We start from the raw sequence: 72,089 nt of genomic DNA on the forward strand, positions 1-72,089 counted from the left end.
GATAGCTAAGATAGATTTTTATGTCATGTACTTTGCGCAACTTTCATTTTCATATAATGATGAAAATATTTCCTTATTAAGTGATTTCACAACTACCATCACTATTGGACTTCCCACCCAATTGGTCGAGAAGAAGGATTAATCCTCTTTTGTTGCATGATCTTTTCCACTTTTGGCATGAAGTAAGAAATCCCTGAATGCTAGGTCTGTTCGTGCTCTCATATTTCTTGTTAGCTGAATCTTTTTTATTTGAGGCCATAAGTATGAATTTACCAAGCTAGTGTTTATAGTCTCCACTCTCGTCGATTTTGGAGAAAAATTTACCAAGCTAGTGTTTATAGTCTCTACTCTCGTCGATTTTGGACTTATTGGTGGTATTTGATGGAAATCATCTCAAGAAGTTACTACTTTTCCATCAAATAGTTATCTCTAAAATGCATGTCAACTATTTCGATTGTTTGTCACTTTGTCATAGGCGCGTCATCTCATATAATATCAAATTTGCATTTCTTATCAATTTTGCACCCACCACTCTACTTTAAACATATCTGTGATTGTTGTTTCTATTGTTTGAAGAGGTATGTCAAATCCAGAGTGAGTCGTACGATCTTTTGGTAAAATTCTTGTCGCTACACCACTTGTTGATGTTGCTATACCACTTTTTGATGTTGCTAACACTACCATGCCTTTTGATATGAGATTAGCAAGTAATGCAGGATATATGGATATTTTCCGAGCTCCTCTAGGGCTATCTAGAGAGAACGATCCGCTCTACCAGAGTCGTTTCTTTGCAATATAGTCTTGAAAGCTTACTCTTATTCAGGAGCTTTGATTGTGCATTAAAACTTCCTGAGGTATTTGTATGGCCTTTTCTTCAATAATTTCTCTATATTATGATATAACATTATTATCTCGATAACTAATCAAGTTTAGGCAAATTGGATTTTTCAGCACTTCTATCAATGCTTTTTAGGAAATAATTAATACTCTTCAGCGTGCATTGCAGTTAGGTATCTGGTGAACTGCCATGTATCCTTCTAAAGTCATCTAACATATTGTGGTATATATCTCATAATTTCTATCGCCCGCTGGATTACAATGAACCAATAATTTGCTAATAAATTTCGGAGAGTTAATGGCATTTGGAAAAGAACTGTCTATCATAAGCATTCAGATATACAATTATTTGATTCTTATAATCCTCTTTCTTTGCAGCTTTCTTGAATGTGTCACACATTCTTCCATTAACAGTAAGTCTTCAAATGAAAATGATTCCGACATGATACAACAATAATCTTAAATAATATATTTCACCTTTTCTGGGATTTGGTGCATTATTCAAGAAAAGAGGATAAATAGATGAAATTATCAAAATATATTAAAGAAATGAAGCTTTGAGCGTGAAAATTGAATTCCTTAGTGGTAACAATTTGACCAATTACATATCTTTTCTAATTTTTCTTTTTGTCCATATCCAAACATAATCCTCTAGGAATTCTTCACCATTTGTTGAGCATGTAATGAAATACTGAGTGAGCATGGTATTGTTTACATCGTTCGATGCGATAAGATTTTGCTAATTTTGCCTTTTTCAATAGTACACTAAAGAAAGGTATTTCATCAGAATTTGTATATTGTATATATACGTATTGCTAAAGTTATAAAACCAACTAATTTTCAAAATTCAGATGACCAGTTTAGATAGAGGAATAACATGAGCAAAGCGTTGGTAACATTATATTTCCTTTATCCCGATTTATGTGGCACTTTTTGCTTTTCGAGATTCAAATCTTGACCAAAGTTTTAAAATGTATTTTCTCATAATATTGGCATGAGAAGAAATGCAACTTATAGTACTTTTCATATAGTTTTTAAATATCTAAATTTTTATATTAAAATATTGAGTTGATCTAGTCCAATGTAGTTACAAAAATTAAACAAATTGACTGTAGAAAAATGAAAAGTGACACGTAAATTGAAACAGAGGAAAAAACATTTTTGTTTTCATATCTTAATAAGAGTTAGATTTCAATCTTGAATATAAAGACAAAAGTTCTGGCACATGCTTCTAAGTTCTAACTGAACATTTTATAATCAAAGGAATATATGTTAACGTTAATTTAGGTTTTTGGGTTTATGTAAAAGAAAAATAGGATTAGAGCTAGCTTATTGCCGTGATTCATTTTTTATAGAACTAGGTTAGTGTACGCGCAAAACGCGTACCTTGTTTGACAGCAAGCACTATAGAAAAAATGGACCTAGCTGTGAACTTCGTCGCTAAATTGATTTTTAGCTATGCATTTACATGATTAGAGGAATTGATCTAGACAAATCATCTTACTGTTCTGAAAGTCACAAATTGTGACTTCTACAATGAACTGCGACATGTCAACATACATAAGTTCTCAAATTATTGATGTTGAGCTATTACAATCTACACAAATTTTAAGATGATCTCTTGTTCGTCTAACCCTGATAACAATCAAATAAAATTAATCTCTACTGATGTATAATTCATATATAATGTTAAAAGTTATTAATCTTCATTCAACCGCATATGAGATACATACATTCTTTAATCTCCAAAATTTTCATCAAAGATGATAGATAACCATATTTCAGAGTGAACAAAAGTTTGTTCGGTTCCAAATTAATACTATGACTCATAATTCGCGTTGGTGTCCACTGTCCAACAACTTTTCAAAATTCTTGTTGAAATAAAATGGTTGTTTTATTCCTTATATAGTTAAACGAAATTACTTATGCATTATTTGTTGTATGTTTTTTTTTTTAATTAGCTAAAGGTCATAAATTAAAAGGCAGAATCCTAGAATGTTTATATGTTTGGTTTTCCGGTTCACATGTCACGATTGTATTGAAAGTTTACTTGGTGACTCCATATTAATAATTTAAAGTAGTCCTTAACTTTAGGGGCATAATTCAAATAAGGAAAGTTTTAATAATTAAATTTTAATGGATTTTTAAGTTTAGTGTATAGAATATTCATGTATTATAAGATCGAATAATTAAAGTTCTAGTTTATTTCAAACTCCTAAGTATTAAGAGTAAATAAATATTTTGTCTAATGTGGAATCGATTTTATAAGGATATAAAAAGACGAATAACATTTCGCTAAGGTGCTTCTTCGGTAAGAGAAGTAGAGAAGCATATATCGCGAAGAGTTAATGAATGTATATGCCCATAAAGGAGCTCTTTCTATAAATTAGCAACGGTAGTATTTAGATATTTTCAAAAGTGATGAATTCTCTTTTAGCCCAAAATCTCAAATTTTATATTTTTTTTTATTCCCAAAAGTATTGAACTGGGTGGGTAATAGCTGATAAGAAAAGAAAGGACATAGCCTTAAAGATTTTGAAAGAAGCTATTGGTTAAGAAAGAAACTTGAATATTAATCATAAAACTCTATATTAAAGCTACGTTGGATAAAAAATTAACACTGTGTTGGTGTTAGGATATTTCGTCAATCGTGAATTCTCTTTAACCCAAGGCCTTAATCAGCATTGTCTTTTACTCAAAAAAAAAAATTGAATTGAATGGTCAATAAGAATAGAAAAACACTTAAAACGGAAATTAAAATATTTTTACAAAACCATAGACAAGCATTAAAAACAAAAGTAATAATAAACTAAATACAAAAAAAAAAAAAAAAAAAACAAAGACTATAAAACAACAAAGAATAAAAGAAGCTTAAGCCTTAAAGAACTCACCTGCAGTGGAGCTATCATATATCTCGTTAGCAAAGTGCTAGAGATCAAGTAAACAAAAATATTCCAATCAAGCCTAAGATACCTTCATTATGTAGCGTCTCTACAATGCAGTAACTAAAAAAAGTGCACAAAATACTGATTAATCTGGACATTAGGCAATTCAGAGCTTAATTAATTAGAGCAGTGAGAACAAACTTCGATAACAAAATTGAAATCGCATAACCAAAAACCACCACAAGTCCAACTCACCACGCACTTCTGAAAACCATATTGTAGGGACTGTAATGCCTCCAAATCCTCATCGGATTGATCATATGATCCTTCTACAAATAAAATAACAAAAAATTATCAATTCATTCACATTGACAAGACGGTGCGCAACAAATTGTACTTTTTTTTTTCTCTCTTTGAGTCTGAATAAAAGAACGGGTAAACAAATTATGTACAGACTATTGTATATGCTACATAACTTATGGAAATAGTTACATAAGGTAAAAGTTTAGTTGATTTTAAATTTTCAAATATTAGAACTTCGTCATTAATCTGTTGCTAAATTACTCGTAGCTAAGAATATTCTTTTGACAATTCATAACCAATCCGTCGTTAAACAGAATTAGAGACGTATTTTACGATTAACAAAAAGAATATTGTACATGCTGGCTCGTATTTTTTCTCCACTGAGATGCATATATGGAACTAATCTTTAAGACAAAATTCACGTGATCAAGAAGATTAAATTACCTCAAATAGGACTGATGTTCCGTGCATGCGGTAATAGTTGATAAAAAACCTGAAACAACACAAAAAGAAAAATGTACCACATATATTACAACTAAATCAAGTGAACGTACAAGTCGAAGTATTTACCAAAACCCCGACAAATTAGCCTCATTACAACGCACAAAATGCACCATATAATTATACAAAGAGAAACACCCATAATTAAAACCTGAACAAAGCTCTAGCCCTCATACCCCAAAGCACAACCATCATTAACCATTACGCAGAAAGAAAAGAAAAAGAGAAAAAATGAAAGGATAAAACTACGGCATGCTGGCATAATTTATTTTCAATTGAGATAAATAAATGAAATTAATCTCTGAGAGACAATTCTTATAATAAAGAAATTAAATAACGTATAAGATAATTATATTGTGTGTGTGATGCATCGGAATGAAGCAACAATGTAACATCTTCCTTTATAAAGAAAGCCAAAGACGTTCAAATTATGTTTTCTTGACTTCTTGTCAATCAATTTGAATGAATGTGGGATTTCAAGAATAAGTAGGAAATGAATTTTAATAGTGGAAGGAATTATATACGGCAATCAAATTCAAAGTTCCTACGTAATTTAAATAAGGAAAAAATTAGTAATCATAATTTTAATTGATTTTGAAGTCCTAAATATTAAGAAAATAACTAATGGACTTTTTTACTTTTCCAAAAATAAAATCTTTGCCAAAGCCAAAAAATCCAAAAATGAGTATTATTCATAAAACAGATGAAAAGAAAAATATTATAGAATAATTAATTGGCAAACCAAAGGGTAGTAACAATTATTGTCGTGCTTTTTACTTTTTTGTAAAAAATAATAACTATACTTAGCATTCCATATTTGACTTGGACTCTAAAACTTTTCCTTACGTGAACATAACCTTTTACTTCAATACAAAGTCTTAAATTTAGGATTTCATACATAATGCAAATGGGGAAATATTCAAAAACCGAAATTATAGTTGATTTTTAGTTCTAAATATTAGGATAATAATTAAATTACAACATTACACAAATATTTAATGAGGAAAATAGTAAATGACAATTTTGTCTATTGTGAAGTCTTTTAATGAAGGGCAAAAAGTTCAAACAACATTTCTAAAGGTCTTCTGCTTTTAATATAATATAGATTATCGTGAGTTTTTCTTTTCTACTACAATTTTTAATCCTAATGTCTACCGTGAGTTAAGTTCCTATTACTAATAGGATACAATTTTAAACCTAATGTGTATTATTCCAGTTATGACCTTTCCTTCTATATTGTTGTTCAAATTAATTAAATAGTAAGGGTATAAAAGTCGTTCAATATTTAAAGAATATTTTGGTGAACCAACATTTATATTCATATTTTTATAATAACTAGTTTTTACGAACGTGTGTTGCGCGTTATTCCCTACCAATTACCACAAAAAGTGTTAGCTAGGTAATAGTACTTCTAATTACTACTCTAAATATAAATTAATTTTTATTACCTAATACGGTTGATTTGCTATATTAGAAGCAAATATTTAATAATTTTCTAATTAGGAGAGGCAACTTGTGGTGGCAATAGCAATTGACAAAGCGGCAGAGACCTCTAAACATAACTAATAAAGTTGAAAATGAAATATATAATAATAAAGAGAACTAATACTTTTTGAGAAGGTTGCCGAGTATTGTTATCTTCTTTTTGAAGAAGCAGTACCAAAGCTTACGATGAAGAATGTGAAATATAAACAGCTCTTCCGGGCAATGTATAACTTAAGTTGAGCTCGGACCAAACAAAAAAAGAATAAGTTTCTAATTTCCCAAATCGTCTTAGCTAAACCTATAGAATTGCACTTTTTTATTTTTATTTTTCATTAATGAGTTTTTTTAATAGAAGTGTTTGGCTCCCATATCAAATTAATTTGGGAGTGCAATTCACATAGAAGAAGAAAAGGAGATCAAAGGATTAGTTAGTACAGTTAGTAGGTAGTTCAAAAATAGGATTAGTGATAACGTCCAAATACACTCCTCAAAGAGAAAGTGTACACGGTCGTATGCAATATATTTACCCAACTATGAGTCGGGGTCGATCCCACAGGGAACAATATGCTAGGCGATTAAGAAAGTAAGGAACTTTCACCAACTAAGCTAAAGCCAAACGATAGATAATATTTTGGGTTTTTGAGAAAATTATGACTAATGCGGAAATGTAAACTAACCTAGAAAGCAAGTAAAATGATCAATGGCCACAAGTTTGGATAATAGGAAATTACACTCAAGTAACGATCCAACGTATTTTATGATTTTACAACTAAGAGCGGGTTTATGTCAATAGATAATGATTTCTAAAATCTCATTGAAAGTCTTCCAACCAAATCAATGAATTTCACTCTAAGCTTTTCCAAGCCTTAGAGTGTGATATTAGGCACAATCAATTTAACCTCAAGTAACTATCCTCTTCCGAGCTCAAGTTATTAGATGAGTTTAATGACCCAAATTCTTGTTAATTAATCTTTCCCAACCTAGATTTCCTTTTCCAAGCTCAATCTAAGTAAATGGGTGAGTCCTAGGGTTAGCTAATCCCTTTGGAAACATTCAAGAACGAGATTAATTAAATCAACAAAGACCCACTTCTATAGCAATAAGAATCATTCAATACATAAGCATAACAAGAGTTTCAAACCAAACTTTAATCAAGAATACTTTCATAAACGAGATTCAAGTCTAGAAATGAAATACTACACACTAAAATATTCAATACAAAACAAGGAGTTGAAGAAAGGTTTAAGAATTATCTCATTAAAGTGCTCCAATCTTCTCCTCCAATGGTGTAGGTGAAAACCCTAGCCTCCAAAACTTGCAAAATGACCAAAGATAGAAAATGTTTTGCCCTAGCCTCTCTTTTGTAGCTCCCCCCAATTTTTCCAAGTCCAAAAAATGTCAAAATCTGCCCCCATATTTCTGTTTTTGCAATTCTGCCCGTTTTTGCAAAACTGTCCACTTTTTGACAGTTTTGCAAATCTGTCCCGTTTTTGCAAAACTGTCCAGTTTTGACAGTTTTGCAAAAATGTCCAGTTTGACCTCTTTTTGACTTTCTTTTCACTTGGTATCTTCCGATCACTCATTTCAGCTACTTGGCTTGTTTTGCTCTATTTTGTTCCATTTTGGTCCATTTTGATCCATTTTGCTCTTTTATGCTCTTCGGGCATCTTTTCCTACAAAACAACATAAAAACACAAAAAGTAACAACAAAAGTGCTTAAGGAGTCACAAAAGCTTAAGGAATTAGCGTCGAATATCGCGTAATTTCACGACTCATCAACACCCCCAACTTAAAGTCTTTGCTTGTCCTCAAGCAAACTAAAACAAAAATCTCAATGAGGATCCATTTTAAGCACAAAAGCATGACTTTGGTTGGTACCAACAATTAGGCTACAAGCATGTGAAGCTTCAACCAAATAACTCCCTCATTCAAAATACAATTTCAAGAATGCAATAGAGATTTAAAATAATCAAGCAACAACACTCAAGTCTCAATAAGTGACTCAAAACCACTAGTTTGCTAGATATGCTCACTTGACTCAACTTGGAATTTTTGAACATCACCACTCTATCGTAATCCATATGCCCTCACAAGAAAGAAAGTCCCAAAATCACAATATTCACAGCAACGACACAAGGGACAAATACACAAAAGTCGCTCACACTCAACAAAGAAGTTCTAGTGCTAACAAATATCACACCATAAGCTTGCCTTTATTTTCGTTTATCACTAACTCAAGAACATTCGGTTGGAGATCACATAGGCGCTTTTTAAGCTTGTAATGTAGGCTTAGGGAAGGGTAGGATAAGTATTTGAGATACAACTGACTACGCCCTCCTTGAACACTACACATACTTTATGTCCACTTTCTTCTTCATTTCGAAATATCACTCCTTCCTTTGCATACCAGTTTCCCCAATTATTCACACTTCCTTTATAAAGTTTCAAAATATAATGTGCTAGCACATTCCACCCCCAACTATAAATATTGCAGTGTCCTCACTGCACATAATCAAAACAAAACAGAGAAACAAAAAAAAAAAAAAATTTTTTTTTTTTTTTTTTTTTTTACACACTGGCACGACCTGCGACCCCACATGCGAATCGCATGTCTGAAATGCGAGTCGCAGGTGATGCCACCTGCAATTTTTTTTTTTTTTTTTTTTTTTTTTTTTTTTTTTTTTTTTAAGATACATTTTTTTGCACAAAAAGTTTGCAACCTTTTTGTATTTTCAAATTTTCTTCTTTTCTTTTGATTTTTTCACAACACCAACCTTCACCACTCTCAAGCAACACTAACACCCCCAACTTAGGCTTTTGGCCTCAAATTCACAATTTCATGTTCAAGGAGGGAAAGGTTCAAAAGAGAGACTTTTCATCGAACAGGGTAAAGACTTGTAATGGGGCAATCAAAGAAAAGGTCATAAGCTCAAATGAGGTTACTAGTGATATTATTTATGCAATGGTAGGCTAGAAAGGCTAAAGAGGCTTTTTCAAAAATCACAAAGATATCCCAAGGTCATCTCTCCAACCAACATAATCAAAATTAGCAATGAACGACTAACCGGGCAAGTTCTAGATGATAAAAGTAAACACAAGAATTATTCGACAAACACTCACACACATGGCATATGAACTAGTCAAGATGGATCAATTTCACTTCCCAAGCAAGAACAACTAGCGCAATATCTCATAATCCAAAGTCAACACACTAGTAGGTAAAGAGTCACAAAATGAGCCAAAAAGTTGTCACAAAAATCATTCTTTCCTATGCACCTTGCTTTTTAACTTTCACAACAATTTGGAGAGGTATTCACATTTCAATTTCACATGCAAGAGACTAACTCTATTAGTACCAAACAAGCCAAGAGTTTTCACATTTTTCCTCAAACGAGAACCTACACCTAAACTTACATGACTAATGAAAGAAGTTAAGAATGAAAATAAAATAATAAGAGTGACTAATCCACAACATGTCAAAAGAACAAAATTTTCAGAAATTTTGAACAAATTTCAAAATATAATGCGCTACCACGTGCCACCCCCAACTATAAACATTGCAGTGTCCTCGCTGCACATAATCGAAACAAAACATAAAAATAGAAAAGGAAGAAAAAAAAAATTTTTTTTTTTTTTTTTTTTTTTTTTTACTGGCATGACATGCGACCCCACATGCGATTCGCATGTATGACATGCGATTCGCATGTATGACATGCGAGTCGCATGTGATGTCACCAGAAAAAAAAAGTTTTTTTTTTTTTTTTTTTTTAATTTATTTTAGCAGAAGCAAAAACTGGACAGTTTTGCAGTTTTGCAAAAACTTATCAGTTTTTTTTTTTTTTTTTTTTTTTTTTAATAAAGCAATGAAAGTTTGAACCAAAGCAAGTTAGCTTAAATCCCAAACTAACTCAAATACGCCAAATTGTTCCCCGGCAACGGCGCCATTTTTGATAACGTCCAAATACACTCCTCAAAGAGAAAGTGTACACGGTCGTATGCAATATATTTACCCAACTATGAGTCGGGGTCGATCCCACAGGGAACAATATGCTAGGCGATTAAGAAAGTAAGGAACTTTCACCAACTAAGCTCACTACAAAAAAAACTGGTTTTAGGGACGGATTTTAGCGACACAATTTATGCCGTCGCTATGTAACGACAGATTACCTACAAAATTACAATTTTGTCGCCAAAAAAAGGGAAAACGAAATGATATCTAAACTAACGACGGACTAGCGACAAAATTTAATATCCGTTGCTATATTTAGGTGCTAAAATTAAGCGCCTTTATTTTAGCTACAAAATTTACGACAAATTGTTGGCGGCAAAAATTATTACAACTTAGTGACGGATTTAGTGACGGGTTATGTCTGTCGTTAGATAATATGTATGTATCACCATGTTTTAATACCAATTGCTACGGATATTTCCGTTGTTAACTCAAAAAAGGGTAAAATTTAATGTTAATCTTAGCGACGGAACCAATCCGTTGGTAAAAATGTCGGCAAAAAAAATAAAATTATTTTTATCAAAGAAATAAAACAAAATGGTCTCTAATAAACACACTAAAACTTCAAAACTGGTTTTAGGGACGGATTTTAGCGACACAATTTATGCCGTCGCTATGTAATGACGGATTACCTATGAAATTACAAGTTTGTCGCCAAAAAAAGGGAAAACGAAATGATATCTAAACTAACGACGGACTAGCGACAGAATTTAATATCCGTTGCTATATTTAGGCGCTAAAATTAAGCGCCTTTATTTTATCTACAAAATTTACGACAAATTGTTGGCGGCAAAAATTATTACAGATTAGTGACGGACTTAGCGACGGATTATGTCTGTCGTTAGATAATATGTATGTATCACCATTTTTTAATACCAATTGCTACGGATATTTCCGTTGTTAACTCAAAAAAGGGTAAAATTTAATGCTAATCTTAGCGACGGAACCAATCCGTTGGTAAAATTGTCGGCAAAAAAAATAAAATTTTATTTTTATCAAAGAAATAAAACAAAATGGTCTCTAATAAACACACTAAAACTTCATAACCCACTAGAACTTTCTTCAAACCCACAAAGCCACTGAAACTTCTCTTGCTCTCTCTGGCTCTGCTTAGGTTTGTCTTTGCTTCCCTTTTCTCTTCCCTTTTCTGTTAGATAGGGTTTCTCTTCGTTTTCAAGAACATAAAAACATGTTCTTTTCATCTGGCTAATTAATTTCTTCAATAATCTGTAAGTATTAGTAGCATTTTTGATTCATTGTTTAGTGTTGTATTCATATGGGTTTCTTCCATTTTTATTCTTTGGTAATACATGATGTTGACACCCAATTTCGTCCCTCCTTTTCAATTTATTTCCTTGGGCTTCTAAAATTATTAATGAAATAAATAATTTGTTTTCACTACTATTTTTTATTTTCTACTACTATTAATAGCGTTACTATTTTTTACTACTAACATTACAAGCATTACTTTATCACGATTCTTTAATAACTCGTCATCATTTCATTTCAGGATTTGTACTTGCTAAATTAATTATAAATCAATACTTTAGTAAGTCCTTTACTTTCTACATATTAATTACTAATTGCCTTCACATAATATATATTGTACTAGTTACAAGTTATTAAATTAGAAGCCCGAAAATAATTAAAATGAAGGAGGAAAAGATCCATGATTTGCAACACAATTCGTCAAATTGAGCCCAAATCATGGCCCAAATGAAACATTTCATCAGCAGCTCACTACCCAATTTACCCGACCCGGCCCGTTCGTTTTAATTCACCATCTAAAACCTAAAGGGCAAGCAGCCGCACTTCTCATCTCTTTCATCTTTCCTCTTCCAAACAAGAACCCTTTTTTCCACAGCCATGGCAGACCATTACCACACTATTTTGGTGCAAATTTTGTTTCTTTCTACCTTTGTCTGAGCGTATGTTAATGTCTCTGTCTCGTTTCGTGTTTGGATAGTACGTTAAATCTCGAAGCTCAGTGGAGGTCTCACTATTTCGGGAAGATCTGAAAATCTCGTGTTAAGCATGCTCCTTTGGTTGAAAATCGAATCGGGATTGGCAAGTTTAAACTCAATCTTCTTTATGATTTTTCTCTTTCACCATTTTAGTACAAGAGCTTTATTTGATTTTTGTCTTCTTCCATCTTTTTCTGATCTTGCTACTGGCGAATCTTTACAAATCTCAAACGTTCAGATTTTTTAACTGGCTTTTGACCTAGATAATTCAAGATCCCGCCCAAATTGAAGATTAGGTTTTTTGGCTTACACCTATAAATAGCGTCTTAAGAGCTCAGCCGCAGGAGAGAGTCACTGGGTCTCAATCCAAAAGAAAAACAACGGAAATACAGCCACATATCATTCTAAACTACTATATTTTATCTTTCTGTTTGAACTTTGTCTAATCTAAGTGATTTCGGGTTCGTTCGTGTTCGAGCGTAAAATCCGAGACCTCGACGCCCCGTTCACTGCACCAACAAAAGGTAATATCTGAGACCATTGCATTTAGTTCCTGAAATATATAGTAGCATGCTTATTTAACTTGTTGGAAGCCACGGTTCGTAAAATATTATGTCGATGTTCTGGTTTAGAGTCATTTTAATGTAATCATGGTATTAAAATATAAGTAATAGCCAGCTTTACTTTCCGAATCTAGTTAAGTTGAGAAATGAACATGTTCTTATCCTGAATCTAGTTAACTGTATCATAAGAGACTAGTTTGAAATGATATAATGAAGTTATTTGGATAATAGTAGATTAACATGAGGTTTAGTTCATTGTCTTGTTCTCTATTATGTCTGGTTTGATGGTTGAAGAAAGGAAAAAGACTGAATTGGATTGAAATATACTACAAGAAGTGGTGTAAAAAGAGAGGAAAATATAAAGTGAGGATTTTGGATCAATGGGTATTAAGACTGAAGAGACACAGGACTTATCTTTTGTTGCGGGATAGAAATTCAAGTCTTATCAGTCTAATGAGTTCTGTTGCAGGCATTAGAAGTAGATAAATGCAATTGCAGTGATCCATAAATTTGGTCACATTGTATTGACTGATATAGTGGAACTGTAATGTCTATGTCTTATTTCTCATTATTGTTGATAGCAAGTGCAACTGTGGTCTTTAAGTTAGTTTCTGCGCAACTGCGCAACTGTTTATTTCTCATTATTGTTTAGTTCACTTCTAAAAAGATATGTCCAAAAATGTGTTGCTTGCTCTCTTTGGAAATTGTCAATGAGTTATGCAGTGCCTTTCATGTGTTTATGTTGCACATGTCATCTTGATCTTTTCATGACGAAAAAGGTCGGGTTGAAGGATTGTTATGTCCAGTTCTTCAGCTGAATGGTTCCTCTAATTGTTTTAATGGGCTAATCTCTGAAATTGTGCAGTAAGCATCTTCTTTTGCTGGTCACAAACTCTTTCTTCACCATGCAACATGACAATAATTATGGTTCCTTACTGTGTTTATTCACAAAACAAAGTGGAATTATGTACAGCTATCTTAAAACACCAGTAATAAAAAACAATTCCTATATATGTAACAGTGTTGAACTGGTATTGCTATTATAAAATAGTATGGATATATGTCTTAAGTGTTGCAACTTGCCAGCCAACTTGTTTTTCCATGCATAGGCTTCATACATCACTAAAGTGAACATACTACCTTTTGGATCCAATTACTTATTTTGTTGGTTTTGGAAGTTACTAAACTATGTGGATTTTTTTTCTTGTATAGGCTGTTAAAAAGGGTCGAGATCCAACACCAAGTGAGGTACATTTGCACGTTCATACACACTGTCATGATGGAAAATCTTTTGTTGGTGAGTGAGCTCGAATCGTGCATGTGAGTCCAACATTCTATAATCTTCTATAGGAAGTTTCTTTCAGTAGTATATTATGCTTATACTGTCTGATTTCACTTCAGTTTTTGTTTGTTAACAAATATGTTTTCTGAAAACTTATATTCCTTTAGCAGAGTAAATCAATAATTCTGTAGTGTTTAATGATTCCTCATAATTTCAGAAACTGCTTTATATAATTATATAGATTGCAGAATGAAATAGTTGATGGTAGAATCTCAAGGTTAATCAACTGCCTAAAGTGGCTATAAGTTATTTCGTTGCAGTTAAAATGAGAAGTTCAAAAATAAACTGTTTAGTGTATCACATAAAATGGCACTGGTGGAGTACAAGAATGCATCAAGTATAAAGGTCACGCAATATTGGCTCGGAGGAAGACAGAATCCATCTCAATGTTTTCATTTGTGGTGAGGGGAATTACTGTCAGAATGCAACATAATAAGTGTTGGTCCTTTGATGACATTCTTGAGGCAAAAAATCACCTAAAAATTCATGAAAAGTATATTTATTGTGATGATCTAGTGGTTTTATTTCTGCTTCTTCAGTGCCCAAAGCCATTTTATGCGAAGGTATTTGGACACGGATTAAGAAATTAAAGAAGAATTTAAAATGAATAGTATTAAAGGTTTCACGTGTCTTTTCATTTTCTTTCCTTATGAAAAATGAACTTTAATATCAAGAGAGTACTTTGCAACGGTAAGTAGAACAAATATGCCATCTTCTGCATCAACAATATTTTAATATGTTTTATAGTAACATGTTTTAGTAAAGATATATTTGGGCACAAACCAGCACTTAGTAAGTGCTTGCAGATGCAAATATGCATAACTTTGGGATACGTAGAAATAAACATGGTGTTAAATGAAAGAGTCAAACAGAACCTAAAACAGAAATTGAAATATGCAATGAGCAGTGATGAATGGTGCCTTTTGTATCTTTCTTTATAGTGGCATATATTCTTGGAGAATTAGGCTCTGTTGTTTCTGCAAGATGAAGTGCATGTGAATTTCGAATATGACATTGTATCATATTGAGTCAAGCCCGTTGGACACAGGTACATCGTGGCAAATGGAGGATCCGCGTAACATAGGTTGTGGACGCATGTGAATTTTTTGTTTTTTGATAGGTAATTAAGCTTTTGCTTGTTCTCTGAACTTATCAGAGGTTAAAAAAAATGGGAAGAAACTTTGTTTGCTTCCTTCAGTGAGCAGAGATATTTTGAATTCTATTGAAGCTTTTAGGGCATTATTCTTGCCATCTTTAATGGTTCTTGTACATGTGCTTACTGTTAGTGAAATGAGTTTCACTAATTATCACTCTCTTGTACAGGAAAAATATCAAGAAATACTACAAAATCAGACACAGACTCAATCTGAAGTTGATCAATGTCAAGCCTATTACGAAGCCGCAGGAGGGGTAAAGAAAAGAAGAATATATGGTCTTGGATCTCAAGCACAAATATATTACCGGCTGAATCTTCGTCCCTCTTCTGCTTCTGATGCTACATCCTCAGTACCACCTCCGAATGCTCAACTAGCAGTGACTGGAAATTTGGATGAGTTAGTGACACGATTAATTCCTGCACTGACTGATCGCTTGCTTCCTATAATTATTGAGCGAGTACGTGGATTGAGTCCTTCTGTCTCTTCTCAGACAGACACTCCTAATGACCATCCATCATTTATGGCACCTATAGTTCCAGCTCCAGCTACTGCCAACATTGATCAAGTTCATGCATCGATTTCTGGTGATGATCGTGGCTCTCCAGTCTCTCATTAGTTAGTTTTGTTGTTTGGACTTTATGGTTGTTGCATATGATTTTGGATTTTTGGTTTTGGATATTATCGTTGTGGATGCTTTGAACTTGATTTGCATTCTACTATGTATTTTGGACCTTGTAGAATATTAGTTTTTATGAATTAAGTTATTATATGAGTCTCTAATATATGCTTGGACAGGTGTATTTAAAATATTATATAAAACCAATAAAAAAAACTGCGACGGATTTGTAGCTATAACTAATACAAAATCTAATGTTGCGACAAATTATTTTCGTCACCAAACGGAATACAGAAATGTGTATTAAAAGAATTGGCTTCGGAATTAGCGACGGAAACTATTGGTCGCCAATCCGATGAAACAAAAGAATTGGCTACGGAATTAGCGACGGAAACTATTGGCCGCCAATTAGATGAAACGACGAAATAACTCATAGAATTAGCGACGGAAATTACTAACATTGTGACGGATTTCATGCGTCACTCATATTGGCAACAGATATAATCCGTCGCCAATCCGTCGTTAAACCTGCGAGGGATTCATTTGTTTTGTCGGTAAATGGTTAGCTACGAGGATTTTACCGACAGATTCAATTCAGTCGTTATTCCGTCGCTATATCGATTTAGCAACGGATATATGATGTTTACCGATGGATTACGTCCGTCGCTAAATCCAGTTTTTTTTTGTAGTGGCTAAAGCCAAACGATAGATAATATTTTGGGTTTTTGAGAAAATTATGACTAATGCGGAAATGTAAACTAACCTAGAAAGCAAGTAAAATGATCAATGGCCACAAGTTTGGATAATAGGAAATTACACTCAAGTAACGATCCAACGTATTTTATGATTTTACAACTAAGAGCGGGTTTATGTCAATAGATAATGATTTCTAAAATCTCATTGAAAGTCTTCCAACCAAATCAATGAATTTCACTCTAAGCTTTTCCAAGCCTTAGAGTGTGATATTAGGCACAATCAATTTAACCTCAAGTAACTATCCTCTTCCGAGCTCAAGTTATTAGATGAGTTTAATGACCCAAATTCTTGTTAATTAATCTTTCCCAACCTAGATTTCCTTTTCCAAGCTCAATCTAAGTAAATGGGTGAGTCCTAGGGTTAGCTAATCCCTTTGGAAACATTCAAGAACGAGATTAATTAAATCAACAAAGACCCACTTCTATAGCAATAAGAATCATTCAATACATAAGCATAACAAGAGTTTCAAACCAAACTTTAATCAAGAATACTTTCATAAACGAGATTCAAGTCTAGAAATGAAATACTACACACTAAAATATTCAATACAAAACAAGGAGTTGAAGAAAGGTTTAAGAATTATCTCATTAAAGTGCTCCAATCTTCTCCTCCAATGGTGTAGGTGAAAACCCTAGCCTCCAAAACTTGCAAAATGACCAAAGATAGAAAATGTTTTGCCCTAGCCTCTCTTTTGTAGCTCCCCCCAATTTTTCCAAGTCCAAAAAATGTCAAAATCTGCCCCCATATTTCTGTTTTTGCAATTCTGCCCGTTTTTGCAAAACTGTCCACTTTTTGACAGTTTTGCAAATCTGTCCCGTTTTTGCAAAACTGTCCAGTTTTGACAGTTTTGCAAAAATGTCCAGTTTGACCTCTTTTTGACTTTCTTTTCACTTGGTATCTTCCGATCACTCATTTCAGCTACTTGGCTTGTTTTGCTCTATTTTGTTCCATTTTGGTCCATTTTGATCCATTTTGCTCTTTTATGCTCTTCGGGCATCTTTTCCTACAAAACAACATAAAAACACAAAAAGTAACAACAAAAGTGCTTAAGGAGTCACAAAAGCTTAAGGAATTAGCGTCGAATATCGCGTAATTTCACGACTCATCAATTAGTAAGTTAGTAGTTAGTAATAGACGACATTGTTAGTGGTAATAAAGTTAGGTTGTTTAATAGAAATAGAATTAGTAATTATTATTTGTTAGTAACGTTAGTAATAATAGTAAGGGAAAGTAGTTCAATTGCAATAGAATTGGTAATTAGTAACGTTAGTAGCAATAGTAAGGGTATTACATTCGTTCAATATTTTAAGGTTATTTTGATCAACCAATATTTATATTCGTGTTTTTAAAATAATACTAGTCTCTATGTTCATGCTTTGCACGAATATATCTTGCGTCAAATGCTATGAAACGCGTACTTAATATAATAAATTTTCAACTTATATATATATATTCTAAAAGTAATTATCAAGTATTTCAATTTTATCCAACACGGTATAATTTTCTTACAAAAATAATATAATGTTGAAGGACATAAAACTCGATTGGACCCGAAATGCCCTCCTTCCACCTATTGGACTCATGTTGCCCTTAACGTTAGTATTCAGGTTAAAAATGCCCCTCCTTCCACCTATTGGACCCGAATTGCCCTTACAATTAAAAATATCCCTCATTTTAATGAAATTATTAGATGTCATAAATATGACTTTAGTTAAATAGGCGGTACTGATTTATTGGCCCCCATAAGTAACCCGAATCATCCGAATTTATTATGTAGCTTAATTTAGTAATATTATGTTATTAGTTAATTAGGAATTCAAAGCCCTAGATATTAGATAAAATTCTCAAAATCACAATTTTTTTTAACATTGTTATATTTAATTTACCCGTTGTCTTGAAATAAATATTTTAGTTTAATGACTCTTATTTTATTTTTAAGATCAAACATAAGAGGTAAAGGGTAAATTAAGAACACTTAAGCCTTTTAAAATATGGTCTAATAATTATTACCTACTCATGAGTCACGTGCAAAGAAGTATATATTTTAATAGATGTGATTTTCCAACTTTTAAATAAGTTCCTAATTAATCTTCTTAATGAAATAGTTAGTTCCTACTTTCTAGTAGTAATGGATTGTCCCTAAAGAATATTACTAACGTGCTTTTACGTTTATAGTTTTAGATTTTTTGGTTTAAGAAGTATGTTTAAAAGAAATAGGATTAGAACTCATATAAAAGTCGTTCAATATTAAAGGATATTTTGGTCAACCAATATTTATATTCATGCTTTTTATAATAACTAGTCTCTATAAACGTGCAGTTGCACGTTATTCCTTGTCAATGTCAATAACACAAAACCAATTGCTTCTCGACCTCTAAAAATGAGAGGCACTGCTTGAAAGAGCCTGGCACCTTCTGTATTTGTCGCCTGACTTACAAATAGTTTCCATTTGTAGGTGAGTGTTCTTTATTTGTGCTACGCAATTTCGGATCACACGTCTTTTTATATATATGCACTTTATAATTATTTATTGAATTTCACTTTGGCGTTGGTGAATCCGCACTGAAGTAAAATGTTTTCTATCAAAGACAACTCCCTGTATTTATTATTGCACCAACCACAAACTTTTAGATGTGCTGAAAATAAAAAAGATATACACTGCTACTAACATTAATGAAATTGTTGAGGTAATTAACAAAATAAATTAATTAATTAAAGCGTGAAAAGACAAATCAAGTTAAGAGGGACCTGACCTTGCAAGACAAAGCAAGGTAGAAAAGACTCGCAATTCTCCTGAAGAAATACATAACCAAGTGAATCAATACAATAAAGGTTATGATAATAAAAATAAAACAAACATGCATGTACAATAAAAGAAAGTAGTAACAGAAGTATGAAGAGGAAGAGTAGTAGTCTTCCTTTATCGGTCTTTTACCGAGCATATGGACAGTGCCGTAACCCTTTATATAGTTGGAGGAAGTGGTTAAAGTATTTTATTTAATACAGGATTGGTATAGCTTTGGAATTCAACAATCAGCAGGACTCTTAAACGGTATTAGAATTCAATTCAAATTTATGTTAAAAAGACATTTTAGATATACAAGTATATCCAGTAGAGATTTATCTATTCAAATAAATAGTTTGGTTTTGAAGGTTATAAAAGTCGATTAATATTTTACGGCTATTTTGGTAAACTAACATTTATATTCATGCTTTTAAAATAATATAGACTAGTTTCTATGAACGTGCGTTGCGCGTTATTCCCTGTCAATCATAAGAAGAAAAAATTATGTTAAGTTATTTGTAACCAGATATCATTTGTTTTACGTGGTAAAAAAACATTGTTAGTTCATATATAGTAATACTTCTTTAAAAAGATATATCTTGGTATATGTTTATTTATTCTTTTATCCATGTAGGAAATATTCACCACAAAAATAATTTACATTAAGGATTGACTGGATATTTTTTATTTATCGTCATTACAAAAATAAAAGTATTGAAAATATTACTGAACAAAATTAAAATATAAGTCATTTTTTTGCTCAAAAAGTCAAGTTTTGATGAGAAATACGTTAAATAGCATGTTGATCCATCAAAGTTTCACAAAATTATAGGGACTCAGCTTTTACCTAAGCCTAGATGGAGCCATATAAGCTAATTTTAATTAGCAAGCAAAAGAGAATAGCTAAGTAGGAACGAACCAACTCAAGTGAAACATTTAGCTTAAGTTGGAATGATCTGGTGCATTGGCTTTAACTCATGTTGTTTTCTTATATCTTCTTAACTTTAAACAAATAGGACACCTAACTGGTAATTGGTATTATAAATCCATGCAAAATGGGCTTGCTACAAATCAGCAGCTGACATTTTGTAGCTGAAGCTGCATGATGTCGTAGTGATCTCTATCAAATTGCTGCATTTTCCTACTTAAAGTTATACTGAAAGTTATTACTTAATTATTCCATTTGTTCCAATTTATGTCTTATTAATTACTCTTTGGTAAAAAAATACTTTCGACCTTAATATTTTCATATGCTTTTTAAATATTTTGAATTGTTAACTATATATTGTGATTTACAGTATATACTCTCTTTATGTAGTTTCTAAATGTGAAAATCTTATTTAAAAAAGATTGAAGATTCTATATCAAAATTTACATTAAAAGTTAATTAATTTGACCCTCGTATTCTGAATCGGGACTCATAAATTAAAAAGGAGGAAGTACTATTTTGGAACTTAATTCAACTACCAGCTGTGTTAAAAGATTATTTTTGTCATTTGATCTAATGCATGTTTATAATAAATTGGTGTGTGTGGGTGGGGGACACAAAAGAATTTAACATGCAGAAATCAAATGAAAAAATAATATAATTATATCCCGTTTTCAGATAAGATAGATAGTTGGCTACTAATATTTTATTTATATCTTTAATAACCCAACGTAAAACCAATCTACTACTTAGTATTATTTATTTGTGTATCTTATGTTTAGATTTCTGTTCTGTCGAGGTTTAGGATTATAGTTTTAAAATTGTAGTCAAATAACAATTCTTTACTGGAAATCAAAGTCCACGATATTTAGTAAAATCCTAATATAATTATATTAGTTTTAAGATTTTAGTTTTTTAGTTGAGTTCGAAGTCATAGATATTAGGAAAAATTAATATTACAATTTTATCCAATATGATATTGCTTTCTAGAGAAAATTTTAACTTAAAAGGGTATAAAAGTAGTTTAATATTTGAAGAATATTTTGATCAACCAACATTTATATTCACGCTTTTAAAATAATACTAGTTTCTATGAACGTGCAGTTGCACGTTGATGTCCAATCGATTAGTAATTACACGCACGTATATAATTTTCTTGTAGATTCATGTTTGTATAATAATAATAATAATAATAATAATAATAATAATAATAATAATAATGATAACAACCACGTAACTATTTTCATTATTTAATGTTTTCGCTGTAGGTGCTCCGAAGAATTATCGTAACTTAATTCTTTTCTTATTAGTTTATCACTGCTATTCTATTTTAAACTAATAAGAAAAGGTTATCTTAGTTTACAACCTTTGTAATGAACCATCGCTGACATGACAATTTACGGGTATTTTTTCGCCGGAAAAATGAATATCTAACCTTTTCTGGTAATTATAATTTTCCAGCCGTTTTCTCAACTCGTTTTCCCTTTTTTCTATTTCTTATTCCAAAATATTTTCTTTTTTCTTCTTCCACGTTTTGTTTAAATGTACTTATCCAAATTCATATATATTTTTCTTTTTCTTCTTGCTTAATAAAAACATCATTTTTTTCAAATTAAAGTATCTTTCGTTAGCAATTAAACAGACAAATTCATTCTGGATTCAAGCCACAAAAGAATTTTCACCCAAAATCATAGAACATGTATTGCATATGAAGATGAGGAAAGAGTCCCATACCAGCTTCTTTCTCTATTTATTTTTATAACACGCCACTATCTTTTCTAAATTCTTTTCTTATTAGGAATTAAATTAACAAACCAATTCTCGTATCAAGCCTTGGCTGAAGAATTACCAGTGGCCTCAATTTCAAAGCAAAACCTTGAGATATGTATTTCATATAAAGAAAAGGAAATACCTTTTCAAAAAATGAAAATTCACCAACGCTTTGGCTCATGTGTTCAAACACAGAACTAAAATTTGTCTCAACTCTATTAGACTTTTCACTTCACCATAGAATCCTTAAATAAATATCCAGTGACAAAGAATAAAATTAGATCTTCCGAAATTCACACTTAAGACAATCTTAATCAGTGAAAGATGCAAAACATGAGATTCCCTCCTAAAAATATTTAATTAAGTGTACTCAAGTACTCATCAGCCTATTGCAAGTTCTTTCTCAACCACGAATAAAAAAATATTTGACGTTCAATTTTTTGATATATAACTTGTTTTTAAAAGGAACAAATATTTTTCCTCATTGGTACTAACTTCTAAATTTTACAGATTTTTTCCAAATACAATAACATCTTAAATTATATAGTTGCCTATAATAGGGTTCGACTCCTATAGTTTAGGCATAATTTTATCCAACATTCTAGTTTTTATTTGGGTTGGTCTCAAACTCCTATATCTTAGGCAGTGATTGGAACTCCTCAAGGAATTAAACCATAAAAAAACTGACATAATAGTGGCAAACGAACAGTTGGAACTTTCATTAAGATTAGAAGTTTATACACTTTAGGAGAAGTTTCAAATTTTACAATTTTATCTTTCAAATATTACAATTTTATCCAGTATGGAATTATTTTATTAAAACATAATTTATCTTTAAAGGGTATAAAAGTCGTTCAATATTTTAAGGCTATTTTGGTCAATCAACATTTATATTCATGCTTTTAAATAATATAAATAGATAAATATAGATATATAGATTTAGTAGAGTTTCTGATACATATAGCGCAGAGTTTATTTCAAGGCAAATGAGTAAAAATATTATTCTAATTTCTAAAGCTAATTAAAATCTTGGGCCCGCCTTTTTATTGCCCTTGACCTAACTTGCAGCATGCTTACTTGATTGACAAAGCCAATGTATCTATACTGTGTACCATTTAAGGATATCTGACCGGAAACAACAGCCATTAATTTCCCGTACAATTTGTGGCGGAGGAAGTTTTAACATGGAGATGATTAGGCATCGTGGGGAGTTGGGGGGGGGGGGGGGTTGCGGGGATGTAAGATTTTTACTGAAAGGGTTCGAAAATTAAAATGTGTTTGAGGTTTAAATTTGAAATTTCAAGGTGAATTTTGAACACTTTAAACCACTAAACTAACTCCTACTCTTGTGTTTAGGGTATTCAAATCTATATAAGTTACATAAGAAATGCCAAAATACCTTATATATACCGTATAATTTTTTGCCGAGGGTATTCGATCGGGTGAACACCTTCACTTTGTTATGGAATAAATAAAAACTAGAGAGAAAATTGAAGAGAGAATAAATTAAAACTCTTTGTATTGATTCTTGAATTGTTTCTTGCATAGAAAAATAAAAGCCTACATCTCTATTTATAGAGAAATAAAGATAATAAAATAAAATAAAATATATTATTTTCCTTATAGATATTAAACTAAAAGGAAACTAAATATTCTATAATTAATGTAGTAACTATACTTAGAAGGAAATTAAATATTCTAGAATATTCCTAGCAAAAAGGAAGTAAATATTTCTACCACTAATTAAATCATGAAGCGGAAGGAAAGCAAATTTTAACATTGCCCCTCAAACTCAAGTTGATGTATCCAATTTGAGTTTGAAGACCTAATTCTTTTCCTTCTTTTTGAAAGTCATGTAAAATTATCTTTTAATTTCATCTTCACTGGACAATTGTGATGGTTTTCACTTTTCATCAGTGAAGATTTGTGGAGTGCATTCAAAGATATATTGATGCTTGACATGGTTCAAAATAGGTATGGATAAAATTTGTATGGTTAAAACAAGTATTGGTTAAAAATTGGTATTGATTAAAAATTGGAGCCCGGTACGTTGAGAGTGAACACGGGTTAAAATTCTTGGAGTCCGGTGCGTTGAAATTGAGCACGGGTTAAAAATGAGCCCTTCGTTAAAAATAAAAGCAAGGGTTAAAATTGATTTAAAGTAGCCCCGCGTTAAAAATAAATGCAAGTGTTAAAATTGGGTTAAAAATTGGTTAAAAGTGGTTGAAAGTCGTTCTTCTTCAATAAAAACACAGATCCATTGAGATGAATGAATTTGGCACTGGTACCACTGTTATGGAATAAATAAAACTATAGAGAAAATTGAAGAGAGGATAAACTAAAACTCTTTGTATTGATTCTTGAATTGTTTCTTGCATATAAAAATAAAAGCCTACATCTCTATTTATAAAGAAATAAAGAGAATAAAATAAAAGAAAATATATTATTTTCCTTATAGATACTAAACTAAAAGGAAACTAAATATTCTATAATTAATGTAGTAACTTGACTTAGAAGGAAACTAAATATTCTAGAATATTCATAGCAAAAAGGAAGTAAATATTTCTACCACTAATTAAATCATGAAGCGGAAGGAAAGTAAATTTTAACAATCGAAATAGCATGGCGTCATGCGGAAGCTTACAATTGCAAATCTTGAACACGATAAATCAGATAACAAATAAAAACATATACTAAAAAAGCATAATATTATAATATGGTTTGGTCAAGTGACCTACATATTAAAAATCTAATTTAAAAGAAAGCATTAAAAACTATGAAGAGAATAATCTCCCCATAAACAAGACTCTTTAGTGACTACATTGTGGATGCTATTGTATGTTCTCGAATTGTGGGAAGGAGGTCTTCAATGTATAGATGTATAAAATTTTTCTTCCGAGAAAAAGGCTACTCAAATATAGAAGATTTATATTTTCCTTTTGGAAAAAGTAAAATTAATTATGGTAAACTCTTTCCCTTCCTTCAAGAATGGGTAATATCCAAATATGGTAAGAAAATCAAGGCAAAACCCCAACAAATCTCCCTTTTTGACTTGGATTTTCTTGACAAAACTTGATCCGTCTTCTTCACGTAATCTTCATCACTGCTGCTTGCCATGATTAAAAATAAGTTTAAAAATATTATGGGTTAAAAATTGGTTTAAAAATATTTTACTTTATTTTTAAAGATGCAGCAGCAGGGATGTTGAAATTATGGTTAAAATTCATCTCCACATGTAGATTTCCTAGATAAAATCTTCATTATCGGAAAATCGGTTGCTCTTGATTTGAAATCACCTTGAACATGTCCTAAACATCGCTGAATTATTGGCTGAACCGCCACTTGTTGGGATCAAAATCACAGGCGTCATGCAGAAGCTTATAATTGTAAACCTCAAACGTCGATAAATCAGACGACAAAGAAGATATACAAAAAAGACATAATAGTATAGTATGATTTGGTCAAGTCACCTACATATTGAAAAACTAATATATAAAACATAAAAACATATTGAGAGCATAATCTCCCCCATAAATAAGACTCTTTAGTGACTACATTGTAGATACTATTGTGTGTTCTTGAATTGTGGGAGGGAGGTCTTTAATTTATAGGTGTATAAAACTTTTCCTCCAAGAAAAAGGTTACTCAAATATGGAAGATTTATATTTTCCTTTTGGAAAAAGTAAAATCAATTATGGTAAACTCTTTCCCTTCCTTCAAGAAAGGGTAAAATTCATATATGGTAAGAAAATCAGGGCAAAACCGCCGGGGGGGAGGGGGGGGAGGGGGGGGGGGAGGGGTGTGGGAATCAAGTAGGAGGTTTGTGGGGTGGGGTGTTGGGAGTGACCGTGGGAATGAGGCGGTAAAGTGTGGGGGAGGGGGGGGGGGTCTTGGGGACGGGACGGGGCGGGGGTGGTGGAGTGTTTGAGGAGGAGACAATCAGCATGAAATGCTATTTATGAAACTTGCTTTTTCATACTTCCATCAGCGAACTCTATTTTTTTCTGATTTTTAAGGAACATATATTTCTAGAGAAAATATTTTAGCAGACACTCTGAAGGACTAAATATCTTCTTTTTCCTCTTTGTTTGTAACCAGTAGCTTTGAATTAATTACATACTGGCTTAAAAAGAAAAAATTAATCAATGAGGAAAAATATCCAATTATTCCTTTAAGTTTACTCTCGGGAATCATTTTAATTTTATTAATCACAAAGATAAATTACATTTCCCATATATTCACAATAAAACAAGTAGTGAGATTACTTTTCTCTTGATATAGTACTAAATCTTATTGAATGTTGTGAAGCTACTTATTTCCTGCATGAATAAGAACTATGTACTGCCATTGTATATATCTTTCAGTACACTTAGCAATATACTATTTCACATCCGATTTTTACACTAAGTAGATGAATATATTATATACGTGACTTTCATACATATACGACGTTTATCACATAATTAATCATAATTAAGTGATATGCGCAGGGGTGGCTCGACAATATTTGTGGCCTAAAGCGAAACTTTGATCGGAGGCCTTTATCTTTTTACATTTGTATATATTTTTATTTAACGCATATTATCCTAGTGTTTTCAGGTTTAATGGTTGATAATTTGATGGCAAAATAATTTCTCGTTACTTCAAATGGTCACTACAATACTTAAAAATATGAAGAGAAAAAAGAATTTCAATGTACTTCGTTCTTGATCAAAACTATTCTTGTTTTTGACATAGGGAATAAAAAAATTACGACACTCTCTTTTCTTCTTGTTTTTGCACAGAACGACTTAAAATATGTGATATAGTTTTTACTATGGAAAAGCTGAAAGGTAATGAAAAAGTAAAAATATAAGTCACTAGTCAAAATAATACAAAATAGAAATGCATTTTCACAAGACAACATCTCTAAAAACTATTTTCTTGTAACCAAAAGACTATTTATGGAATCTAAAATAATACTCAACCATTGGAATAATAATTAAAACATAATATTATTTTTAAAATATTGTAATTCTTCATTTAAAAAGCTTAATTTAAAAAAAAAAATTATTCAATCCCAATTAAAAAAAATGAGGCCTTCATGATTGGGGGCCCTAAGACAAAGGCCTTAGTTGCCTTATGCTTAAGCCGGCCCTGGATATGCATTCTCACTTTAATTAATTTTTAAGTGCTAATATTTGTACCCAAATTATAAAGTGAATTTATGTGTGTTGGATTTGATATCATATTAATAAAATTTCTGTTGGGATAATACCTAAATGATTTAATTGCCAAAAAAAAAAAGAATTTATGAACGGTAGAAAATGCAAAAATGAAGAATTCTTCTAGAGAAAGATATAGAAAGAAAGATCAAGAAAAGCCCGCAGATGGCATATATGCATCATCATAATTATGAAAAGAAAAAAAAAACTAATAATGCTTTATTTGTATAAAATAGTTGCATAGGACACTCATTTCCGGGATAAGATCCCCTCAGTAATGCTGAATGGACATTTTGATGCATGCTACCATGTGTGTTAGGAATTTAAAGGCTAGGATTTACAGTATCAAGGCTTATTCAACAATATTTTTTCTATTCTTTAAACACTACTCCGTCTGTCCCATAAAGATTGTCGCTTTATTTTTCTTATTAGTTTATCTCAAAAAGATTAACATCTTTATATATTTATAAATAATTTAACTTTATGAGATGATTTACAGCTATATAAATATCTAAAATTTATTTTGGACCATACATTTCAAAAGTTTTCTTTTATTTTTTAAATTTCGTATCAAGTTAAACTAGGACAATCTTTTTTAAACTTTTTTAAACGGATGGAGTAACATATTTTGAAAAAGAAGAAAAATAGATCGTCTGAACAACAATAAATTCAAAGAAGAAAAATAGATCGTCTGAACAACAATAAATTCCCCCTTTGCTGCTGCTGCCACATTTTATATAAAGTGACTAATTTATATAGTACTCCCTTTGCTGCTGCAGCCGCCCACATTTATATCAACAAAGACCGACATTTATATAAAGTGACTAATTTAAAATATTTGAATTCAAGAATGTCATTTTGTTGTCATCAGATTTAAGTAGAACTAACGACAATTTATTCTATAAACTGCTTTGAATTTTCTTAAATATTTTCCAAATGAATTCCCAAATTAAAAAAAAAAATTGTAATCTGAAAAATTAGAGGAATTGGGGTTTCGGGTATTTCAAATTGGACAAAGTGAAAGTGCAGCTATATACGTGTGTTTTCTCTTTTAGTTTTTTAAAGAGCTTTGATTGTGTCTGTGCGTAAACAAAGATCGGTGAAGAGGTGGAGGTGGAGATAGGTGAAGAAAATGGCGTAAAGTTGTCCGATTTAAATTGGCTTCTTAAAAAGTATAAGGTAAAAGCCAAAAGTCATAAGTTGGAGTACTCAACTTTTGCCTTTTGGCTTATTTTTATACTTTTTAAGCTCAAAAGTAAGTGTTTAAAAGCATTTTCTATTTTTGACAAACACTATAAAATTTAGAAAAGAGCTTAAAAGTCAATAAACATTTAAAATAAGTCAATCCAAAACTCACAAAGTAAATCTATATATAATATAAAGCTAGATATAGATAAAGTGATGTAATACCTCTCTATGACCACTATTCTTATTTCTCTCTTTTTTTTTTTTCTCTTATTGTATCTTTAGAAAATTAGGTGCTCTTAATTTTTCTCCTTCCTCATTATTAGTATACTATATTGTTTCTTTTCAAAGATTGATCACAAACGTACGTATCGCCACATTAAATATTCCATTTATTTTCTTCCTTCTGAAAGGAACGGCTAAACATGTGGTTTCAATTTAATAAGAGTTTGAAATGTTTTCTTTCAATCAATGAGAAGTTGAAACTTTTTTTCCCCTCAATTAATGAGACCATCACGTAATTACAGAATATGAGTTTTCACCATTAAATCTTGAAGACTGCTACATAGACATACTCATCATTCAACATATGCTTCTATTCTTTTTTCTTTTACATTCTCATTAGTCTAGATTTTTCTATTCGATTTCCATTTGCATGATAAGCTTCTGCGTTTCATAGGTGTAAGAAATTGGTGGAAAGCTATGGTTACACTCAAAGAAATGCTTATGTTGTATGTGTGGTCAAGGTGATCAACTCTTTTTCTTCATTTATTAGAAGTACTAGTTAAATTGCCCGCGCTTCGCGCGGTCATAAAAGATAAAATTTTAAGCACGAAAACGAAAAAGAAATCGTCATATTGAGAATTAAATTACTATGGTACAATTTTCCTTTCGCCCGATGAGGTCAATATTTACTATAAATAGAAAGCATGATTTCCTTTTTTGTTTTTGTGTGTGTGTTAACTAAAGAATGATATTTTAACCAAAAAAAAAAAAGATTAAAGAATGGTATAAATTCGCTAGTTCAAAAAAGAATGATACATAATAATTTCTTGGACTATGTAATATGTTGGTTTTTCTTTCCACAAAAGTTATAAAACATCTTCATTTCTTGTCGCATTGTGTAAACCTTTTATAGTCTCTGCACTTTTTATGGCAGGATTGTTCTCTATTTCACCGGTGTCTCACATTAGCGACCTTGGATTGTTGCTTTGGAGGGTCATTATTTGAATGTACAACCATAAACCTGCACAAGAATCATTGTATGCTTGGTAAACTACAATAACACTAAACATATATGACTACCATATAAATTTGCTCTATATCCATCACTGAAATAGCAAGTAAAAAATCAAAAGAAGTTCTATACTAAATGGAAAAGGTAATTGGAAAACGTTTTCGATCAACATAGTCTATTCTGGATAAATCTTACCAAAATGAAAAATGTGCATAAAATCAAACACAATATACATGTGCACATCAAGTGAAAAGTTGATATGATTTTTGTCGATCAAATGCTTGTGATGTGGGCACTCGAAATTGGAAGAAAGTTGTTGAGCAACATGTTTTGTGTGTCTCTTGTGTCATGTTGCTGACAACTCCGTATGAACTTGAACTAGTTGCCTTATACTTAAGCCGGGCCCTGGATATGCGTTCTCACTTTAATTAATTTTTAAGTGCTAATATTTGTACCCAAATTATAAAGCGAATTTATGTGTGTTGGATTTGATATCATATTAATAAAATTTCTGCTAGGATAATACCTAAATGATTTAATTGCCCCAAAAAAAAAATGAATTATGAACGGTAGAAAATGCAAAAATGAAGAATTCTTCTAGAGAAAGATATAGAAAGAAAGATCAAGAAAAGCCCGTAGATGGCATATATCCATCATCATAATTATGAAAAGAAAAAAAAACTAATAATGCTTTATTTGTATAAAATAGTTGCATAATTATGAAGAATTCTTTTGATGCATGCCACCATGTGTGTTAGGAATTTAAAGGCTAGGATTTACAGTGTCAAGGCTTATTCAACAATATTTTTAGGAGGGTCGGTTGGCTAAATATGCCACTCTCACCTGCGTGGTGAGTGCTGTATGGCTATCAAGACATATGGCCGACATAATTTCTGGAATTCTATAGGGTTGGCTCGCCTGGCCGACCCTCCTAAAAAAATACTCCGTCTGTCCCATAAACATTGTCGTTTTATTTTCCTTATTAGTTTATCTTAAAAAGATTGACATTTTTTTATATTTATAAACACTTTAACTTTATGAGATGATTTACAAATTAGATAGTGATAATTTAGGTAGTTTTCTCAACCTTATGATAGTTTAGGTATGAAACTCAAAAAAAAAATTATAGTTAGGATGTTTTTTTTACCCTTATCTCTTTAAAATAACAAATAATTACCTTTTTATGATTATTATTTAGACAGTATGGAAAGTCGAGTTGATGTATGTAAACTCAAAATCTTTTATGTGCTTAAATTGTTACTCCCACCCTTAATGTACGTGACACGGTTTCCTTTTTAGTTAGTCAAAAAAAGATTAATATTTTTTATGTTTACAAAATAATTTTATATTTTTTTTAATTTACATTTACAACAACACAAATAATTAAGGCTTATTTTATATCACATGTTTTAAAAGATTTTTTTTTTCTTAAACTTCGTGTCACTCAAACACCTTCCCATAAATTGAGACGCAAGGAATATTATTTATAAATAATAAGGTACTTTTTCGTTAACAAATCCCAAAGTCCCTAAAAAATAATTTTTGATAATAAAAGCTATTATTTACAATAAATAATATGGAGTATATTATTTACGAACAACATATACACAAGGCAGCCTGAAGGACAGACCATCTGGCATCAGTGGCGGAGCCAGTTATTTGGCGAAGGGTGTGCAAAAATTTCTTCTCACTTGTATTAAGAGTGTGCGAAATTATATATATATATATATATATATATATATATATATATATATATATATATATATATATATATACTGCGTAATTTTTTGGCGAAGGGTTTGCATCGGACCAACCTTCACCTAAGGTGGCTCCGCCCATGTCCGGCGTTAGCAGGGTCTGGAGAAGGATCACACCCCTAAGGGTGTGATGTAGACAGTATACTCTAATGCAAGCATCAGTGGGAGTTAAAAAAATTTAAAATATGGGAGTTAAAATTTTTAAAAATATGAGAAAATAGATAGGCATGCCACATCAGCGGGACTAAGTCCCAGCTTTATATAGATATATAGATTGATCCAAAAGACTGGACATCGTAGTTAAAATGTGATCATTCATGTATGGATAAACTTTTGTTATATTATTAGATACATATATTGCTAAAATGTATAGTTTAATATAAATATTATTAAAATTACGGTTTTTTGTTAGGAAAATATCTTGCATTATCGTTTTGTTCATTTTTCGGAACTTAAGTTTATGGTGACTTTTTAAACAAATCCCTTGAGTAAAGGGAGCCTGATGAATCGCAAAAATATTTATGCTTCCTAGCTAACTACATTTTTGGGGTACAACCATGGTAAAAATAATTTTAAAAAAGTGCTTAATCACCTCTTCGAAAAGGTCCAACTGAAGCTAAAAAAGAACAAGAAAATTGTAAATATGTCGTCACTGAGTCCCATATTGGGAAGCGTAAAAAAAGAATTTCAAGTTTTTGTTACTTTTTAATCGAGTTTCGCTACTTGCTAATGCAATTTACCTCCAAAATACTTTTTTTAATATTTGAGAGCACAATAAGAGTTTGAGAATTGAAAATTGCACGTCAAAGAAAAACTTCTAATTATAATTCAATTTATATACGTAACTTCTAATTATAATTCAATTTATATACGTGATTTCATCAATCAATAGCACTAATTTTGTATGACATATACATGAAAAAACATATCTCTTCTAATGATTGTATTTTTGAAATGATAAAATAAAATTAAAGTACTTTCACGATGTATATTTTTCAGTCTGGAGAGTTGAAGTGACACTTACAACCAAAACACATGTTTATCTTTTCTCTAATTTTGTTTGCTTTTCTCTCTCACTAATGCCATTTAAATATGAGTGATCTTTTTTTTTTATACGAGCAGTAGTCTTCTTTTTAAAAACGATTAATAACAGTACTCCATATTTAATACTTAATATTTAATTCTATCTGTAAAGAATATTTAAACAGGAACTGAATGAGAGAGCGGTCTCACTTATTTTCTTATCTCTATGCAAGAGCCTAAATACAATCATTAAAAGATTATATTTAAAATAACAAATAATTACCTTTTTATGATTATTATTTAAACATTATGGAAAGTCAAGTTGATGTATGTAAACTCAAAAATCTTTTATGTGCTTAAATTGTTACTCCCACCCTTAATGTACGTGACACGGTTTCCTTTTTAGTTAGTCAAAAAAAGATTAATATTTTTTATGTTTACAAAATAATTTGATAATTTTTTTTATTTACATTTATAACAACACGAATAATTAAGGCTTATTTTAAATCACATGTTTTAAAAGATCTTTTTTCTTAAACTTCGTGTCACTCAAACACTTCCCATAAATTGAGACGCAAGGAATATTATTTATAAATAATAAGGTACTTTTTCATTAACAAATCCCAAAGTCCCTAAAAAATAATTTTTGATAATAAAAGCTATTATTTACAATAAATAATATGGAGTATATTATTTACGAACAACATATACACAAGGCAGCCCGAAGGACAAAGCATCCAGCATCAGTGGCGGAGCCAGTTATTTGGTGAAGAGTGTGCAAAATTTTTTTCTCACTTGTATTAAGAGTGTACGAAATTAAATATATATATATAGCATTTAACCTATATATACTGCGTAATTTTTTGGCGAAGGGTTTGCACCGGACCACCCTTCACCTAAGGTGGCTCCGCCCATGTCCGGCGTTAGCAGGGTCTGGAGAAGGCTCACACCCCTAAGGGTGTGATGTAGACAGTCTACTCTAATGCAAGCATCAGTGGCTGCTTCCGCGCGCGGCTCAAACTTGTGACCTATAGGTCACATGAAGATAATTTACCGTTGTTTCAAGATTCTCTTTCAAGAACACCATATACAACTATTAAAAAATAAAAGTTTCTCTATCCATGAAATTCCTAAATACAACAAATAATTTCTTACGGTAGTTACGTTAATGGCCGCGCGAAGCGCGATAAATTCACTAGTAGAAAACATAATAGAGGTAGTATTAGTACAAAGTCAATCTAGGCCTTTAAACTCCTAACACACATGTGGCATGCATCCAAATGTCCATTGAACATCACTGGACACTATATTACTGGAGCGGATTCCATCCCCTCATTTCCTCCACACACAATCATAATTGCTTCTCGTTCAGCCTATCAAACTTGGTGAATCTTCGCTGTCTCTCTTTCCTATCTTTTTTTTTTCTTTTAAAAAACCATTTTTGTGATCACTTCATCTTTACTTTGCATGAAATATTATTGAGAGTTGAGACCTTTAGAGCGTTTATCACGTCGTTCTTTTCATGGTTTAATGAAAAGGGGTGGTGCGATTTTTTTTTTTTCCAAAGAACGGTGAGTTAAGGATAAAAAACACACCTTTTTTTTTTTTTTTTAGAGTTTACTCCCTGCACTATCAGGGTTGAGAGTTTCCTACCTAAATTATCATTAATTAGTTAGCAAAACACACTTCAACTATCACTTGTTCTCTTTTCCTATCTCAACTATTAGGTATGAGGTAGGAAAAGCGAGCAGTTAATAGCATGAAGGGTTTTTTGCTAACTAGTTGGTAATAGTTTAGGTAGGAAATTCCCATACCTAATAATTCAGGTAGAAAACTAAAAAAAAGTGATACTTGAGGACTTGAGATGTGGTTTTATTCATTAAATAGGAGATTATGGAAAAGGAAGGGAAAACGGGACAATGACAGTACTGACAAAGTCAGGAGCTCCGCTAAGCATATATACATATATAGAAAGTAATTGTAATCTACATACAGGGGCAGAGCCATTATAATAGTTATAGGTTCGGCAAAATTCAATAGCTTTGACTCACACCTATATTTATGTCAAAAAATTCGGCTAATATGTGTGAATAATCTATTAAGAAAGCAAGAAGGAAAAGAAAAGTGACAAAACCCATAAACTAAAAATTATGGCTCTTGTCTACATCTACGGTATAATTTTTGACGAAACATGTTCAACCGATCATCCTTCGCCCACTGTAGCTCCAGGACATCCACCCTTGGATAGTTTGAACTCACACCTATATTATGTGTGATGTGAGATTCTCATTGATATCCTAAATTGTAAGCCTTGTAGGTACAAGAAGAAACTAAGAATGTGGAAGTTGAAGATTGCAAAAGGACAAGATGGGCCTTATTTGTACAGCACAAACAATTACGTCGGACGACAAACATGGGAGTTCGACCCCAACGCTGGAACGACAGAAGAACGAGCTGAGATTGAAGAGGCCCGTCAACAATTTCGGAACAATCGTTATAAAGTCAAGCCCAATAGTGATCTTCTTTGGCGAATGCAGGTCAATAACTATCTTCATTTCTCTACGTGACAAAAGAATAGTGGTTGACCATTACTTTCTTAACTCTATCCAAGATTTACGAGCAAATTTAGATTCATGCGATTACGTACTCTTTTGAAGTTTTAATGTTTGGCGATTAATGTTTTTTGTAGGCTTTGTTGTAGTGAACTTATAAGCAGTAGTATGGTGCACTCTCAGACTAGTTCTAATGTAATGTAGTACTGAGAGGGGCCTCTGGTTTTAAGTAAGTTTGCTTTAATATAAGTCCTTTTATTACCAAATAAAAAAAGTATTTGACAGTTGCAAACTGCCCCGTTATTTTGTTATGGTAGGTATATGACAAACCTTATTTTGTTACTAGTATCTTTGTTTATATCTTAGAGCCTGTTTTGATGAGCTTAAAAAAAGCAGCTTACAAGCTGCTTTTTTTAAGTTAAGCCAAACAGACCAACTTATTTTTTTGGGCTTATTTTAAGCACAAAATGGCTTATAAGCTGGCCAGCCAAACATTCAAAAAAGCTGAGCCAAACAGGCTCTTAGTACATATATTTTCTAAATAGTTGTGTAGTCTGAAGCTAACATGGAAGTAGAAAAACATATTACAAGGGACTTGAGTGAATATTGAAAAAAAGCTTACATTTACTTAATGTCATTAAAAAAATTCTTATGGACTTCGCTTGAGAGAATGAAAAAGAAGACGACACAATTTTAATAAAATAATGGGCCAATTTTCCCAGAGAGAGTGAAACTCTATTTTAATTAAGAAATGATAGGGTTAATAAGGATTAATTTGGGTTTGGGTCGGGTTGGGACTTTTTGCCATATGGATTGAGGAAAAAAAAGTCCATGTGGACTAAATTAAATGTCATGTCATATTTTATTGGTCAAATATTTATTGGGTGACTTTGGATGTGACATAAGAAAAGTTGGATGACCTTGTTGTTACAAAATAAAGAAACACGACTTTGAGAGATCATTACCCATAGTTAGGTGACCTTCTCCGTTACTACCTCGTGAAAATATGCAACTTTCTTTTTCTAAATGCAATAGTAAACAAAAATTTAACTAAGAGCAAAATTAATCAGAATCGAATAATACCAAAAAAGATAGACCATTTTCCCAACTTTTACTAAAGGATTACTAGTCATAATTATCTAGGCACCGATATTGAAACATTAGATGAAAAATAAATAAAAATTACGAGATAACTAATACTCTTTCTATTTCAATTTATGTGGTACCTTTCAACATTCGAGAGCTAAATGAGTTTTTCTTTGATCGTGATAATTTCATATACCTTTTGAGGCTTCATTTGTTTGCACTTAATGGAATCATACCTCTGAATGGTCCAGATCATAGGTCATTAAGAGCATTTGTTTATATTATATTTTAAGTACTTATTTATAGGTGTTAATCATTAAGATCTTGAACAAAATCTTAATATCATTAAAAGGTACTTTTGTGTGGATAATTTTCACCATCACTTCGTGCACAACCATCATCCACCATCACTAACCACCTCTACCATCACAACTACCACCACTATTGTTAACCATCGTCACTGTCACCAACCACCAACACCTCTGCTATCGCAACCATCACTGACAACCACCGGTATTGCAAACCACTACTATCAGTCGCTACTACTCCTACCACCTCCATCATTATAATTATATCCATTGACACCACCATTACCACCACCCTCACACCCCCACTTCCGTCACCGCGGCAAGTAGCACCGCCGTCACCAATAGCATCGCCAACTACCACCCATTCTTTAGATACCACCACCAACACCGCCAACTCCACCATTACAACCACCAGTACCAACACGAACCATAACTCCACCATCACAACTATCACCACCATTACTAGACACTAACACCAACCATCACCACCACCACCACCATCACTACAGACCATCTCCATCATCACTAGCGAACATAAATGTTTTTCTTCTTTTTATCAAATAATGATTATACTTTTTCTAGGAGTTAGTAATTTCTTTAGAGGTGTGCTAAAGGTTAAGTGAACACTTATTTTGAATTGGAAAGACTATCAACTAACACCACCCACAACCGCTATCCTGAGCCAGAACCACCATCGTTGCCAATCAACATTGTTTGTCGTCATCACCATCATCCACCATTTACAATCATCATCACCAACTACCATCATAGCCATCAATCACAACTGACAATCACCACAATCAACCACCACTATATATCGCCAACCACTGTCATCATTCACCATCACCATTAGCTATTACTGTGGTCCTCCACAATAATCAGTCGTCACCACAAACTATGACAATCAACAACCAATATTACTCACTACTTCTAGCCACCATCCCATTAGCTACTAGCCACAACCACCACCATCATCCAATATCTTTCCTAATCGGCACCCAGAACCATCACCCCTAGTCATCACCATCAACAATAGCCATATAATTTTTGTAAAATTATTATGTTGATATAGTATTAGATTAATTTTGTAGTATATTTTGTTAAATTTTAAATAAAGATAAGTATTACACATTTAGATGTTCAAGAAAAAAAAAATTTAAGTATTTAATGTTCAGATCTTAATATAACATCTTAATATTCAAAATTTTAACGGACATCTTAATACTCAGATTTAATAAAAATAAATGAGGCCCAAGTATTTTTAACTGTTAGTTATTATGACTTTGTAATTACATAGTTTTCAAATATATAAATTTTATTTTAAATTTTTTTAAATATTTTATTTCTAAATTTGTGGTCAAAATTAAAAAATCCTTTGTGTGCAGTTTCTTGGAGAGAAGAATTTCAGACAGAGAATTCCAGCAGTAAAAGTAGAAGAAGGGGAAGAGATAACCCATGAAGTTGCAACAATTGCATTAAGTAGAGCTGTTCATTTTTATTCAGCCTTACAGGCTAGTGATGGTCATTGGCCTGCTGAAAATGCTGGTTGTCTTTACTTTCTTCCACCTCTAGTAAGTTTCTTTTTTTCTTTTTTAAGTTTAAATTCTGCAATCAATTTTTTTTTAATGGTCAAAAATACATTTGAACAAATATTATTTTTACGAGTTTCACACCCCAACTATCAGCCCTGAACTATCACTATATGTGTAATCAGACACATCTAGTTGAACTAGTAAGCCATAATAGTTCAGATAGAAAAAGAGAACAAGTGATAATTGGGGTATGAAACTCGTGAAAAAGTAATAATTCATGTGTATTTTTTACCATTTAACTCTTTGACTTTCCTTTGCTCATTTTATTGGTACCTAAAATTCAGGTTATGTGTTTGTATATCACTGGCCATCTTAATACAGTATTCCCAGCTGAACATCGTAAGGAAATTCTCCGGTATATATACTGTCATCAGGTATATGACGACTTAATGACACAATGAGTTATATTATTATACCAAAGTTTTCTTTGCAAATTCCCAAATAATATAAGTGTATATTTAGGGTGTGTTCAGTAGGAAGGAAAATGTTTTTCAGGAAAATAAGTAGGTTTCTTACTTATTTTCTTGTGTTCGTTATGTAAGCAAATTAAAAATATTATCTTAAAAGCATTTGTGTATAATCTAGACAAATGCTAGGAGGGATGGGATTAGGAATAAAGTTATTGAGGACAATGTGGGAGTGGCCATCGTGGCAGACAAGATGAGCTAGAAGAGAGGCTGAGATGGTTCGGGCATGTGAAGAGGAGGGGCGCAGATGCATCAGTGAGGAGGTATGAGCCTGTGAGGGATTGGCTATAGCAGGTTTTAAGAGAGAGAGAACTAAACCGAAGAAGACCTGAGGGAGGTGATTAGACAGGAATGACCCATCTTCAGCTTACTAAGGACATGACCCTAGATAGGAAGATATGGAGGTTGGGGATTAGAGCAGAAGGATAGTGATAGCCGAGTGTGGTCGTACTGTTATGTGGGAGAGGCAGGGGGCTAGTCTCCTATATTCATATCATCTATATTTAGTAGTATTAATTAGTATTCTCACAATATCAAATTCTTCATTTCTTACTATTACTGCTGCTTCTTTTGCTTTATTTATCTTGCCTTAGTTGTCGATACTTTTCTTTCAACACTGCTTTGATTACTTCTTTTGAGCCGAGGATCTACCGAAACAACCTCTCTACCGCACAAAGGTAGGGGTAGGGTTTGCGTACATTTTACTCTCCCGAGACCCCACTTGTGGGACTACACTGGGCATGTTGTTGTTGTTTATATAAACTAGACAAACACTATGGGGTGGGGTGAGGGGAGGGGTGGTGGGGATGGGCACTACGGGGGTGAGGGTGAAGATGAGGTGTGCTGGAGAGTGGAAAGGACACAATCAATGTGGAATGCGAGTTGTGGAACTTGTTTTCCCTAGTTTCACTGGAAAAGTCATTTTCCTCATTTTTAAGGATCTTGTTTTCCTAGAGAAAATGTTTTCCAATTTTTTGACTAACCGAACATGAAAAAATTAGAAAACATTTTTTCTCTCCATACCAAACACACCCTTAACTTATACACACACTGATAGTATAAATATCTTTTACGCTTAAGACGGTATATTTGAGAGCACTGAAGTTAAACTCATATCTGTATTAGTGATGGGCTTTTGCATTATTCAGAATGAAGATGGCGGATGGGGTTTGCACATAGAAGGTCACAGTACTATGTTCTGTACAGCTCTTAGTTACATATGCATGAGGATCCTTGGAGAAGGACCAGATGGTGGTGAAAACAATGGCTGTGCTAGAGCAAGGAAATGGATACTTGATCATGGTAGTGTCACTACAATTCCTTCTTGGGGAAAAACATGGCTCTCGGTATGTTTTATTACCTAACGACTTTCTAGAATATTATCAATTAGGATTTAACTTATATACACTGTTCACATACAATATGTTGTATCCTATTAGTGTGATGTAACTTGTTATAACAGATAGTGTATGGTTACATATATACACACTGACAATTCTTTCTAGAATATTATAAATTAGGATTTAACTTATGTACACCGACAACGTACAAATTTTTATCCTATCGGTGTATTTTAACTTGTTATAACAGGTAGTAGATGGTTAGATGTATATACACTGACAATTTGTACAAAAATTCGTGTTGTAATTAATTTTTAAGCGGCCTGATATTAGTTAAACTAATAAGTTAGATCATTCCCCATGGTCGAGCAACCTCCTAGTGTCATGTATGTCTTCTTGCTATGTTGCTCAAACTCTTCAAAAATGTTGTCGCGTCTATGTCGGATCCTCCAAAAGTAGTGCATTTTTTAAAGATCCGACAAGGGTGGGGTAGCTTTTTTGGAGTGTCGGAGCAACATCGTCTTCTTGTGCTGACCTTTAGTGTCGGAGCAACATTGTCTTCTTGTGCTGACCTTTCTTTCAATCAGATTCTTGGAGTTTTTGAATGGGTAGGAACCAATCCAATGCCACCTGAGTTTTGGATTCTTCCATCTTTTCTTCCCGTGCATCCAGGTTGGTTAATATTTTTATTCCTCATGCATTTATTAGTAGATATCCTAAAAAAATTATTTCATGTTATTATAGATATTAATTTTCAGGATCTGCTATGCAACATGTCGATCTACCTCGTAGTTTGACTCTTAATTTAACTGCAGCAAAAATGTGGTGTCACTGCCGAATGGTCTACATGCCAATGTCTTATCTCTATGGGAAGAGATTTGTTGGTTCAATCACTCCTCTCATTTTGCAACTCAGGGAAGAGTTATATGATCAGCCATATGATGAAGTTAACTGGAAAAAAGTGCGCCATGTATGTGCAAAGGTATGACTATGAAGGGTCATTTGATTACCGAGATTAGAAAATTAATCTCAACATAAAATTCGATACTATATCCCTGTATAAGTTTGTCTATGGACCACACAAGTCCTCAGTGTTGAAGTTAGTGTCTACAAATGCTCAAACATAAACTTGTTACTGCAGGAGGATCTCTATTACCCGCATCCACTGATTCAAGATTTGATGTGGGATAGTCTCTACATATGTACCGAGCCTCTATTGACTCGTTGGCCTTTCAACAAACTGAGAAATAAAGCTCTTGAAGTTACCATGAAACACATACACTATGAAGACGAGAATAGTCGATACATCACCATCGGATGTGTGGAAAAAGTAAGGAAACTAATTCATTTTTAACAGACCACAAAATTACGTGCATTCTCTTAATGACTTCAATTGTTAGACACTGATGTAACACTTGGATGGTGTAGGCATTGTTCATGCTTGCTTGTTGGGTTGAGGATCCCAACGGCGATCATTTTAAAAAACATCTTGCTAGGATCCCAGATTATTTATGGGTAGCTGAAGATGGAATGAAAATGCAGGTTGGAAGATCTGAATTGTACTATTTCACAAACTACAATGAGTTAGAATAGGATCTCTTTTACACTTAACGCGTATTTGTAAAATTAAAAATCTAACCCCGTTCTGCTATTTTGAAGTGGCACAAACAATTGTTGCTGAAATTGGCGAGTTTTTGTCATTGAATTGCAGAGTTTTGGTAGTCAAATGTGGGATACTAGTTTTTCTACTCAAGCACTATTGGCCACTGAGATGAATGACGAGATATCAGATACTCTTAGAAAGGGACATGACTTTATAAAAAAATCTCAGGTTTTGATATTTAAATCATTAGCATAACAACTCTTTCAAAATATGGACCTTATATTAGTTAGTGACTTTTTGCTAGGTGAAGGACAATCCTTCTGGTGATTTCAAAGGGATGCATCGGCATATCTCAAAAGGATCATGGACTTTTTCAGATCAAGATCATGGATGGCAAGTATCTGATTGCACTGCCGAAGCATTAACGGTATCTAACTTTTCAATGAAATAAGATTTTTACTTCTTGTAATTGCTGAAAAATGGTAAGATGATAATGCATTTGCCTGATATCTTCTTAATTTTGTTTCTCTAGTGCTGTCTTCTCTTCTCTCTAATGCCTTCTGAATTATTTGGTGAGGCAATGGAACCTGCGCGACTGTATGATTCAGTAAATATTATTCTTTCCTTACAGGTAAACACTGAAAAATGTGTCCTCAGATCCATTAGTAATATAATCTGAAGTTATTTTCTGCTTGTACAAAAATTCCAAGAAAACCTATATGCTACACCGCATAGAGAATCCACTACATGGCTACCTGCGTTATAAAGTCATCTTTTCTGAATTTAGTCACTGGCCATTTGCTCATTTCTAGTTATAATGAGGTACATTTTAAATAAAATTGTAGAGCAAAAATGGGGGTTTAGCAGTATGGGAGCCTGCAGGAGCCTCAAAATATTTGGAGGTAACTTTTCTGCCAAGTAAAATAATCATTTGAGTTTGAGATTCACGATATAGGAATTTTACCCGTCTGCTGCATTTCAAGGTTGTCAAAAACCTTCAACTTCTTCTATAGTCATCCAGAATCTGAATAATTAACTTTCTTGTTCTGTTTTATTCACTGACAGTTGCTCAATCCTACTGAATTTTTTGAAGACACTGTTATTGAGCATGAGTAAGTTTTGTTTCTCTAGTTTCTCTCTTTCCCTTTAGCTTTTCTCCCATTGTTGGTCTCAATTTTAAAGCTTCACACTGATTAAATGTCAATCCAGGTATGTTGAGTGCACTGGCTCGTCAATCCAAGCACTTGTTCTGTTTAAGAAGCTATACCCTGGACACCGAACCGAGGAGGTTGATAATTTCATTGATAATGCTGTTAAATATATTGAAGATGCACAGAAGCCTGATGGTTCATGGTATATGATATTTCTCTTGCGAGCCTCGAACTTGCAAGATATAGATCCTTTCCGCTCTATTGATTATGACATGATTAACCGTGTCAATAGGTATGGTAGCTGGGGTGTATGCTTCACATATGCTTCCTGGTTTGCTCTTGGAGGGCTTGCTGCAGCAGGCAAGTCATACTGCAACTGTGCAGCTGTTCGTAAAGGTGTTGAATTTCTTCTAAGAACACAAAGGTCTGATGGTGGTTGGGGAGAAAGCTACCGTTCTTGTCCTGACAAGGTAAGGTATTGTAAAAGCAAAAAAGGCTACGTAAAACAACAATAACAACAACTACGGTTAAGGTCGGGTATATCATATATGAACTGTCGACATGCATTCTGCTCCATTTGGAACCGTTTCATTCCAATACTGACTAATTTGCGATGTTTTCTATTAACATACATCTTTCCCTTAAAGAAGAGGAGAAATATAAAGATCACTGTTAACTGTGACTTAGCCTTGTATTTGAACAAGCAGGTATACAGAGAACTAGAAACAGCTCATTCGAATCTTGTACAAACTGCATGGGCATTGATGGGACTGATTCACTCTGGGCAGGTGAGTTCCTTGTGATTTATTCCACAGTCATAGTAAAAATTTGGGATAAGGAAACACCTAAACTATGGCGAAATTGCCAACTGCACGCCTAAACTATGCCCCTATGACCCCTCGAACTTATTAATTTCGTATTATTTACCACCTTCACTAATTACCTAGTAAAGAAAATAAGTTATAACGCAGCATGTGCAACACACCCTTTATTAAAAAAAAAATTAATGTCTTTTTATTTGATTCTTTCAAACCTAAACTACTGGACTCTCATCCTCTCTCAAACCCCTCGTCTTCCTTTTACTGTTTCGACAAAACTACAACTGCAAATAAAAAACAAAGCTTGAGCACATGAAAGGGTAATGAAGAGCGACACTTTGATCAAGTGATTCAGTAAAGAAAAAGAAAATTAAAAGAAGAGATGCAGATCCTCACAGTGAAAGAATGAGGACGAAAGGTTTGAGAGAGGATGAGGGTCAAAAGAAGAGATGGAGATCCGTACATGCTGCATTTTAATTTATTTTCTTTATCAGGTAATTAGCAAAGGGGTAAACAATATGAAAAATAGAAGGTCAGGGGAGAGACCCCCGTATAGTTTAGGCGTGTAGTTGAAAATTCGCCAAGTTTAGGCGTGTTTCTATGCCTTAATCCTACGACTTTTCTTCTTCAAAAGAGTCCTATACCAACTCCCTACTTGGACAGGTTGACAGAGATCCGAGGCCCCTCCACCGCGCAGCGAAACTGCTGATTAATTCTCAGATGGATGATGGTGACTTCCCACAACAGGTAAATTACAAGCTAAACAAAGGGAAAAAAGTTCTTCGACTGTCAAAACATCAAGCTGTTGAGTATTGGAATGAATAGACAGGATTTAAACAAAACGGACATAGATGATTTATATAGTCGACTCAAACTAGTTTAGAATCTGGTCATATTAATTTGATTGATATTCTTTAATTAATATAAAGAAATAAGCTCTTTCAAACTGGCGAAACAATATCTAAAAGAATAGAGATTACTAAAACTAGTTTCATCAAACTATTGCTTTTATCTGACTTGTGTTCCACTTCAACTATGTGCAGGAAATAGTTGGAGTTTTCATGAAGAATTGCATGTTACACTATGCAGCATATAGAAATATATTTCCATTGTGGGGTTTGGCAGAATACCGCAAAAATGTCCTATTACCATTACAAAACAACTAGATCTATGTGAATGCAGCATTATATCAGATATTGAAGGAATCTGCCTAATATAGAATGCAGTTTGGTCCTTCTTAATTTTTGTGGTAGTCCTTCTTTATTATGGTTAATAATATTAAGGGAAAAGGGTCAAATATATCCCTCTACTTTAGTTTAATGGTTAAATATCCCCTCTGTTAATCAAAGTAGATAAATATACCCCTTCCGTTAGTCAAAGTAGATAAATATACCCCTTCCGTTAGTCAAAGTAGATAAATATACTTATCCCTTCCGTTAGTCAAAGTAGATAAATATACCCCTTCCGTTAAGAAAGTAAACAAATATACCCTTCAGTTGACAAAATTCTCAATTCCACCATTAATTATCCGATTTAACTTAAAAAAACCCACGCCCGACCCGCCCCGACCCGCAAATTAAATTCTTTCCACCCGAATATACCCACCACTGCTACAACACAACCACCACCACCACTTCCACCACCACCGCTGTCACACCCCTTTTTTTTCATAAATAAATAAAAATAAATTAATTTGATTTGTTTTTATTTAAAAAGGGTTTTTCCAATTAAAGTGACGTTTTGAGAAGGGATTATTTAATTTATTCAGAGTCGCCACTTGGAATTGAGTTTTGGTGTTCCAAGTCACCTTATGAATCCCTAATCAAAAGGAAATGACTCTATCTTTATTGGTCTGCGAAAACAAAAGTCCGGATAAGGAATTCTGTTGACCGAGGGGAAGGTGTGAGGCACCCCTCGAGTCCCGTGGTTCTAGCACGGTCGCTTTATTGACTAATATTCGGCTTAAATTAATCTTGAAGAAAACGTGCTTGTCTTACTTAAAATACATATTCCTGACCAAATCAACGGAGAGATGAAATAATATATTCGAAGAAGTCAAGACAATTAAATTAAACTAGCTATTTGAAGTATTGTTAAATGACATGAAACTTCTCGTTAAAACCATTATAATTTTTCGATCTCTTGAGAAAACAATCTATTAAGTCTAATAACAAAACAAACTACCCACTTACGTAAAATACTTCAGTTTATTTCATGGAGCAAATTACATGTAGGGGAAATTTCAAACAGAATATACATAGTGCACACTATACATGCTCTAATTTTTAATTGATCCAAACCCTAGCTCTCTTTGACGGGAAAGGATAAAAAAAACATTAGAACTTAATTAATGCTTTCAGTTCCACATTAGTTTAGGCCAGATTCACTCATTATTTGAAAGAAATAAACAGATAACAGAATAAGTACAATTAATCATGGCATAAAATATTAAAATAAATTTCCTTTTACGTCAATTTTGGCAAATAACTTTACACCCCAAAATACTATTTGAAACCTCTAATCTCAACGTAAACAACTATTAGTTAACTGTAATCAATCCATCACCTATATTCAATCATGAAGCAAGGTTAAAAGGTTATTCCAAAATTTCTGGCAATTAAAGCTAAATTCTCGATAAGTCACCATAACTAAGCAAACACAACTAAGCTTGCACCATTAATCCTTTTTTTTTTTAAACATTTAAAATCATCACGAATTTGAGGAACATCTCTTTATTTAACCTTTGACTTTATAAACTGATACACCAAAACTATCAACAAATGATTTCTACACTCAACGTCTTAAAAAAAACAAGATACTGATATTTATAATTTTCTAAAAAAAAACACAACTAAGGTTCCATTTTACAAACCCAACAGCAACATATAATATAAGAATATACCACGTATAACCATCATTTATTTGCAGGTTCGAAAGTAGTCTTAGTTCTGTCCATGTATTTACTGATTCATCTAAAAAATAGATTTAACTTAACCGATTCCTAAGAAGTATAACCGAACCCATGCTTTTATTGAGACATATAAGATAAATTCATAAGAAATTTTTCGATTAAGTAAACACTTTCGCACGAACTAAAATCTAATTTACTTTAATTGAGATTGCTAACATGATTTTAACTACATAACTTATTTAATAATGGATGCACTAGCATAAACTACAAAATAGTGGATACATCATGGATATGTATATATCAAAATCATATATAACACGTACAAATTCATATTAAAGAAAAAAGAGTGTAGAATATGAACCTCTTAGTGTGAATCTTCTTTAATATGAAATTGATTACACCAAACTCCGGCGGACTCGATCTAACCGAAAAAAAAACTGTGACAGGAGCTCGAACCACAAACCACGAATGGAATCCAAATCTCGAACTCGTAAACCCTCAAAGCTCTTTGTTACTGAAATTACTCTCTTTTGTTTTTCTCTTCTACTGCTTCTGATTTTTTTTTTCTACTGTTTTTGTTGTTCTTTTTTTTTTTTTCTACTGCTTACGTTGTTTTTCTTTCTCTCTTTCCTTATGTTCCTTTTTCTTTCTTCTACGTTGTTTTGCTATCTCCCTTTCTCTTTCTTCCACTGCTTTTTTTTTTTTTAACTCCTCTCTGTTGCTTTTTTTCTCCTTCTACTTCTGGGTTTTTTTTTTTCTCTACCCTCCTGTTTCTCATCTTCTCGTGTAGTTGTGTTGTGTGTGTATTTATAATTTTCTGTGGGCTGCGTTGTGTGTGTGTGTGTGTTACGTGAGAGGGTGTGTGTTGCATGAAAAATGGAGACGTGAGGGAGTGGGGAGTTGGGGAAGGTTATGGGTAGTTTAGGATTAAAGGGAAAGAGACGTGAGGGTGCTAGTTTATTTATTTATTTTTCCCACCCCATTTAGGAGGATTTATAGTGTTTCCACACTTCCCCTTCAGTGTGACTCGAACCCAGGACCTACCGGTCGTGGGTGGAGGTGCTTAACCACTGAGCCATCCCTCACTTGTCTGAGGGTGCTAGTTTAGGATTTTGCTGTTTCAGTTTTTTTTTTTTTTTAATTTTTTTTATTTATTTTAAACAAAGATAAAAGTATACAAAATAAGAAATTAGCCAATCATTTATAGACCAATGAAATATAGCAAAAATTAAATAGCTAGTTCATAGTCAAAGAATAGTAAAACCACTAGCTTATTTATTAAACCCAAATTAGAAGAAAAGAAAGAAAAAAAAAATATATATATATTTTTTATTATTATTATTATTATTATTATTATATTTTTTTTTCAAATTTCTTTTCTCTTACAAATAAAAATGAAAACAAGATTTATTTTAAAATGTGACTCTATTTTTAAAGTTTTCAATTTTTAAAATAAAACTAACTAAAATTGACATAAAAATCAAGATGTCTAATCTAGATCTAAAAGAAATATTTAAAAGCTAAATAGGGTGTAAAGCTTATGTTCGGTCAAAAATTAGGTGTTTACAGAATGTCCCTCTTTGCTTGGAAACATGAAGAGTTTTCAGGCAAAGATGTGAACACTGTGACTGATTTTTGACCTGACTATTATTTGAAAGACGAAAAGAAATAAAAGAAAAGGATGTGACCGAGTCCTGGTTTTGGGCATCCTACATATCCCGGGTTATAAGGGAATCAGGTCACGTGTAGTTCAAGTGGGTAGAAGGATGGAAGGATGAGTTGGAGAATTGAGTGAGGTTCCTTCGAGATTCCGGTTCGTGGCTCCTGTTATTACATTAAAGAAATGAAAAATACGACAAAAGAAGAAAGGAAATACAAGATCCTATTTACTCTACTTGTCTTGAATCTTCCTTTAGACCTTCACTTGGATCTTCAGTTATCACCTCACCTTCTTTCGGTGGGTACCTTGATCTCAAAGTATGATCTTGAAGTTAGAATTTGTGACTTGAACTTGCAACTTGGAGTGAATTGTTGATTATCTTCCAAGTAACAGTTCACAGAATATTCTTGGATGCATGTTTCTTGATTAGAGGCTGAGAAGATGAATCTTGAGATGTTAGGTTGCTTTATATGTCAAAGCCGACTCTAACTATCCTTACGATTGAGCATTCTTCTTATCTTTGACCAATGATGGAACTTCATTCTTGAATATCAATTCTGTGCTTCACGGGAGAATCTGCAAGCCATCAAAGACAAACAAAACGAACAAAATTTTTCTGTCCCAGTTTGTACCAGGAAAATTTTGTGAGTGTTAGCAAAATCATGAACCAATTGGGACTGTATTCTGAGGTAGTCAACCTGAAATTTAAAAACATGACTTTATTTTGAGGTAGTCGACCTGAGAGAAAAGAAAAGAAGAAAGAAAAAAAAATGACTTTATTCGGAGGTGGTCAACCTAAAATTTAAAAACGTGACTGTATTCTGAGGTAGTCAACCTGGAATTTAAAATACGTGACTGTATTCTGAGGTAGTCAACCTGAAATTTAAAAACGTGACTGTATTATGAGGTAGTCAACCTGAAATTTAAATACGTGACTGCGTTCTGAGGTAGTCAACCTAGAATTTAAAATACGTGACTGTATTTTGAGGTAGTCAACCTGAAATTTAAATACGTGACTGCGTTCTGAGGTAGTCAACCTGAAATTTAAATACGTGACTGTATTTTGAGGTAGTCAACCTAAAATTTAAAAACATGACTTTATTTTGAGGTAGTCAACCTGGAATTTAAAAACATGACTGTATTCTGAGGTAGTCAACCTGAAATTTAAATACGCGACTGTATTCTGAGGTAGTCAACCTGAAATTTAAAAACATGACTTTATTTTGAGGTAGTCAACCTAAAATTTAAAAACATGACTTTATTTTGAGGTAGTCAACCTGAAATTTAAATACATGACTGTGTTCTGAGGTAGTCAACCTAGAATTTTAAATACGCGACTGTATTCTGAGGTAGTCAACCTGAAATTTAAAAACATGACTTTATTTTGAGGTAGTCAACCTAAAATTTAAAAACATGACTTTATTTTGAGGTAGTCAACCTGAAATTTAAATACATGACTGTGTTCTGAGGTAGTCAACCTAGAATTTAAAATACGTGACTGTATTTTGAGGTAGTCAACCTAAAATTTAAATACGTGACTTTATTTTGAGGTAGTCAACCTAAAATTTAAAAACATGACTTTATTTTGAGGTAGTCAACCTGAAATTTAAAAACATGACTGTATTCTGAGGTAGTCAACCTGAAATTTAAATACGCGACTGTATTATGAGGTAGTCAACCTGAAATTTAAAAACATGACTTTATTTTGAGGTAGTCAACCTGGAATTTAAAATACTTGACTGTATTGTGAGGTAGTCAACCTGAAATTTAAAAACATGACTGTATTCTGAGGTAGTCAACCTGAAATTTAAAAACATGACTGTATTCTGAGGTAGTCAACCTGAAATTTAAATACGTGACTTTATTCTGAGGTAGTCAACCTATGAAAATATGAGAAAAGCAAGGATTTTTGTTCCCTAAAATGTAACCAATAATAACATGATTATATGCGTATCCAAGGGAAAACAAACATTTGAGAACTTTACTTTATAACGTTCATCATCCTTTTTTATTATTATTATTATTATTATTTTTTTTAAAGAACTGTTGTTTTTTTTTTTTTTCCTAAATTTCTTCGCCTCTGTTTTCAACAAAGAAAAATTTGTTAGTCTTAAAATGGTGGTCGGTTTGTGGCCTTCACTCGCTGTGGAAATTGTCTTAGAGCCCATCCCACTTTACGAAAAACGAGGTCGATAGTGATTGACCAAATCGCTTAAGAACTATCTTTGCTTGCGAGAGGCCATGATCTTTCAATGCCCACCTTGACTATTTTGTACTCCATATCATTTTGCGTATGTGGTGTAACCGATCTTATTCTTAGAGCAAATTTTGTTATTGTGATCCTTCCCCCTAGTACCTCGAAATAATGCTTTGCTTTTTCGGGCAATTCACTTTTCTGGATAGATCACGAATGGCTTTATGCCATTACCGATGCGGTGTGTGCCCAGTAGTCTTTGCTCTATACCTCTAGGAAACTATAGTCAATTTTGCAGCCTTTTCTTTGCTCTTGAACTTGACACAAGGTTATACCGAAAAGGACCCAAAGGACATACTAGAGATAAGGAGAAGAAAATGACAAATAAAATAAAAAATAAAAAAAATAAAAGGAGTTATGTTTATTCAAAAGGGTGTCCCTTTCGGGGAAAGAGGGGAGAGACTTATCTGGATGTATATGCCGACTTTAATGAAGCATGACATGCATTTTGAACTGGACGCTTGATCCGTCTGAACTGTCTAAATCTCAAAATATAGTACCCTTCACTCCAAAACTGAGTTTTCTACCTAGATCGTGTTCATGCCGGAATAGAAGAAACTCATTCGATCAATGGTTCCCTTTGCGGGTCTTTACCAACTGACCTTTCCCAACTTACAATAATCTTATAGTGCCCTTGAGGGTTTTCACCGATAAGACTCTCTTTTTTTTTTTTTTTTTTTTTTTGAACTCATTATCGCCTTATAGTGCCCATAAGGGTTTTCACTAGTAAGACTCTCTCAGTTTTATTTTCTCCTTTGCATTCAAATAAAGCGTTGTGTACAACACCAAAGTCGTGGCGCGCTGATTCGGCATTCTCAAAGATCGATTAGAAGGTCTTAGAGGGGAAAGGCAAAAGAATCATAGATTGAATTACAACTTTGGAACCTTTTTATAAAAAATAAAAAAAAATGTCCCAGTTTCTTCGAGTACTAGGGAAATATGATTTTTATTTTTTGGTGAGACCGAACCCCGAAATAGGGCTGCCTACGTATCCTTTTAGGAATCAGGTCGAACGTAGTTCATGAAAAAGAACAAATTTGGATTTTTTTGGGTTTTTTTTTTTTTTTTTTTTTTGTTTGTTTGTTTGTTTTTTTTTTTTTTTGGGCTACATTAGTTCCAAAGAGGGGAAAACAAAGAAAATGTGAATAAAGCTCAAAGGGGCTAGAAAAAGGGTAACCGGTGTTTGGATAATGAGAACGTAGCCTTTCGTCATCCCGAACTGAAAATGCCAAGTACCATAGCGTCGAAGTGAAAACATATCAAACATAATATCTTTTGATTGAGTCTGTGTTAATGGCTATGTCAGTCACCTTTCCCTCTATATCGGACAACTGCAAAGCTCCCTTTGACAACACCTGTTTGATAACATAAGGGCCCTGCCAATTTGGGGCGAATTTTCCCCTCGCTTCTTCTTGGTGCGGAAGGATGCGTTTCATAACAAGTTGGCCCACCTCAAAACGTCTTGGATGCACCTTATTGTTGTAAGCGTGAGCCATCCTTTGCTGGTATAACTGGCCAAAACAAACTGTTGTTAACCGCTTTTCATCGATTAACGATAATTGTTCTAGTCTAGACTTGACCCATTCAGTGTCATCAATCTCTGCTTCAACAATGATTCGAAGAGAGGGGATCTTTACTTCTGCTGGTATGACTGCCTCAGTTCCATAAACCAATAAGTAAGGAGTTGCGCCAACAGACGTGCGGATTGTCGTGCGGTACCCTAAAAGAGCAAAAGGCAATTTCTCTTGCCATTGCCTGGATCCTTGTACCATCTTCCTGAGGATCTTCTTGATGTTTTTGTTTGCAGCTTCAACAGCTCCATTGGCTTTGGGTCGATAAGGGGTAGAGTTGTGATGCACAATTTTAAATTGCTCACATACCTCCTTCATGAGATGACTATTAAAGTTGGCCGCATTGTCTGTGATAATGGTCTTTGGTATACCAAAACGACATATGATGTTAGAGTGAATAAAGTCTACCATCGCTTTCTTGGTGACTGATTTGAACGTAACAGCTTCTACCCATTTGGTGAAGTAGTCAATGGCAACTAAAATGAATCTGTGCCCATTAGAAGCTTTTGGCTCAATTGGCCCAATAACATCTATCCCCCAAGCTATGAAAGGCCAAGGAGCAGACATAGGGTGCAACTCCGACGGGGGAGAATGAATTTTGTCACTGTGAATTTGACATTGATGACACTTGCGAACAAAGCGAAAACAATCTCGCTCCATGGTAAGCCAATAGTATCCTGCTCGAAGAATCTTCTTTGCTAGAACATAACCGTTCATGTGCGGGCCACATACTCCGGAGTGCACTTCATTCATGATCATTTCAGCTTCTTGGGTATCCACACATCTCAACAGATTCAAATCCGGGGTCCTTTTGTATAAGATCTCCCCACTCAGAAAGAAACCATTGGAAAGTCGCCTAATAGTTCTTTTTTTATCTCTATCGGCATGTATTGGATACTGTTGTGTTTTTAGGAATCTTTTGATATCGTGATACCATGGCTCACCATCTGGCTCTACTTCAATTGTATTGCAATAACCATGTTGATCCCTAATCTGAATCTCTAACGGATTAATGTAAGCATTGCCTGGGTATGGAAGCATTGAGGCTAAAGTGGCCAAAGCATCAGCCAACTCATTGTGAAATCTGGGAATATATCTGAACTCAATTGACTTAAACCTTTTGCTAAGGTCCTCCAAACATCGTTTGTACGGAATGAGCTTGATGTCTCGAGTTTCCCATTCACCCTGAGCCTGCCGAATGAGTAAGTCAGAATCTCCAAAAACTATTAATTCATGTGCATCCAGATGTATTGCCATGTTTAAACCCATTATGCAAGCTTCATATTCCGCTGTATTATTAGTACAGAAGAAACGAAGTCGTGCCGTGGCGGGATAATGATGCCCCATTGGTGAAATAAGAATTGCCCCAATCCCGACACCTTTAATGTTGACCGCTCCATCAAAGTATAATTTCCAGACATGACTGTCATCGCGAACTTCTTCCTCAACTGAATTGATCTCTTCGTCAGGAAAGTAAGTATTCAAAGGCTCATACTCATCGTCAACTGGGTTTTCTGCCAAATGATCGGCCAATGCTTGTGCTTTTATAGCGGTGCGGGTGACATAGACAATGTCAAACTCCGTAAGTAAAATTTGTCACTTTGCTAACCTTCCACTCGGCATAGGTTTCTGAAAGATATACTTCAAAGGATCCATTCGAGATATGAGGTGAGTCGTATAGGATGAAAGATAGTTCTTCAGCTTCTGGGCGACCCAAGTCAACGCACAACACGTTCTTTCTAAAAATGTGTATTTTACCTCGTAGCTTGTAAACTTCTTGCTCAAATAATAGATCGCTTGTTCCTTCTTGCCTGTGGCATCATGTTGTCCTAGAACGCAACCAAAGGAATTATCCATCACTGATAGATATAAAAACAAAGGCCTACCCGGTTCTGGTGGAACAAGCACTGGAGGGTTAGATAAATATTCCTTAATCTTATCAAAAGCCTCTTGACACTCGTCTGTCCACTTGACAGCGGCATCCTTCTTCAACAGCTTGAATATGGGCTCACATGTAGTGGTGAGCTGAGCGATGAACCTACTGATGTAGTTCAACCTACCAAGAAGACTCATGACTTCAGTTTTGTTCTTCGGGGGCGGTAATTCCTGAATGGCCTTTATCTTGGAGGGGTCTAATTCAATTCCTCGCCGACTAACTATAAACCCAAGAAGTTTCCCAGATGGAACTCCAAATGCACACTTGGCTGGATTGAGCTTGAGGTTGTACTTGCGCAATCTTTCAAAGAACTTTCTTAGATCACGCACATGATCAGCTTGAGTTTTGGACTTAATGATCACATCATCGACGTACACTTCGATTTCTTTATGCATCATGTCGTGTAAGATAGTAGTCATAGCTCTCATGTAAGTTTCCCCTGCGTTCTTCAAACCAAATGGCATAACCCTGTAACAATAAGTACCCCATGGGGTGGTGAAGGCGGTCTTTTCTGCATCCTTTTCATCCATCAAAATTTGGTGATACCCAGCATAACAATCCACAAAAGATTGAATCTCGTGTTTTGCACAATTGTCAACAAGAATGTGGATGTTAGGCAAAGGAAAGTTGTCCTTTGGACTGACTTTGTTCAAGTCTCTATAGTCAACACAAACTCTGGTTTTCTCATCCTTCTTTGGTATGGGCACAACATTTGCTAGCCATGTAGTAAATCGGACGACCCTGATCACATTTGCACTCAATTGCTTCATGATTTCCTCTTTAATCTTATCACTCACCTCTTTCTTAAATTTTCTTTGCTTTTGTTGGACTGGTGGGAAGTCAGGGTATGTAGGAAGTTTGTGCACTACCAGATCAACGCTCAAACCTGGCATGTCATCATAAGACCAAGCAAACACATCTTTATATTCAAACAAAACCTGGATTATGTCATCTCTGGTCTTTTGTTCGGCATGAATGCTTATCTTTGTTTCTCTAGTTTCTTCAGAAGTTCCCAAATTAATTGCCTCGGTTTCATTTAGATTAGGCTTAGGCTTATTCTCAAATTGATCCAGTTCCCTTTTTATTTCTTCAAAAGCCTCTTCTTCATCATATTCATCAACCTCTTGATTCATTGTTTCGAGATTAGACAGCTCTTTAAGATCTGGACGTGAATTCCGCATGCATGTCATGTTATTAAAGCCGGCGTTAATGAAACTGAAATGAAAATTAAATAACAAAATTAGGGAAAAGGAGAAGATAGAATTGACTAAGAAACTGGAACTTCATTTTATTGAATTGGAAAGGATAGAAGGGTTAACATTAGAGCATAGCAACTAAGCTATTTGGATTACCACCCAGAGAATAATCCAAAAATAGAAAAACAGCAAAATAAACTACCAAGACTCCTTCTTTATGGGGAGAGGAGTGGCTTCCCAGTTGGCGAGCTTGACTTCTGGGCCAATACGTTGCACATCTGCATGACTATGGCCTTCACCAATCTGAACCATGTTTACTCCATAGAACATTTCTTTGAGACCTTGACATATTTCGTCCACGTCATCTTGGACAGACATATCCTTATTCTCTTCAAGACGTGACCTAGTAAAAGACTTGGAAATGTGGGGAATGGGCTTTGGCAATTTCCAAACCTTATTTTTCTGCTCTTTTGCCCATTTCCTATCAGCATTAGTTGGCTTAAAACCCAAACCAAAAGTATTTTGATTACCAAATGGAGAGATAGGGTCAACAATTCCTTGCAATGACACCCCCAAGCCCTTTCCTGGCTCATAACCGTTTTGCAGCATTTGTGTAGCCACCATGACTGAAGTAGAGGATAGATGAGGCTTTAATATAGGCTTCCCTTCCATAAACTGATCAGCTGCCACTATTTCAAAGGTCTGAAATACGAGGGATTCACAACCTTCCTTGGCCTCGACATATGGGACAGAAGGGTCTCTATATATTGAAAGATCATCTTCACCGTGAACAATAATTTCTTGCTTCTCATATTCAAACTTGACCACTTGATGTAAAGTAGATGGCACCGCTCTGGCTGCATGGATCCATGGCCTTCCCAAAAGCAAATTGTAGGAAGTGTCCATGTCTATAACTTGGAATGTGATCCCAAAATCAACAGGTCCAATTTTTAAAGTAAGATCAATCTCACCAATAGTGTCTCTTTTTGCGCCATCGAAAGCTCGAACGCACACATTGTTAGTACGAATTCTATCTGTGCTGATTTTCAAACTTTGCAAAGTAGAGAGGGGGCAGATGTCCACACCCGAGCCTCCATCAATCATGACTCTTTCCACATAATGTTCTTCACATTTGACAGTTAAATGCAAAGCCTTATTATGTCCAGCTCCTTCCACAGGTAACTCATCGTCGGTGAAAGTGATTCTATTCACCTCAAATATTCTATTGGCCATCTTTTCCAAGTGACTTACAGTTGTTTTGTCTGAAACATGTGCCTCATTTAGAATTTTAATCAATGCTTGACAGTGCTCTTTAGAATGTATGAGCAAAGATAGCAATGAAATCTGAGCAGGAGTTTTTCTCAACTGATCAACAATAGAGTAATCCTGAACTTTCATCTTCTTCATGAACTCTTCAGCTTCTTCTTCAGTGATAGGTTTTTTCACCGGAAATTGGTTATCCCTAGCTTGTTTGGCTCTCCTTAATTCTTCTGGAGCATAACACCTTCCAGAACGCGTTAAGCCACCGGTTTCGTCTATTTCTTCAACAATCTCCTTGCCCTTGTAAGTCACAGTGGTTTTGTTGTAGTTTCATGGGACAATTTTCATGTTTGTCACCGGAAGTTGTGTCGTGTGCTTTATCACAATTGGTTTTGTCATCTTTTCTAAACCATTCTGGTTTTGACTAAACCTGGGAAAACCACTAGGAACATATAATTTTGGTCCAGTTACTAATGTCTCTTTTTTCTTTGTGGCTCCAGGAACATATAATATCAACTTCCCCGAGCCTTTGAGATTCGCATTAGGACTTGCACCTTTTACAAACAACGGTGCTTCTTGTGCAGACTTTGTTACCATACCCAACCTTTCTTTTAAGGTGTCAATTTCCATTATTGTTTTGCCTGTTTGCTTGTATTCCTTATCGTCACAGATCATCCCAACAACATGAGCATTGTTGTGAGCAGGAAGTGGGTTGTTGGTGACATTCGGAGCCTCTTCGTCATGTATCACAATTGCTTTGTCATCAATTAGCTTCTCAATGGCTCTCTTCAAAGTAAAACAATTTTCTGTGCTATGACCCTGAGCGTTAGAATGATACTCGCACCTAACAGTGGGTTCAAAACCTCTTGCATTTGGGTTGACATTATACGACATGATAGGTTCAATCAAACCCAATTGTATCAATTTCCGCAACAGGCTTGTGTATGATTCTCCAATTGGGGTGAAATTTTCCCTTTGTCTTTGTTCTCTTACATAATCAGTCTTAGGATGTGGATTATAAGGTGCTTGAAAATTTTGTTGTTGGGGACGAAAGCCTTGTGGAGCAGACGCCCTCCATTGTTGGCGTTGAGGAGGTCGGGCATATGCCTGGGTGTTGAAAACCGTATATTGGGGTGGAGCAATTGAGTAGTGGGGATCCTGGTGTGGATAAAAATGTTGAGGTGAGTTGGATTGTCCTCGTAAGATTTGGTGGTTTGTCCCCCTTTGAGCAGCACTGGACCCTGATGCCATCATGGATCCTTCCTCTTTCTTTTTTCGATTTCCAAAACCACCAGACCCATTTTGAATTGCTTGGGTGGTAGCCTTGAGTGCTACCTGACTCACAATTTTGCCGGACTTGATGCCATTTTCAACCATTTCACCAACTTTAATTGCTTCTGCGAATGTCTTTCCCACTGTGGAAAGCAAGTAGTGGAAGTAATCAGGTTCTTGTGCCTGGAGGAAAACATCAATCATTTCCGACTCCTTCATCGGCGGTTTGACCCTGGCAGCTTGTTCCCTCCACTTGATAGCATATTCTCTAAAACTCTCGGTAGCCTTTTTCTTCATACTGGCGAGAGAAGTGCGATCAGGCACAATATCAATGTTATACTGAAATTGTCGAACAAAATCTCCTGCCATGTCATCCCATGTAGGCCAATTAGAAACATTTTGATCGATGAACCATTCTGAGGCAATTCCTACTAGACTTTCTCCAAAATATGCCATGAGTAATTCTTCCTTACTCCCTGCCCCTCTTAGTTGATTACAATACTTCTTCAAGTGTGCTACGGGGTCACCGTGACCATCGTACTTCTCAAACTTTGGAGTCTTAAACCCAAGGGGCAAATGAATATTGGGGAACATACACAAATCTCTGTATGAGACGCTTTTTGGACCTCCTAATCCTTGCATATTCCTCACACTCTGCTCTAGACTCTTCATTTTTCTAGCCATTTCTTCTTGTCCCTCAATCTTAGCAATTTTCTCAATCTCGACGGGGGAACTATACTGCTGAAAGGGGTTATACGAGTTTGGGACTTTAAAGGTCAATTCCGGAGAATAATATTGATCGTGGTGACCTTTAGATGGAGGCTCATTATTGGACTTCTGTACCAATGTTGGTTGAGGGATTGTAGTAGTTTGTACAGTGGGGATGAAAAGTGGGTTATTTCTGAGGGGTGCATTTGGAAGGCGCACAGTGGAAGTTCCATAAGTGTTGGATATGTTAACATGTGGACCAAATCCAGGAGGAAAAAGTGGTTCACTTGTCGGGGTTTCAATGGGAATTGACATAGTCACATCCGGGAATCCAGGGATTGAAGATGGTGGAGCTTGCCCATTCATCCAAGCCTGGTACATGTCAGCCATTTGTTGTCTCAACATCCTTACTTCCTCCGCTGATGCTGATTCATGTTGAACCATCTGACCTCGAGATTCATCACCGTCTGACTCGTTTCCATCCTTATGGGCCATTATCCCCTTACTTTTGGACCTTGTGTTATATTCGTGAGGAGCCAGTTCAACCACAAACCAACCACCTTATCTTTAAGACGAGAACAAACAAGTTAGGGTTTAGCATTTTGCAGATATTAATCACACGTTGTATGCCATGCACCTAAATTATTTCCCATCTAATATGAGCATCAGAAGGCTTTCATGTTTCATCCCGGCTTTTAGGTGAATTCATTTCTCATTTTTTTTATTTTTTTTTCTTTCGGTGATTTTGAATTACTTTGATCGAACCCATTAAGGGATGCCTACGTATCATGTTAAACATGAATCAGATCATTACGTAGTTCATGAAAAAGAACAAATTTGGATTTTTTGAATCAACTAAAAATATTTTTATTGACTTTCAAATTAGTATTTTTCAATACAAAGACGTAAAGGAAAATAACCAAAAAGAAAGGCACTATAGACTGAAAATATTAAATCGAGACTAGAATATCCAAAACAAACTAAAAATAAAGACTCGAAAAGAGTCAGTCTCAAAATACAACTACTGAACTAGAACTCCTAATAATTATAACTAAACTTCAATCTGGCGAAATCCTCAATCTTGTATGTGAACTAATGCATATCTGCTCACGGTGCTTCTGGCCCAGGCTGACCCCCTAACATGCGATATATCTGCTTCAGTTCTGCTGTGAAGTGGCGTGCGAAGGTAGGCACCTCTCTAGCAAATTGCTCATAACCCATCCCCTGACAGTCCAGACAACTTTGAGCAACATGAACAGCTAAATTGTGGACATGTTCTCTAACATCTCGATAATTCCGCTCCAGGTCTTGGACTTGCTGCTGGCGAGTATTGGCTATCTCTCTCATACCTGTCTCACGGTGCAATGCCAATTCAAGCTGGTTTCTAATCCTTGCTCGGTCATTCATTAATTGGTTCCTTTCTACATCAAACTGAACTCTCTCTTTATCGAATTCAGCTTGTTGTCGAGTTTGCAGGGCCAAGAATTGAGCTTTCTCGTCTTCAAAACGCGCTTTCTCCGCATCAAAGAAGTCTCCCTTCTCATCGAGTTCCCTCTGTAACACATCAACGGCTTCTCTAACAATGCCCAAATCCTCGTATAAGGTCTGAATTGTGGAGCGATGTTTCTTCTCAGCCGTTTTTTGGGCTGCCCTAACTCTAGCACCCATCTCTACCTCCATCTGGGCCAAATCCTCTCTGGCAGTTTTTAGTTCTTTATCGATAGAATGTAGAGTGGACTGATAGTTTTCTTCAACTTCAAACCGAGCTTGCTTGATTCTGACCTCAACCTCTGCCTCCTTGTCTCTTGCTTCTTTTACAGACCCTTCAGGCCTAACCTTGAGGGGAGCTTGATCATGAAACCAGTGAAAGTACAAAAGATCTACCTCTCCTTGATCACGATCCTCTATCATAGTACTCAAACCTAGGACCCGATGGCCACCCCAAATTCTTTTAGCTTCTGATTCTCGACGCCGATCTTCTGATTTTACCTCCCATACAAAATCCTGCATGTTCTCAACAATAGGTACGATTTGCCTCCGACCTAGCTGGCGTAAAACTCGAAGTGGAGCATACGGCTGAAACCCCCTGAGGCCCATTAGAACAAAAAAGGGCCGATAAGAAGACATGTAAATCACCTCAGCCGAAGGAAACCAATGATAATTCCAAGTAATCTGTGAAGCTGTCAACTCACGAAGATACTCTGCCCAAGCCTTGACGCCTTCTGGCAAATTTTTTCTTAATTCCTTCACCCTATCTAGATGATCTAAGATATTGCTCTTCCAATCAGATTTGAATTTTGACTGGTAATGATGGCGGTATAAGTGCTCTAGAAACCACACTTGTAATAAAGTGTTACAACCTTCAAAATATTTTTCACCCTCTCTGCATTCAGTCAAAGCACGATATATATCAGCTAGGATCATTGGTAAGATGGTGGAATCTTCTCTCTTCATCATAGCTGTGACTATCCCAGACAAACGAATGTCGATTTTTCTGTCTCGTCTAGGAAAAACCATGGTTCCCAGGAATGCTACCATGAATGCTTCTTGCCTATGCTTTTCCCATGTAAAGTAGTGATTCCCATTTTTTAGTTGCTTTCCATATTGTAAAAATCCTTGTTCGTTTACATATCTCGCATATAAGAACTCCAAAGTAACCCATCCATTGTCCAAACATGCCATACGAGGGTGGTTAAGGTGCATTTGCTCCAAAAATTTATTTCCACTAACATTTCTTGGAGCTAGAGGCATTTTTTTACGAAGGTTCTTTCCTAACCCCGTGAAACCACCTAGTTCTTCCAGTGTAGGAGTCAACTCAAAATCTCTAAAGCGGAAGACGTTGTTTGCAGAGTCCCAGAATGGGATTAAAGCCTCAATTAGGTCCCTGTCAGGGCTGATAACGTCCAAATACACTCCTCAAAGAGAAAGTGTACACGGTCGTATGCAATATATTTACCCAACTATGAGTCGGGGTCGATCCCACAGGGAACAATATGCTAGGCGATTAAGAAAGTAAGGAACTTTCACCAACTAAGCTAAAGCCAAACGATAGATAATATTTTGGTTTTTGTTTGAGAAAATTATAACTAATGCGGAAATGTAAACTAACCTAGAAAGCGAGTAAAATGATCAATGACCACAAGCATGGATAATAGGAGATTACACTCAAGTAACGATCCAACGTATTTTACGATTTTACAACTAAGAGCGGATTTGTGTTGATAGATAATGATATCTAAAATCTCATTGAAAGTCTTCCAACCAAATCAATGAATTTCACTCTAAGCTTTTCCAAGCCTTAGAGTGTGATATTAGGTACAATCAATTTAACCTCAAGTAACTATCCTCTTCCGAGCTCAAGTTATTAGATGAGTTTAATGACCCAAATTCTTGTTAATTAATCTTTCCCAACCTAGATTTCCTCTTCCAAGCTCAATCTAAGTAAATGGGTGAGTCCTAGGGTTAGCTACTCCCTTTGGAAACATTCAAGAATGAGATTAATTAAATCAACAAAGACCCACTTCAATAGCAATAAAAATCATTCAATACATAAGCAAAACAAGAGTTTCAATCCAAACTTTAATCAAGAATAGTTTCACAATCAAGATTCAAGTAATGGAATAAATACTACACACTTAGATATGCAATACAAAACAAGGAATTGAAGAAAGGATTAAGAAATATCTCATTGAAGTGCTTCCAATCTTCTCCTCCAATATTGTAGAAAAACCCTAGCCTCCAAAACTTGCAAAATGACCAAAGATGGAAAATGTTTTGCCCTAGCCTCTCTTTTGTAGCTCCCCCCAATTTTTCCAAGTCCAAAAAATGTCAAAATCTGCCCCCATATTTCTGTTTTTGCAATTCTGCCCGTTTTTGCAAAACTGTCCACTTTTGACTGTTTTGCAAATCTGTCCCGTTTTTGCAAAACTGTCCAGTTTTGACAGTTTTGCAAAAATATCCAGTTTGACCTCTTTTTGACTTTCTTTTCACTTGGTTTCTTCCGATCACTCATTTCAGCTACTTGGCTTGTTTTGCTCTATTTTGTTCCATTTTGGTCCATTTTGATCCATTTTGTTCTTTTATGCTCTTCGGGCATCTTTTCCTACAAAACAACATAAAAACACAAAAAGTAACAACAAAAGTGCTTAAGGAGTCACAAAAGCTTAAGGAATTAGCGTCGAATATCGCGTAATTTCACGACTCATCAACACCCCCAACTTAAAGTCTTTGCTTGTCCTCAAGCAAACTAAAACAAAAATCTCAATGAGGATCCATTTTAAGCACAAAAACATGACTTTGGTTGGTACCAACAATTAGGCTACAAGCATGTGAAGCTTCAACCAAATAACTCCCTCATTCAAAATACAATTTCAAGAATGCAATAGAGATATAAAACTATCAAGCAACAACACTCAAGTCTCAATAAGTGACTCAAAACTACTAGCTTACTAGATATGCTCAGTTGACTCAACTTTGGATTTTTCAACATCACCAATCTATCGTAATCCATATGCCCTCACAAGAAAGAAAGTCCCAAAATCACTGTATTCACAACAACAACACAAGGGACAATTACACAAAGTCACTCACACTCAACAAAAAAAATTCTAGTGCTAACAAATATCACACCATAAGCTTGCCCTTATTTTCAATCATCACTAACTCAAGAACATTTAGTTGGAGATCACATAGGGACTTTTTAAGCTTGTAATGTAGGCTTAGGGAAGGGTAGGATAAGTATTTGGGATACAAGTGACTACGCCCTCCTTGAACACTACACAAAACCTTTCGTCCACTTTCCTCTTCATTTCAAAACAACACTCCTTCCTTTGCATACTAGTTTCCCCAATTATTCCAACTTCCTTTATAAAGTTCCAAAATATAATGTGCTAGCACATGCCACCCCAACTATAAATGTTGCAGTGTCCTCGCTGCACATAATTAAAACAAAACATAAAAATAGAAAAGGAAAAAAAAAAGTTTTTTTTTTTGGCTGGCACCACCTGCGACCACACATGCGAATCGCAGGTCTGACCTGCGAGTCGCAGGTGATGTCACCTGCATTTTTTTTTTTTTTTTTTTTTTTTTACAAAGATACATTTTTTTTTGCACAAAAAGTTTGCAACCTTTTTGTATTTTTAAAATTTTTCTTCTTTTCTTTTGACTTTTTCACAACACCAACCTTCACCACTCTCAAGCAACACTAACACCCCCAACTTAGGCTTTTGGCCTCAAATTCACAATTTCAAGTTCAAGGAGGGAAACGTTCAAAAGAGAGACTTTTCATCAAACATGGTAAAGGCTTGTAATGTGGCAATCAAAGAAAAGGTCATAAGCTCAAATGGGGTTACTAGTGATATTATTTATGCAATGGTAGGCTAGAAAGGCTAAAGAGGCTTTTTCAAATATCACAAAGATAGCCCAAGGTCATCTCTCCAACCAACATAATCAAAATTAGCATTGAACGACTAACCGGGCAAGTTCTAGATGATAAAAGTAAACACAAGATTTATTCAACAAACACTCACACACATGGCATATGAACTAGTCAAGATGGATTAATTTCACTTCCCAAGCAAGAACAACTAGTGCAATATCTCATAATCCAAAGTCAACACACTAGTAGGTAAAGAGTCACAAAATGAGCCAAAAAGTTGTCACAAAGATCATTCTTTCCTATGCACCTTGCTTTTTAACTTTCACAACAATTTGGAGAGGTATTCATATTTCAATTTCACATGCAAGAGACTAACTCTATTAGTACCAAACAAGCCAAGAGTTTTCACATTTTTCCTCAAAGGAGAACCTACACCTAAACTTACAATACTAATGAAAGAAGCTAAGAAAGAAAATAAAATAATAAGAGTGACTAATCCACAACATGTCAAAAGAACAAAATTTTCAAAAATTTTGGGCAAGTTTCAAAATATAATGCGCTACCACGTGCCACCCCCAACTATAAACATTGCAGTGTCCTTGCTGCACATAATCAAAACAAAACATAAAAATAGAAAAGGAAAAAAAAAATTTTTTTTTTTTTACTCGCTGTCATCACATGCGATGCAACATGCGATTCGCATGTATGACATGCGAGTCGCATGTGATGTCACCCGTAATTTTTTTTTTTTTTGTTCTCTGTCACCACATGCGACGAGACATGCGATTCGCATGTATGACATGCGAATCGCATGTTATGACACCAGAAAATATTTTTTTGCAGCTTTTACTGGTTTTGGGGCCTGTCCGGGTATCCGATATGCTCAAAATAACTCCAAAAATTATGAAACTTTGCAGATTAGTCAAAAACCATAAACTAAACTATTCTAAAAAATAAAATTTCAAAAACGATTTAAAACTTTTAAAACGATGGGTTACCTCCCACCAAGCGCTTGATTTAACGTCGCGGCACGACGGGTACCTTTACCACTTTTCCCTCCACTTGGAGGATATGAATTTGCGCCCCAACTTTGAATCAAGATCATGATGACGCTCATGGGGTGGTGGTAGAAAAACAAGTAGGCCAACTCTCGGGTGTCGCATTTTACATTTCTTGGCCCTTAAGTGAGGCATGCCATTTTGTCTTCTTGGCATAGCAAACTTCAAAATGAAAACGTTTTCTTCTTCATCTCCAAAATTCTCCATAGGCTTGGTTAGTTCAACTTCCATATCATCAACCAAGCACAATGTTGAAAACTGGCTAGAATGAGGTCCAACGCGCTCAAATTCTAAATTTGCATGAATTTTGACATCCTCACCCAAAAATGAACTAGAGTCTTCAAAAACCATTTCATGAACTTTTTTATGCAACTCTAGTATCATTTCTTCAATATTGGCATCTTGCATTATTTTTGGATTTGTCGGTTGTCAATTCATCATTAGCTCTTGAAAATCAATGTTGACCACATTTTCATTGGAAACTAACTGAAAACTACTATCCATGACTATTTGATGTTGAGTATTGCATACCTCAACTTTTGCATTCAATTCGGTATTCAAGTCACGGATAGCAATTTCAAGTTCCTTCAACTCTTGACTTTGCTCAACATGGATTTTTAAAAAAAATTCCATCATCCTTGAAATGCCTTCACGATGATCTCCATAGGCTCCAAGTTGTTGAGCTTGAGTCATAAGCCAATCTTGGCTCACAACTTCCACTTTGTCAAGACTTTCTTCAAGTTGAGGGTCATTCAAAGCTTGTAAAAATCCACCCTTGGAGAAATTCATGTTTTGGCCACTTTCTTGTATACTTTCAACATCCTCAAGTTGTTGAGCATTATGAATCTGAACCAATAATTTCATTTGATCCTCCAAGGTGTGAATAGCTTTGTCATTGCAATTAATTGCTTGCCTCAAGTCATCAAGTGGTTGCCTCAAGTCCTTAACCGCTAAGTCCTGTTTTTCAACTTTTTCAAGGATGGTCTCTAACATGAGTATTATCCTCTCATTTTGAGCATTTGAGGCTTCTTCCATTTCCATATCCCTACTATCATCAAAATCAAAACTAGAATAGTCATAGTGGGGGTTCGGGGAAGGGAAGGACAAATAATCACAATTATCCCAATGACCATTTTGACCACCACACCTATCACATATACTCCACTCATAGGTTTGGGATTGTGCGCACAATCCGCCCCCGGGAGAATTCAAACAATTTTGCCATGAGTGTGGTCCTCCACAATAAAGACAAGTGTCATCAAAGTATGCATAACTACCATCCGACCAATTTTCATTATATGATGCCATTGTTTTTTTTTTTTTTTTTTAGAACTGGACAGTTTCTGCAGAAGCAAAAACTGGACAGTTTTTCAGAACTGGACAGTTTCTGCAAAAGCAAAAACTGGACAGATTTTCAGAACTGGACAGTTTTGCAGTTTTGCAAAAACTGGTCAGTTTTTTTTTTTTTTATATGTAAAAATAAAATCAAGCAAAGAAAACAACTACACTAATATTTACGAATTTGGACCAAAGCAAGCAAGCTTAAATCCCAAACTAACCTAAATACGCCAAATTGTTCCCCGGCAACGGCGCTATTTTTGATAACGTCCAAATACACTCCTCAAAGAGAAAGTGTACACGGTCGTATGCAATATATTTACCCAACTATGAGTCGGGTCGATCCCACAGGGAACAATATGCTAGGCGATTAAGAAAGTAAGGAACTTTCACCAACTAAGCTAAAGCCAAACGATAGATAATATTTTGGTTTTTGTTTGAGAAAATTATAACTAATGCGGAAATGTAAACTAACCTAGAAAGCGAGTAAAATGATCAATGTCCACAAGCATGGATAATAGGAGATTACACTCAAGTAACGATCCAACGTATTTTACGATTTTACAACTAAGAGCGGATTTGTGTTGATAGATAATGATATCTAAAATCTCATTGAAAGTCTTCCAACCAAATCAATGAATTTCACTCTAAGCTTTTCCAAGCCTTAGAGTGTGATATTAGGTACAATCAATTTAACCTCAAGTAACTATCCTCTTCCGAGCTCAAGTTATTAGATGAGTTTAATGACCCAAATTCTTGTTAATTAATCTTTCCCAACCTAGATTTCCTCTTCCAAGCTCAATCTAAGTAAATGGGTGAGTCCTAGGGTTAGCTACTCCCTTTGGAAACATTCAAGAATGAGATTAATTAAATCAACAAAGACCCACTTCAATAGCAATAAAAATCATTCAATACATAAGCAAAATAAGAGTTTCAATCCAAACTTTAATCAAGAATAGTTTCACAATCAAGATTCAAGTAATGGAATAAATACTACACACTTAGATATGCAATACAAAACAAGGAATTGAAGAAAGGATTAAGAAATATCTCATTGAAGTGTTTCCAATCTTCTCCTCCAATATTGTAGAAAAACCCTAGCCTCCAAAACTTGCAAAATGACCAAAGATGGAAAATGTTTTGCCCTAGCCTCTCTTTTGTAGCTCCCCCCAATTTTTCCAAGTCCAAAAAATGTCAAAATCTGCCCCCATATTTCTGTTTTTGCAATTCTGCCCGTTTTTGCAAAACTGTCCACTTTTGACTGTTTTGCAAATCTGTCCCGTTTTTGCAAAACTGTCCAGTTTTGACAGTTTTGCAAAAATGTCCAGTTTGACCTCTTTTTGACTTTCTTTTCACTTGGTTTCTTCCGATCACTCATTTCAGCTACTTGGCTTGTTTTGCTCTATTTTGTTCCATTTTGGTCCATTTTGATCCATTTTGTTCTTTTATGCTCTCCGGGCATCTTTTCCTACAAAACAACATAAAAACACAAAAAGTAACAACAAAAGTGCTTAAGGAGTCACAAAAGCTTAAGGAATTAGCGTCGAATATCGCGTAATTTCACGACTCATCAAGGGCTGATTCTCATAATATCTGTGAGGAATGCCAGATGTTTAAATATCGGGGTCTGTAGATAATGACCCATATCGTTCCACCAAGCCAGGAGTAGCGGTGGGGTTTTGTCTGCAATCATAAACTCTGGGGGTTCATTGACTTCTTCAACTGCTTCATTTCTTGGCCTCTTATCACATCTCATCGGTATCATTTTGGCCTATTTAGAAAAATAAAAAAAATAAAAGGACTTCGAATTAAGACCTAAACACAAAAGAAAAAATAAAAAAAATAAAAAAAGTTAAAAAATGTAAAAAGTGGCTATTTTTTTTTTTCAAAAACAATCCCTCATATGCTTTTTGTAGCAAGATTTTAGGGTTATCTTGGCAAAAACGGCCAGACGCGAAAACTAAAGTACTACAATGATTTTTTTTTAAAATGGGCCGAACCCCAAGGAGGTTTCCTACAAAAAAGGTTTTTTTTTTCTTTAAAAATTTACTAAAAAAAAGATTCTTTTTTTTTTGACAAAGGACTAGATTCTTTCTGGTTATTTAAAAAAAGAAAAAAAAAATGGGTATATAATAGATCTCTTTCTTTGTTTTACTAATCACCCTAAAAGCCGATCAACAATGAACAACCATTCCGAATAATATTGCAAATAGCACATATGATGCACATGTTGGTCAAGAGAAACAGGTGCCTGTCTTAGACGGACTCGGCCCCTGTGCCGAGCCCCACTAGGTCAAATGCAAGTGATGCAAACAAAGTGCGGCCTACTAGGGGTACCATGTCTGTGTTCCCGTTCTACTAAGGTTAAACCTAATGGAGAAAGGTATCTAGACTGGCTGTAAAATGAGCGGACGACTCGAGTCGGGCGAGGGACAACGTACCGGTAGCAGCGCTTTTCGGCTTTGTTGTGGGTCCTCCCCATCCTAAACATGTGTGACTATAAATCCTTCACCAGGGACCAAGGGCCCACTGGCTTTATCTCAGCAGAAGTGGGGTGCGTAGTCGCAATTCCCGTTTTTATGGTAAAAATGTATTATTGAAGACTCAGAGGGGGTGCGCGAGAGAAGACAGTTTATATATGCAGTCACATAATATCAAAGCGGTAAATAAGCAGCAAATAGCACATTAGGCCAACAAGCACATAATATATATCCAAGAAATAAAGAAAGCCAAATACAGGTAAATATCTAAAGCTCGAATTCTGGTTATCCCCAGCAGAGTCGCCATCTGTCACACCCCTTTTTTTTCATAAATAAATAAAAATAAATTAATTTGATTTGTTTTTATTTAAAAAGGGTTTTTCCAATTAAAGTGACGTTTTGAGAAGGGATTATTTAATTTATTCAGAGTCGCCACTTGGAATTGAGTTTTGGTGTTCCAAGTCACCTTATGAATCCCTAATCAAAAGGAAATGACTCTATCTTTATTGGTCTGCGAAAACAAAAGTCCGGATAAGGAATTCTGTTGACCGAGGGGAAGGTGTGAGGCACCCCTCGAGTCCCGTGGTTCTAGCACGGTCGCTTTATTGACTAATATTCGGCTTAAATTAATCTTGAAGAAAACGTGCTTGTCTTACTTAAAATACATATTCCTGACCAAATCAACGGAGAGATGAAATAATATATTCGAAGAAGTCAAGACAATTAAATTAAACTAGCTATTTGAAGTATTGTTAAATGACATGAAACTTCTCGTTAAAACCATTATAATTTTTCGATCTCTTGAGAAAACAATCTATTAAGTCTAATAACAAAACAAACTACCCACTTACGTAAAATACTTCAGTTTATTTCATGGAGCAAATTACATGTAGGGGAAATTTCAAACAGAATATACATAGTGCACACTATACATGCTTTAATTTTTAATTGATCCAAACCCTAGCTCTCTTTGACGGGAAAGGATAAAAAAAACATTAGAACTTAATTAATGCTTTCAGTTCCACATTAGTTTAGGCCAGATTCACTCATTATTTGAAAGAAATAAACAGATAACAGAATAAGTACAATTAATCATGGCATAAAATATTAAAATAAATTTCCTTTTACGTCAATTTTGGCAAATAACTTTACACCCCAAAATACTATTTGAAACCTCTAATCTCAACGTAAACAACTATTAGTTAACTGTAATCAATCCATCACCTATATTCAATCATGAAGCAAGGTTAAAAGGTTATTCCAAAATTTCTGGCAATTAAAGCTAAATTCTCGATAAGTCACCATAACTAAGCAAACACAACTAAGCTTGCACCATTAATCCTTTTTTTTTTAAACATTTAAAATCATCACGAATTTGAGGAACATCTCTTTATTTAACCTTTGACTTTATAAACTGATACACCAAAACTATCAACAAATGATTTCTACACTCAACGTCTTAAAAAAAACAAGATACTGATATTTATAATTTTCTAAAAAAAAACACAACTAAGGTTCCATTTTACAAACCCAACAGCAACATATAATATAAGAATATACCACGTATAACCATCATTTATTTGCAGGTTCGAAAGTAGTCTTAGTTCTGTCCATGTATTTACTGATTCATCTAAAAAATAGATTTAACTTAACCGATTCCTAAGAAGTATAACCGAACCCATGCTTTTATTGAGACATATAAGATAAATTCATAAGAAATTTTTCGATTAAGTAAACACTTTCGCACGAACTAAAATCTAATTTACTTTAATTGAGATTGCTAACATGATTTTAACTACATAACTTATTTAATAATGGATGCACTAGCATAAACTACAAAATAGTGGATACATCATGGATATGTATATATCAAAATCATATATAACACGTACAAATTCATATTAAAGAAAAAAGAGTGTAGAATATGAACCTCTTAGTGTGAATCTTCTTTAATATGAAATTGATTACACCAAACTCCGGCGGACTCAATCTAACCGGAAAAAAAACTGTGACAGGAGCTCGAACCACAAACCACGAATGGAATCCAAATCTCGAACTCGTAAACCCTCAAAGCTCTTTGTTACTGAAATTACTCTCTTTTGTTTTTCTCTTCTACTGCTTCTGATCTTTTTTTTTTTCTACTGTTTTTGTTGTTCTTTTTTTTTTCTACTGCTTACGTTGTTTTTCTTTCTCTCTTTCCTTATGTTCCTTTTTCTTTCTTCTACGTTGTTTTGCTATCTCCCTTTCTCTTTCTTCCACTGCTTTTTTTTTTTAACTCCTCTCTGTTGCTTTTTTTCTCCTTCTACTTCTGAGTTTTTTTTTTTTTTTTCTCTACCCTCCTGTTTCTCATCTTCTCGTGTAGTTGTGTTGTGTGTGTATTTATAATTTTTTGTGGGCTGCGTTGTGTGTGTGTGTGTGTGTTACGTGAGAGGGTGTGTGTCGCATGAAAAATGGAGATGTGAGGGAGTGGGGAGTTGGGGAAGGTTATGGGTAGTTTAGGATTAAAGGGAAAGAGACGTGAGGGTGATAGTTTAGGATTTTGCTGTTTCAGTTTTTTTTTTTTTTTAATTTTATTTTATTTATTTATTTTAAACAAAGATAAAAGTATACAAAATAAGAAATTAGCTAATCATTTATAGACCAATGAAATATAGCAAAAATTAAATAGCTAGTTCATAGTCAAAGAATAGTAAAACCACTAGCTTATTTATTAAACCCAAATTAGAAGAAAAGAAAGAAACAAATATATATATATTTATTATTATTATTATTATTTTTTTCAAATTTCTTTTCTCTTACAAATAAAAATGAAAACAAGATTTATTTTAAAATGTGACTCTATTTTTAAAGTTTTCAATTTTTTAAATAAAACTAACTAAAATTGACATAAAAATCAAGATGTCTAATCTAGATCTAAAAGAAATATTTAAAAGCTAAATAGGGTGTAAAGCTTATGTTCGGTCAAAAATTAGGTGTTTACAACCGCCACCACTATTTAGCACTCCCCCTTCCCCATTACCCCCTAAACAGTTCAGGCAACAATCCGGGAAATGTAAACCATAGTTGTACCTAACCTTTTTCCTTTTGTTTGAGAGTTGAATTAAAATACATTCAAAGAAGAGTTATTCTCCTTTAAAATCTAAAAAGAATATATAGAAAACCAGTCACAGTAAAGAAGAATGAATCTATCAACCCCAAATTGACGAAATCGAATTGCATGAAATTCTTCTGTAATATTCTCCTTTCTCTTTCTTTTACCTTTTTCTGTTTTTTCTTTAATATTTTATTTCTTTTTTTATTTTGTACTGTGTTTCTAGGAAAAACGTCATGACTTCTTTTCATTTTTTCTTTAACTTTTCAATAATTAAGGTCTAAAGTGGATAAAAAAAAAAGAATGAAGCAAAAATAGTGATAGAGAATCTTACCATTGTTGCCGGAACTGTTTAGGGGGTGACGAGGAAGGGGGAGTGCTAAACAGTGGTGGCGGTGGTGGTGGAAGTGGTGGTGGCTGTTGTGTTGGGTCGGTTGTAGTGGTGGTGGGTATACTTGGGTGGAAATAATTTAATTTATGGGTCGGGGCGGGTCGGACATGGGTTTTTTTAAAGTTAAATCGGGTAATTAATGATGAAATTGAGGATTTTGTTAACTGAGGGGTATATTTGTTTACTTTCTTAACGGAATGGGTATATTTATCTACTTTGACTAACGGAAGAGGTATATTTATCTACTTTGACTAACGGAGGATATATTTAACCATTAAACTAAAGTAAAGGGGTATATTTGACCCTTTTCCCTAATATTAAATACTCCCTTATGTCCATCTGAGTGCCTTTTTAGATTTTGA

The 72,089-nt window shown here is 34.1% G+C and overlaps 3 protein-coding genes, 1 long non-coding RNA gene and 1 other non-coding gene across 11 annotated transcripts; 3 read left to right on the top strand and 2 right to left on the bottom strand.

Moving 5' to 3' along the window:
- Positions 1-11,811: 11,811 nt before the first annotated feature.
- Positions 11,812-15,826, top strand: LOC132636727 (uncharacterized). 7 transcript variants are annotated; one of them, XR_009581401.1, is made up of 5 exons: positions 11,812-12,508; positions 13,760-13,867; positions 14,150-14,290; positions 14,938-15,009; positions 15,213-15,826. XR_009581401.1 is itself a non-coding variant. In XM_060353731.1 (4 exons), the coding sequence occupies exons 3-4, from the start codon at positions 14,276-14,278 to the stop codon at positions 15,660-15,662; spliced, it is 465 nt and encodes a 154-aa protein (XP_060209714.1). In that variant the 5' UTR covers positions 11,821-12,508; positions 13,760-13,867; positions 14,150-14,275; the 3' UTR covers positions 15,663-15,826. The 7 variants fall into 7 exon arrangements, 3 of the variants coding, with proteins under 3 accessions (XP_060209714.1, XP_060209712.1, XP_060209713.1); XR_009581400.1 differs by lacking the exon at positions 14,150-14,290 and having other exon boundaries at positions 11,813-12,508; XR_009581402.1 differs by lacking the exon at positions 14,150-14,290 and having other exon boundaries at positions 11,813-12,508; positions 13,760-13,844.
- A 14,509-nt stretch (positions 15,827-30,335) lies between these two features.
- LOC132639011 (U11 spliceosomal RNA) lies at positions 30,336-30,460 on the top strand. Its single transcript, XR_009582060.1, has one exon. It is a non-coding gene; the product is annotated as a U11 spliceosomal RNA (small nuclear RNA).
- Positions 30,461-33,526: 3,066 nt separating this feature from the next.
- On the top strand, positions 33,527-44,465 carry LOC132636730 (beta-amyrin synthase-like). The gene is made up of 19 exons (XM_060353733.1): positions 33,527-33,692; positions 34,625-34,844; positions 37,639-37,824; positions 38,130-38,219; positions 39,461-39,658; positions 40,240-40,324; positions 40,468-40,634; positions 40,794-40,982; positions 41,081-41,194; positions 41,364-41,483; positions 41,560-41,682; positions 41,788-41,886; positions 42,101-42,157; positions 42,321-42,367; positions 42,465-42,608; positions 42,699-42,876; positions 43,114-43,194; positions 43,888-43,971; positions 44,268-44,465. The coding sequence occupies exons 1-19, from the start codon at positions 33,571-33,573 to the stop codon at positions 44,388-44,390; spliced, it is 2,427 nt and encodes an 808-aa protein (XP_060209716.1). The 5' UTR covers positions 33,527-33,570; the 3' UTR covers positions 44,391-44,465.
- A 6,843-nt stretch (positions 44,466-51,308) lies between these two features.
- LOC132637950 (uncharacterized) lies at positions 51,309-58,487 on the bottom strand. Its single transcript, XM_060354956.1, has 4 exons — positions 56,397-58,487; positions 54,955-56,312; positions 53,379-54,771; positions 51,309-53,198 (listed from the first exon to the last, which is right to left on the bottom strand). The coding sequence occupies exons 1-4, from the start codon at positions 58,485-58,487 to the stop codon at positions 51,309-51,311; spliced, it is 6,732 nt and encodes a 2,243-aa protein (XP_060210939.1).
- An 8,207-nt stretch (positions 58,488-66,694) lies between these two features.
- Positions 66,695-71,017, bottom strand: LOC132636729 (uncharacterized). The gene is made up of 2 exons (XR_009581403.1): positions 70,176-71,017; positions 66,695-67,536 (listed from the first exon to the last, which is right to left on the bottom strand). It is a non-coding gene; the product is annotated as an uncharacterized LOC132636729 (long non-coding RNA).
- Positions 71,018-72,089: the final 1,072 nt, after the last annotated feature.

Source organism: Lycium barbarum, chromosome 4 (assembly GCF_019175385.1).
Source record: "Lycium barbarum isolate Lr01 chromosome 4, ASM1917538v2, whole genome shotgun sequence".
NCBI lineage: Eukaryota > Viridiplantae > Streptophyta > Magnoliopsida > Solanales > Solanaceae > Lycium > Lycium barbarum.

Coding starts and splice junctions, on each gene's coding strand:
- LOC132637950 (XM_060354956.1), bottom strand. CDS start 58,487: ATGGCCCATAAGGATGGAAACGAGTCAGACGGTGATGAATCTCGAGGT. Junction 56,313..56,396: donor AAAAGATGACAAAACCAATT/GTGATAAAGCAC, acceptor GTGACTTACAAG/GGCAAGGAGATTGTTGAAGA. Junction 54,772..54,954: donor CCCATAAAGAAGGAGTCTTG/GTAGTTTATTTT, acceptor TTTTCATTTCAG/TTTCATTAACGCCGGCTTTA.
- LOC132636727 (XM_060353729.1), top strand. CDS start 13,824: ATGATGGAAAATCTTTTGTTG. Junction 13,845..15,212: donor TGATGGAAAATCTTTTGTTG/GTGAGTGAGCTC, acceptor TCTCTTGTACAG/GAAAAATATCAAGAAATACT.
- LOC132636730 (XM_060353733.1), top strand. CDS start 33,571: ATGTGGCATGCATCCAAATGTCCATTGAACATCACTGGACACTATATT. Junction 40,983..41,080: donor CCATCGGATGTGTGGAAAAA/GTAAGGAAACTA, acceptor TGGATGGTGTAG/GCATTGTTCATGCTTGCTTG. Junction 41,887..42,100: donor ATATTATTCTTTCCTTACAG/GTAAACACTGAA, acceptor ATAAAATTGTAG/AGCAAAAATGGGGGTTTAGC.